The sequence below is a fragment of the Acanthisitta chloris genome, unplaced genomic scaffold, assembly GCF_000695815.1.
Source record: "Acanthisitta chloris isolate BGI_N310 unplaced genomic scaffold, ASM69581v1 scaffold15359, whole genome shotgun sequence".
NCBI lineage: Eukaryota > Metazoa > Chordata > Aves > Passeriformes > Acanthisittidae > Acanthisitta > Acanthisitta chloris.
In genome coordinates, this window is record NW_008690963.1 from 26,550 (window position 1) to 77,129 (window position 50,580).

The following is a 50,580-nucleotide window of genomic DNA, read 5'->3' on the forward strand; positions in this document are numbered from 1 at the left end:
AGTAACACATAACTGCAATACACCAGTGGGTCAAAGAGGTCTCCTAATTATACCACACTCTTAAAAATAGTTTGTATATATTGGGATTGAGCAGGACTGATTTACAGTTCTAGGAAGGAAAACATGATCCAACTGATCACTTTATTGAGGAGATGTGACAGGCCCAGTCTCCATGGAGCAGGAGGCTGCAGTGAAGAACTGCTGTAGGGTGGCATGAGCCATTTCCAGTAAAGCAGCAATTTTGGAGCTGGGTTCAACCAACCACATTGGAAAGAATTATGGACCCCTGGGCTTCTACACGTATTGTAATTGTGGTTTTGAATAACAATTATTGACACATGCAGAGCATTCCTATGAATTGATACTATTTAGCAGGAAACATCTATCAGACGATTCAGTTGCATACTGAGGGGCAGGAACACAAGTGATTAAGCACTGTCTCTCAGAAGAGGCACCAGCTATTCTTCCACAAACCAGAAAGATGGAAAGAAAATGTTATTTAATGAATGTTTCATCAGTCAGTAGTCTTTCAGTAGCAAGATAATGTAAGACAAACATTTGTGTTCACAAAGACTTTGAAATTGCTGCAAACCTCAGGAGACACCATGATGTAATTCTGACAACAAACTGAATGCATAAAAAAGGCTATTGATGGGAATGTTAAGTTACTCAGAGACCAAGGGAACATGAAGTTCTCGATAATTTTCAAATAAAAATTTAATTTTGCTACTTTCTAAATAAATTATTTCATTGAAATTCCAATATCTATATAATGCAAGGAAACAGAGCAGGTAATCAAAATACACTTTTCTTGGCATATCATCCAGGAATTTTGGTTTTGGAACACAACTGGAAACTGCTCTTTTCTCCCCTGTGGGGTTGCTTTCTAAAAGTCATTAACTTGCTGTTGCAAAACCTGATTAGGTTCACTGTTCTGTTACTACAACAATTAAATTACTGAAATCTAGAATTATATTACAGGACATCAAATTGCTTGCAAATACCTGACACAGTATTTGTTAATATGCATTTATATAAAAGAAAACTTTTTCTTTCAAAAAGTGTGTAAATAATTTATAGACTTAAGTCCTGGGTCATGGCTTCAGGATTTAAATCTGAATCAAAATGACCAAATGGTGTTCTGTGTCCAACAATAGGATTCCTAAAGGGCAGAGTCAGTGGAGACCAACACTGCTCAAAAAACCTTTTCTACCTATTTTAGAGTCCATTCTACCAGGTTAGGACTGGACACTCCTACCGTTCTCCCAGTCTCACATTTGTCTCCTGCGCCACACAGCAGCAGTGTGCCCTTTACCAGGTAGAAGTAGAACCTTCCTCACTTGATTCACTTTGTCTATGCCTTTGGTGTTTCATGTCCTTCAGTTTTATTTTGGAGGCTTTTAACAAGAGCTGTAAATGATTCGGGGCACACACCTTTGTCAAGAATGAGAAACAAAAAAAGAAATATATGGGCTCTACAGGGAAAACAGAAAAGTCCTCCTGAAGAGTGGCAGCTTGCTGATGAAGGAAGCACATGTTACAAGTTGGAGAAACTTTACAGAAAACCTATGCTTATAAGATGCTTGAAGATTACAGTACACAAAAGGAAAGATTCCCTAGAAATAGAATCATAGAATTTTAGGGGTTGGAACAGACCTTACAAATCATTTAGTCTCAATCACCTGCCATAGGCAAGGACACCTCCCCACCAGACAAGATTTCTCAAGGCTTCATCCAGTCTGGCTTTGAACACCACCTCGGTTGGGGCAGGCACAGCCTCCCTGGGCAACCTGTGCCAGTGTCTCACTACCCTCACAGTAAAAAACTTTTTTATAATATCCAACCTAAACTTCCCCTCCTTCAATTTGAACACATAGGACAAGGCGTAATCATTGCAGTTCCTAACAAAGAGTCCCTCTCTGGCTCCCTTGTAGGCCCCTTCAGATACTGAAAAGTTGCTATGAGGTCTCTACTCAGCCTTCTTGTCTCCAGGCTCAATAGCCCCAACTTCCTCAGCCTGTCCTCATCGGGGAGATGCTCCAGTCCTGGAAATAGCTATGATGTGTCCCTCGTTTGACATAGCAGGCTCAAACCTTTGGCAAAACTTCTCAGCATTCTGTTTTCCTGCACAACAGGACTGGGCTGGGCTTCTTAACTTTCATCCCCACTGCAGACATGGACATTCACTAGGCGCAAAATTTCCCAAGTGGCAATTGCAAAGTCCACTGTCTTGCCCCTTCAGAGACACTTATTCATTTACAGCATAAGTGATAAATTACCTTTCCTTTATTAAGCAAAATTTGCCTGTTTGGTTCAGGAAGGTCGACCTGTAAATGGATGTCTTATGAGTTTGAACTGTTGCCCTTCACAAATCCACAGCATACTAGGGAGTCCTGAGACTTAGGTGCATGTTAAAAGACGTATCACGGGGGGAAAACTTTTCAATATTCCCATTTGTTCAACTACTGCAAAGCCTTGTATGTTCATACCCAAGATTTCAATAAGAGAGTGACTAGTATCTCAAATCTGGAACACAAAAATGTGCCACTGCATTTAGATGAACATTAAGTCCCAATGAATAGGCTACACTCACAATCTTTCACCCTTTGTTTATTCATTGCTAGTATCAGTGACTCATTCCTCCCACAGGAAAATCAGCAGAAGGGCACTCAAAGGAACATTTTACAACTATTCCTCCTTTCCCCCCCACCTCCTCCAACTCCATCTAGTGCAGATTCTACCTCCACTGAACCATGTGCAACAGCAGCAGGTACGAATGGATCACCAGGACTTGGAGATACTCCCTCCATTTCTTTTCTGGCTGGGGGTGAAATGCTCTGAGCTTTCTACCTCTGTTAGAGTTGTATGAGAGAATGTCTTTTTATCAAATCTGCGTTCAAGACCTAACAATGGAAGCAGCAGTTAGCACAGTGTAATCATTTCCACACTTCGTACATTGCTCTACTAACACGTTGCAGAAGACTAGAAGAGAAACAACACGTTTGTTTTCTTGCTGCTGGTCCACTGCCTGCATGGAGGCACACAGCACACTCTCTGCAGTGTGAAGCTTAGCACTGTGAAGGTGGCATATGTTTAATAGAATGGTAGTGGACTATGGAAGATCTTATGCCATTTAGATACATCTACTGCAAAATAAAGAGTGTGTGTATTTTTAAGAGTGCCTCATATAAAAGAAAACATTGCAGAGAGGAGTTGTTAGCTTTATACACGCACTACTTTGCTTTACTTTCCAGATGTTGGGAGAAACTGGAATAGAAATCAATTCCACAGCTGCTGAATTCAAATTTAGAATATAAGTATGCATTAACATACATGGGAGAAGGAGAATCAGTATCAATATTTGTCATTTTGTGAGCAAATGTTTTTTTTTGAGTGGGAAATGGCCTTAATATTAACAAACAGGCGATGAGGAACTCTTTAAAATGAAGATTTCCAATTTGCAGGACTTGGGGTTGCCAAAAGGTAAATAAAAGAGGCATTCTCAAGAACTATTGTTCCACAAACCAATATAGTAATGCTTAGAAATTACATAAAAATAGTATTTCCCCCCATTCTCCCCCAAAAGACTTACCTTGACTTTCACATTGCTTAAATCAACCTCCAGTTTGGTGATGTAAAAGTAGGTGCTCATCACCTCAGACAGATGTGCCCCCTATTTCCTCACCACGTGCCCTAGTGTTGCTTCATAGAATCACAGAATCATACAGTGCAGAATACAAACCAAGTATTCTTAAAAGAAGGAGAACAAAAAAATGTCACACCAGAAGAATAAAAAATAAATATATCTAATGTAATAGCTTTGTCTGTTATCTATAAAATGTATTCCTTATCTTACCAATGTACCCCCAAAAGCTCATTTTTTTCTACGTGCATATGAAGCATGCAATGGAGCAGTGGCTCTACATCAATGTGTAATTTTCATAGTAATTATTTGGTTGTCCAAGATGACATGCTCAATGTGTATATGAATATATACATATGCTCTATTAGTGCAGAACAAGTAACTCAAAATGATTGAGTGCATCATGATGCTTTAAAGTGCCATACTCTTACAGAGTAGAACAGAATGGAATATTTTCAGTGGGAAGGAACCTACAACAATCACCTAGTCCAACTGCCTGAGCAGTTCAGGGCTGAACAAATGTTGAAGCATGTTGTTAAGGACATTGTCCAAATGCCTCTTAAACATTGACAGCCATGGGACGTCGACCACCACTCTAAAAAGCCTGTTCCAGTGTTTTACCACCCTCTCAGTGAAGAAGTGCTTCCTAACATCCATTTAAACAGGACTGGACTTTTCCTTTGTGAACTCATGCTGACTATATTATTCTATAAACATCTTTCAATAGTACCAGTATAATTTCTATCATTTTTCCAGGAACTGAGGTTAGACTAACAGGTCTGTAGTTCCCTGGGTCTTCCCTCATGTCCTTCTTGAGAACCTGAGTAACATTAGCTAGCTTCTAGTCACCTTCCTAGACCTTTAGTAGATGATTGTCAGGGGTCTTCCATAACATACAGCAGCTCCTTCAGAATGCTGGGATGAATCCAATCAGGCCTCATGGACTTCTGAACAATTCAGTCAATACAGCTGGTGCCTTACAATTTCAGCATCAACAAATGGAAAGTCACTGTTCCCACACTCATGGTCCTCCATCTCAAGAGTGACAGATAAAACTCCATGAGGGTAACAAAGGCAGTCTAGATTTCTTCCTAAACCAAATGACATAGTCAAGAGAAAGTCTGACAAACTATGATAACCTGTTAGCAGAAAGAGAGGACAATTCACAGCAATGTAACATGAATCCTACTAGCTGACTAGCCCCCATAGGATAGGAGGAAGACAGCATAAAAAAACCCCACAACTATCTAAGCCAGCCTACACCAACAATTTATATTTTGAGACAGCCTGTAGCAATCAGCAGAATTCAGAAAGGTAGTTTCTACCTGATGTGAAGGTTGCTATCAGACCAAGGGATGTTACATCATGGAAACAATGACACCTGTTCCTAAACTGATAAAATTTGATATGTGTCCAGTTGAATGAATGGGGCTGGGCACTTGCTTGTGTGAGCTCTATAAATACACAAAACAAAGAACTTCGGAATTCAAGCCCTGGAAGGCTGACATCTTGTACACAGAAGGAAACTGAGCCAGTGATTTACAGATATCTCACAATCCAATTGTCTACAGAGAGTTATTCTAGTACTTAAGAAACCTTAGATCATTTACTTCCACCCCAGATGACTCAATTCCTTAGCTACATTTGAAAGCTACAAGTTAACTAACTGTCCTCTTTATACAGTGTGTGACTGAAGATGTAGAGTGACTACTTAGGACTTGAATCCAATCCTACAGTGAATCAGTAGTTACCTATTCTTTCCTCCTCTTCTAAAGGAGAATGGATGCACTGTGATTGCTGATAGTGGTTCAGGTACACTTTATAAATCCCAAACCAACAGACTTGGCAAGTAAAAGCCTCACTGATTACTCAGTAATTAGATTATCACGTCCTTTTTATGTATTAGCTGTACAATATAAAAATCAGAAATATAAAAAGTTAAGACTGAAATTCAACATCTGCTTCTACAGTGGTGCAGAACAGGGGTAAATGAACAACAGTTCAATCTTCCAGCTTCAAGAGGTGCTTGAACATGACTTGTGTACACATTTCAATGTAATACCTTGAGCTCTAGGTCCTGATGCTCCAGGGCAGTCAGGAGAGTACCTAGAACCAGATCTCTGGCATTCCATCCTGTTATATAGGCATAAAACAAGGTAAGTCAGGACTAAAGATTCATGCACTGCTTGATGAGAAGCTATGCTTTTGATTAGGAATTCAAAAGCCACATGTTTGTAAATAAACAACGAAACCATATCTTTACATAAATAAGCCAAAAAACTGGAGAGCTTGAGAAGCCTCTCATAGCAGACATTTTTCAGTTTGCCTCTGTCTTCACATTTACTGACAACTATTCTTCCCACATCTAGTTAATTAAAGTAGGAGTTGTGAATGAAACCACTATGTGCTTCTACAGTTTTTAACACAGATATGTCATTTTTCAGAGTGAACAGCAGCTTCTTGTGCAGTCACACTGCTACACAGTATCAAAATTATCTGAAGATGAGGAAACTGGAATGTTGCTGCCCTCAGAGTTCCTGGAGTGTCTGTACAGCATGATCTCCAGTACAGTATAGAATAATTTAGTCTGGAAGGAATCCATGGAGGTCATCTGGTCCAACATACCACCCACAGCAGAATCAACTCTGAAGCTGGATCAGGTTGCTCAGAGTTGTTTGAGTTCCCAATATGTTCAAGGATGGAGATGTCACAGTGCAAACTAATCAATCTCATTTACAGAAAAGTCTACTATTTATTCTCTTTTCCTTGCTGCAAAAAATCAGTAATCTCCAAAACCAAAATGTACTTAGAGAATCATAGAATGGTTTGGGTTGGAAGGGACCTTAAAGACCTATTCCAACCCCCCCATCATGGGCAGGGACACCTTCCACTAGACCAGGTTGCTCAGGGCTCCATCTAAACTGGTCTTGAATGCTTACAGAGATGGGGAGTCCACAGCCTCTCTGAGCAACCTGCTCCAGTGCCTCACCACCCTCACAGTGATAAACTTCTTCCTAATATTCAATCTAAACCTGCCTTCTGTCAGTTTAAAGTCATTGCCTCCTGTCCTATCACTACCTGCCCTTGTAAGAAGCTCCTCTCCACCCTTCTTGTAGGCCTCCTTCAGGTACTGGAAGTCCCAGCTCTCTCAGCATGTGAGAGAGGTGCTCCAGCCCTGTGATCATCTTAGTGGCACTCCAACAGGTCAACATCTTTCTTCTGTTGGGGGCCTCAGAGCTGGATGCAGCATGCCAGGTGGGGTTTCATCAGAGTGGAGTAGAGGAGAACAATCACCTCCCTTGGCCTGCTGGCCACACTCCTTTTGATGCAGCCCAGGGTATGGTTCGCTTTCTGGGCTAAGGAAACTAAGAGAAACATATAACAACTATGGGAAAGAGAGATATGTTGTCTGTTAGGTTACTCAAATAGTCTTTAGAAAAAAGAATCTAATTGGTCCAGAAGGCCAACAGAATATAAATGCAAAAACCTCACTTCTTGATGCAGTGTTATTCAGGCAAATTCTATTCACATTTTTTGTCAGCAGTGGAAACTTGTCTGCTGTGTGGGTAAGCTTAATATCTGGTGCAACTCAAATGTAGTACAACTGAAAACAGAACTCAAGAAGCTCATTAACTATGTGGCAAATCTATTTAGCAGACATGATTAGAGTAAAAATTTTAAGATGGGATTTCTTAAAGGACTCATTTTAATTTCAACCTCAAGTAAGATTTTTAAAATATACAAAAAACATTGTCTACTGAAACAGTGAATATTTTAATGTGAGGGAAGTTGTTATGCATACACATTTGCCCACTCTCTGAACACAAAGTTGTGTTTAACATCAGCTGGGTAACTGTGTTTGCTTCTGTAATACCTTCAGAAACAAATGTTACGAAAATGGCCATCCATAACTTATGCTGAGAGGCTTAAAATTTATCTTGCCTACTTTCAGCAGTCTAAAGGTTAGCCTGGATTTGTTTTCCAGACTCTCTATGCTTAACGGAGATGAGTAGAGTGATCTTGCATATCTATGGATGAAGTGTCACAAAAGTTCCAATTCTCTCCACTGTTTATCTAACCTGGTGATTAGACTGCCTACCTTAATTTCATCTATTTTCAATATTTAGATTGATGCATCTTTAAGGGGGAAGAACTAGACAAAAAGATCAGGGTGAAAAAAATGCACAAACGCACCATATGATTACGAAGTGATCAGCAGTTTAACCAATTAATTTTTTGAAAATTCTGTAACAAATGCCCTTTTTTTTTAAGAGCACTAAATGAATCATGGCTTCAAGTGAAAACATGTACAGTAAGTTTAAGTCTTTAACTGATCACCAGACCAACACACATACAAAAAGCATCATTTAATTATCATCTTTTTGCAGTAAGCATTAACAATTAAATATTTAACTGTCACAAGTCTTTGTGAATATCTAAAGGCCTAATACAAATATCCAAATTATTAGTAAATATTAGCCATTTGAAGTGTTAACAATAAGACATTTAGTAACTCTGCATTAAATCTAACAAGCCCTTTCTAGAAGAATAGTAATTTACAGTCATTCTTTCTAACAACTCTTTGTACAGTAAAAAAAGTTAGATCTGTATTTTTCTGCTTCCCTTTCCCACCCAACCACCCACATAGTTTTGCTCTCAGACTGAGCTATTTGCCAATCAAACCTGATGTTAAAAATCCTCTCAACCAAGGGTCCAAGATCTCAGTTTCGGCATTCAGCTCAAATACTCTTTGGGAATTAAATCCATGTTTTCGTATAATGTGCAAAGTGCAACTTTTATCCAGTGCCATAAGAAGTGTGTGCTGCTATTAACTTTACCAAAGAATAAAACAGTAATTAAGATTTCTCAATTCCAATTGCTCTGTTATGGACAAATGTTAGATGATGTTTACAGGAATGAAAGATCAAGTGGATTATATCCTGGTGCTTATTGGGTCAGGTACCCTCTGATTTCCTTAGGCCAAACCAAGGTTTTTACTCAAGTTCTTCAGTTTCATCTGTAAAAAGGTCAGCCAAATCTGCCACTGTCAACACTGAGGCTTCTGACTGTTTCATGGAAGAGCTCGTGTGGCTGTGGGAAAAAAATTGCATGTGGGCATCAGAGAGAGAACCAACGTAAGTAACAAGCTGTGTGCCCTGAAGACAGACCATACAGTTCAGAGTCAATAACTGCTCAGCTGTGAAGCTCAGCAGGACAACACTTTCTGTACACATGCACCAATCAGCTACTGCTCTTGTACTTCTAAGTAAGGTACAAAGTTCATCTACTGTCCCTAACACCGGTCAACACCAAACACTGCAAAGGCAGTAGAACATGAGATAATCTGCTTTTCCCTCTTAACATTTAAGGGTTTGGCTTCAGCTTTCAAGCATAAGGTCTAAAATATTACTTGCAAAACATTAGCCCTCATGGGATCATTCAACCACTGCACATTTATCCAAATTTTACATGCAAAAGTAGCACAGCTTCACAGAGAGGGAAACTGAATAAAGCATTCTTCCAAAGCTGAAACTGAAATATTTCATAACTACAGCCAAAGTTGTGCATGTAAATTTTCAGTTTCACAATCTGTAACAGGCAAAATTTCCTTGAACTAAGGCCTCTTCCTAGATTTGTCATGTGTATACATAAAAAGGTACAAACCTTACAAAGTGATGTATGAGCTAGCATCTGGGCAATGCTTGCACTGACTGTGAAATCAACCAGTGCGACACAGCACTGTTGGACTAGGTTGGTAGAGTTTCAAAGTAACAGAAGAAAATTCATGTCCCATATTCAAGCCCACAACATCTGCCCCTCCAAGGGTAGCCTTAGTATTACTCAATCATCTGCAATGCTTTTGTACTAATGGCAATAGGTAAACTGAAAAGATAAGTCATAACACATAATTATTGATTGGGGTTTTATGACCTAAAATACACAAAACATAAGCAAAGTATTTTCCTAAGATGTAAAATACCTTAAACTTCATTGTTACAGGAACAAGGTTAAAATTTTTCTAGTCTTAAATCTTTTTTTGCCACTCCAAACTATTTGAAGGAGAACAGTGGAAGTTTATATGCATACCTAACTTAAGGAAAGTATGGTCGAGAACCACCTTTTCCTTTTCAGTGCAATAATGCTGTTTTAAAAAATCAACACATACCTTCTATCTACAGTTTTCAGCATAGTCTGCATTCTCTCTTCTATTGTTGCTTTTATCAGGAATCTATGAACAATGGTAGATCTGAATGCATTTAAAAAAAAGAAAACAAGACCATAAGTGAGCAGAAGTGATATTGCTACTGCTGAAGATCATGACCATAATTTTGCCTCATACTAATTTCTTCTAAGATTGTTGAAAAAATGCCTCTGTATTTTAAGAAAAAAAATCTTACAAGGTGATTAACAACTTCCACTGACATTTCAGGGTGCTTAGTGCCTCCCTGAGCAGCACTTCCACTTTGCTGGATCACTTACAAAATAAGTATAAGCAGTACTAACTAAAATTCTAACGCAGATGCTGGGCAAAGTTCTGCTTTCTGTGTCTGTGCTATAAACAAACACTCCTCAAGAGCCTAAAGCAATCAGTTTGGCCCACTGGTTATATACAGTGTTCATACTGCATTGTCACCAGTTGTTTAAAGAGACAAGAGCTTAGTGTGATGGGTAATTAAAGCTGATTCCCAGAGTTTTAATAATACTGCTTTTGAAGAGGGCAAAATATTGTCATTTTTCTTTTACAAGTCAGTAACTGCAGTCAGTACATATGGAATTGTAAACAGTGGTAAAACATAAACCCCAAAATGCCAATAAACATAACACAGGATGAGAGCTCCATTTATGAAATAAACTTTCAAAAGGAAAGCAGGAATAAAAAAGTGTCAGACACAAAAAAGGAAAATGGAAGAGAGTCAGCTCCAAAGACAAAAATGAAAAATCAGCCCAAGCTCCCCAATACAAACACTTTTCAAGATAAGAACCCTTGAAAGTGCTCAGATGGTTTTCAGATCTAAAGTTGAAACTTTGGCAGGTAACACTTCACAGAAGAATGCTGGGGGAATACTTTGGGATTCGTAGGCAAATGTCTATCCCGAAAGAGAGACATAAATAAGAACTCAACTGAGCTGACAATTGTTGCACTAGTGACACTAAACAGATACTCCCTTATGCTCACTGTACTTGGAACACAGCCCTTATTCAAAGTAAGCCTTGCTGAAGTCTTAATTCTTAAAAAGTACAGCACATTCTTGTTGGTTTTATTGCAAGGTTTTTCGTGCCAGCATCATGTAAAATTACCACGCAGGCTGTTCCAGTCAATCTTTCCTATGCCCTCACAGTTAGTTCAAAATCTTTACTGACACACACAAATATCCACCTGTACATAAACATTCTTTCACATACACATTCCTTTTCAGCCTCTCGCTTTGCCTCCATTTCCCCACTATTATTCTAGAATGTTCTTATTCCAGAATTGATTCCAACTATTTTTCTTCTTCATGTATAGGGCTTTTAAATTTATTTTTTTCAAGTGACATGAAACCTAAGGAAGAACATAGACATCTTATCTGTTCAGAACGAAATTCCCAAAAGCTTTGTTAAGTGTTCAGTACTACCTGTGTAAAATCGACAACACTAAAACAAACTCTTTAATGTCTACAAAAAGACTCAGATGGGGGTGAGAGCAGAACTGTGATTTAAAAACTAATCAGTTCTAAAGAGAATGTGCTATAACTTTCTTTTTGGAAAAAACAAAACCTAAAAGCAAACAACCCCCCAAAACATGTAAACAAAAAAATCCCAACGATTCATGTGGCTCCTAATCCGGAGCTGGGAATGACCAGTTAGGAGCCTCTCAAAGAAACTTGGAAAAGCCATGCCTGAACTTAGCCACATGTGGCATAAATGATGAGTGCTTGGACTTGCAAAGCTAAGGCATTTCTGGACATGTTTGCAAGCAGAACTTCCAAGTTAAAAACTAAGGCATCAATGGCACAGAGAAAATAGGGCAGCAGCTGAACAAGGTTTTTCAGAATTTTAGACTCAAGGACCTACATTTTTCCTAAATGCCCAAACAATTTGCTTCTGCTCCTTACCCCTGTAGCAGCAAAGAACTCCCTAAAATACACACTGTGAATTTTCAGCAAAGTTATTTTATTTTAATCTTTCTGTCCCTTATATGATCATCTTTAAAACTAGGATTCCTATGAATACCCCATCTCCAAAACTGAGAAATTCAGTGAACTAGATTAATTCTGATTACAGCATGCAGATCTATTCTGGGCCATATCTAAACCACTCAACACAATTTTAAATCTTACTTTGTTTGGCCAATACGATGTACCCTGCCGATAGCCTGGAGCTCATGTGCTGGGTTCAGAATGGGTTCCACAAGCAGAACATGAGTTGCCTCGATGATGTTTAGTCCATTGGAACCAGTGTGAAGAGGCAGCAGCAAAATATTGATGTTGGGATCGTATTTAAATGCAGAAAGATTTTCCTAAAAGGCAAACATCACAGACAAAAGCTCCTCAGTGAAGAGTGTAGCAGATGTGACTATATTTTCAAGGCATTATTACAGCTAACAGAGGCTCCAGAGTGACAAATAGTGCAGCCTGACTGATCCATGACCTGTCATCCCAGAACAGATACTTGAAAGGCATCAAGGCGGCATGAACGTCTTGCAACACTGATGAGTGTGTCTCATCCTTAGCATCCATTCCACTGCTTCTTTCTCAAAAGTGGATGTACCTGTTTATACTCTAAATGCTTTAAACTGGGGTTTTTTGTGATTATGATTTTTAACATGAACGAGTTAGAGATCAAAGCTTCTGCCAAGCAAATTTGCTGCTCTTCGTTTCTCAAACAAAGCAACAAAGTAAAAGGATCAAATTAACTTCTATGAACTATGATTTTCCCACTGAAAATAATTTTAAGAAAAATATCCTTTATGTACCTGAAATTTACTAATTCCATTGATCTGAGAAAAAATCATGTTGTTGTCATACAAAGCTTTTGAAATTATGTCCAACACATCTTGCCACTGTAAAAAGAATAGAAACAAAACCACACAACACAAGTAACTCAACATTACAAACAGCAATGGCAACTAAAAAATAGTAACTTTCCTAAGAAACAGTAGATTAAAAAGCTTTCAAAATACTAGCATTTGTAATATTAAAAAACCCCATAAAAAAATAAAAATCTGTGTGCTAGGAACTAATTCTTTCCTAAAACTAAACTAAAGAGATTAGCTTGAATAAAAGAAACTGGTAGCTATCACAGTAACAATTTTACAATGTATCAAAAATATCTGGACATTAAATTTGAAATATCTAGACTTTCTAAGGCTCACATACAAATCCAAGTGTTTGCCCTTTAAAGAAACAAGCTTTTAGATCTGCTGACTATGACCATTGTTCATGTCCCAGTTACATGACTTGCCCTACAAATTCTCAGAACAATCAAGTGGCTGTACAGTGATTCAACGTTTTGGTAGCTAAACTAATTCCTGAAAATATTATGAGCACTTTCAATTCAAACACACACACAAAGATAAGACAGAAAATGGTGATTAATACCGTTGAGAAAACTAAGGATTTGGCCCCTGGATCTTTAAATTGAATTCTCTTCAGTGTTCGGACCACAGCTTCCACTTTGGTAGAGTGACTTCCCTTTGAAAAGTCAATGAAGAGCATTAGCAAAGTAGGATAGTAAACAACTTCTTCCACATTCACTGTTTTATTAAATAATTTTCTATTAGGACTCTTATGTATTTTACACAAATTTAAGAATTATTAACCTGAAGGTAGGGCAGGTTAAGTAGCACTGAACTGCTTTTACCCCTCTCTCACAGCACACTGCTATAGGATGAGCAGTGTATTACAGGACATGCAGCACACAGAAGAATGAAGTGCCACACAAACACACCTATCCCGTCCTTCATGCAGGAGGAAGGATTAACCCAACAGTGCAGGTGCACCAAACATGCTCATTAAGGCCTCCTGAGGTTTAACGTAGGGGCACAGTCTTTAAAGAACCTTCCAAATGCCCATTTACATTTCCCTACCTTCATACCTCTTCAAAACTGACCATGAAATAAACCTACATGAATGCTATTTCTTCTGCATTTGTTTCTCACTCTGGCAGCACTAAACTAATGTTCAGTACTATGAAGCTTGTTAATTATGTTCAAAATAGCAAGGAAAGGTAAATATAATTAAATCATTTCTCAAGTATTGCATGCTGCAATGAAAACACCTTCATATTCTGCATTCAGAAGCATTTCAGTGCTTAATGAATACAATACTATATCTACTTCTTGTCCACTTTAAGTACTCTTCCCTTTCCACTTAAGTAAGCAAGAGGATTCTGAGAAAGTTCTTATTCCATTTCCTTGAGTATGTACTTTGTATTACAGCAATTTTACCTAACGTGATTTTTAAGAAGCCTCAATTCCTTACTAGTTGCTACATGCATAGTAATGTCAAACTGTGCTAGATTTCAGCTGGACATACTGTTTTATTTCTGTCTGCACCTGTCTTTTGAACACTGAATTAACTATGTTGGCTTGCTACAATGACAGATCAAATTCACTGAAGTCATGCAGCTTGCAGAATCAGCTGGGAAGGATGTCAGCAGTCTAGGCACAAGCTGGGAACCAATGTTGGGCTGCCTGACCGTTCATACGTTAGGCACCTAAATGAACACTCCAAAAATACTTGTAAAGGCTTGCTGCAGACTGTTTTAACAAAGGTTGCAATAAGTGGCACCATTTTATTTCCCAGGGTGTTCCACAGTGATTCCAACCCTGTGTCACAGACACAAAAATAAACCAGCTTTATTCCATGTCATTTCTGCTGCACCTGAGATATATTAACTGTTTCCAAAGTCAGATGGACAGTTAAAAAATGCTTATGTCAGCAAACGTTATGATCTGCAAGATGACACATTTGCAGCCTGAAGGCAGCTGCCTGCCAATCATAAACACCTCCAGTTAGGAGGTGCAAGACTAACTTTTAGTACTTCCTATATAATTTGAGGGTCATTTATGTGCTTTTCCAATACCATTCATCTCTGATTCGGTGATGACACTTCTAGCTAATCTGCTCTGACTCTCTTTTCCCCAGAGACTGTTTTTAGACCTTATCCTAAGTCTCATTTTTCCCTGCTATAACAGACAGTAGCTGGTAAGAGGAAATACGGCAAAGAAAAGAACAGCACAACGATCAAAGTGGTTACAGTCTTTTTGCTCTATTTTTTAAACAAGATAACTAAGTCTGCAAAGATCTTCACCCCTTCACTTATATTAGACAAACTGTATTAGACTTATTGAACTAACAACTGACTAAAGCTTTGTTGTACAGTACACAAAAAGAATTCAATTTTGTTCTCAATACTTATGGAGATGGAACTGACAGAAGTACCCCTGATATTTGAGTCCATGGTTTTCAGTCTGTCTTTAAAAAAAAAATGTTACCCCACTCATTACCCCTGCACTGTGAGTCTGTAATTGTGTTGAATATCCAGATGAATGTTTATAATGAAATTAGCTAGTTCTAATGAATTACAGAACAGCACACATTAGAACCAAAACTACCCTCTAACAAACCATTCCTGTCTCAGATGACAGGCTGGCAATACCCACTGTAACACTGACCAGACACAGGAAGCTTCACAGAAGCAAAACATGCAGGGATGCCAGTAAATCCCCTTCTCAGTATAAAATACTCCCATTTACAGTAGTCCCTTTGCATCTACAGCATTAAGATGGTTAGTGCTGGTACAATACAGAGTAAGATGTGTAGGACACAGGAAAAGAAAGAGGTAGTGAATACTGAGAGACCAGAGGGATTGAGAAAATTGTTAATTTTTCATGAAATAAGAGCGAGCCTTGCTCACACGAATTCATACCTTTGCTTTATTCTTGCTTTGTCCAAAGGTTTTGATGCAGAAATACATCAACCCTTGACACAGGACAGCAGATGATGTGTTCCTTCTGTGTTCCATTTATGAAATTCGCTTGTTCTAGTTATTTTAATATTAATGTAATTTATAAAACCCATTCGAAAACTGGTTAGAAATGGGGTGATATCTCTAAACTCTGAAGAATTAATGTGCAAAAACCTTGCATGGAGTGAGGTTCTAAAAATCAGCACTTTAAAAATACAGCCTATTTACTCCCCCTGGTGCCACACACTGTCAACTACTTCAAACCTAATAACTGGAATCAAATCATAAAATGGAATTCCATTTGTCCAGGAAGGCTGAAATAAGTAGTGTGAATGTGGTAGCATTGTCTTCAATACAGGTCAGCAACCCTAGAATACCTGCAGTGTTCGAGGAGACTTGCACAGACACCATGCAAGTCTGCCAGCACATCTAGTTATTGCTTTTAACTATAGTAACCAGATTAAAGTTATGACTGTATGTCCAGCTGTACTATCATAATATTTTAACTAAAGACAGCAATATCATCTAAATCAAAATATTACCAATATTACTCTTTCACCTTTGCATTTTAGTCCAGAATACTCTATTTTAACTGCAATAACCACAGTTGTTTTGTAAACACAATTCTACAACAGACTCGTGCAATGCCAAAATGCACCTGTGCTCTATATATGCCAGTATTGCTAAGGACTCACAGAGACGCTGTCTCTTACTCCACCCCTACCTTCCTTCAAATGCAAACCCTCTGTTCCAAAGTAAATAAACCAGTGCAATTAGGACTGAATTCCTACACATTTGTGCCTAGAGGCTCATTAACTTTTGTCATTAGGACAACCTCTTTATAAAACTATATAGTGGACTTTTCTGCCTAAGTGCAGCAAAACACACTAAATACACACTGCTGAGCAAGTTTGGGCCACAAAGCTCATACAAACAACACACCTTTACAGGAATATCATCCTCTTGATTTGCAGCTTCAGCAGTGAAGACATATGATATCTCTTTATGGGATGTTGTTTGCCGGCAAATGGCACATTTAATGGAGCTCCGGCGGCTGCCCACGCTGTACTGTTGGATGATGATAGCTACACACTCATTACAAAAACAATGTCCACATGTCAGCACTGCCCACTATGCAGGAAATGAAAAAACAAACAACACAACACAAGAGTATTAGTTTTGGATCAAAGCACAGAAAAATCAATTTCTTTTCATGGCTCAGATAAAACTGAAGAATTTTATAATTTTTAGCGCTTCAGCTGCTAATGTCTGAATTTCAAAGTTTTCCATCTATTTCTTTAGAAGAAATAATACTAAGAAGAGCAGTTACAGGAAAACACAGTAGTATACTACAGAATCTTATCTATTTCTTCATTCTATTTCTTCATTCTTTTAGCTTATAAATAGCAAATGTTTCTGACAAAAACATAACTTCAGAGTTATAAAACAATCAGGAACACATTTTTGGAACACTTCAGCACTGATGTCAAAAGCTAAAGGCAACAGAGGTGTTTGCATCTGAGTAAGATTTCAGGGGAAAGACTGGTTGGTAGATTACAGCAAAGAGTTTATTTCCTCTGTTTCAATGCAATGTTGATTTCAAATCAGGTTTAAAAATTTGACACACAACTGACTCAGCTCGAGGTAAAGATATTCTAAAATTGAAAGCTGCTGACTAAGTATACCTTACCTGTCTTCCCAGCTGACGTGCACAGATTGGACATGGCTCTGGGTTAACTTCCCCAGTAGTTTTATCCTGAGACTATAAATTAGAAACAAACGTAAACTTAGTGTTACAACAAATAAAAAGTTGTTCTATATTTAAAACAAGCTTCTAGAAAAAAATGAATAATGAAGTCCTTAACAAAGAAAAAACACTGTAAGCAAATTAAAAAACATTCATGAATAGAGTCCATCTTGAGGAGTTGTTAAAACATGTAAGTTATGGTAAGTAAAAGGAGCATTTTTCATACTGCAGTCCTTCAGATAGCATCTGCAGCTCTCCTACAGCTTTGAAAAATCCTGCTAAAATAAAAGCTTCAAACAAGAAATTCATATTCTCTATCAGCTTCACATTGTTGTAAGAACACTGAAATCACACTTAACTATGCTTACTTAAGCATAATCACACAAACTTGAACACTATGATTAAAATAATACATGGGGTTTGTCCAGGATTTTTTTCACAGTTATTTAACATCCAGACATGATTGCCCTTCTGCCTAAGAAGGTAAGTGCTTTATAGAACAGCAAGGTATGCAGAGAAGTACATAATTTTTACAAAACTTCTACTAAACGCAGCCCAGTTAGTTTTAATTAAAGTCTTACCCATCTAAAACTACTTCATAGTTTTGTAAGTGTGTCATTAAGCAAATAACTAAAATATATAATACAATAATTTTATGACTACACAGTAACACAAAGAAAGACACGTTGAATTTCAACATGTAATGAACCTTCACAGAAAATACAATTTCTTTAAAATGGAAGTTTTAAATAAAAATAATGGTAGGTTTCTTCCACTACATAAACAGAGCACACCAAGGAACAATTAATCTTACTTTCTCCAGATTAGTGAGATATAGAAGTTGTCCTAATTTCTTTTGAAGCTGTGATTTAGCAACTGCCTTGTCATTCAGAAGTTTCACTCGATTTTGCTCTACCTATGAAAACAGTATTAAAAAAAAAGTAAAAAAAAGTTAAGTTTTACAACAAGGCTGAATTAATTTTTTGGTGAAATTCAACTGAATATTTTACTAAGGACTGACAGGAGAACAGCTCATGCTATAAATTCAAGATTATCATCCATCTTCATATAGCCTAGACTCAACTGCTGGTTCCAAAAACAATGTATAAGAAACAATTATTTTCTTTGTACTTTCTGATTCCACTTTTCATTTAACCTAGACTAAGATTGAAACATCAAGCTGACTTCTCTTTAGATTAGTTACAGTTGATAGTGGTGCAGTTTTTAATACTGCAGAAGGGGCAGGCACCTGAAGGAAGAAGGCCAAAGTAATACATGTTTTTGTGTGTATATATATATATATATATATGCATAAAAGCATCTTAAGACTTTGCTTAATGAATATTTAACAAAGTGCTCTATTTTAAAGATAATTTCAATAAACAGATGAAATACCTATTTCCCCACAAAAAAAAAGAAGCACTTTTATCTAACACTGAATCTCACAGAAAAAAATGCACAAAATGTTTCTATTGAAAGCGTATTACTATTGGTTGAAAAAAAGGATAATTTAAGAGGTCAAATCAAAACAACATTTTCTCTGTCATGAACAGGAAGTCTCTCAGAGGTAGCTCAGAAATTCCAAAATATTGAAAAAGAGATTTGTCTTTTAGGTGTTCACTGCTGCTTTTTAGGTCCCTGTGGAAAGTAGCAATATGGGTAAAGAATCAGGTCAACTTAATTTTCCACCAGCTTGGAAAACTGGGCAATTTTAGAGAATGGTCCCAGAGCCATTCACCTGCTGCTAGAAGGACAGCAGGTATTTGGAAACTTGCCACTCTGTCAGAAGGCAAACAAAAATATATCAAAATAAGAGTTACAAGCTCAAAAGGGCCCATATACTGAATGTAAAAACAGGCAGGATCTTGTCACTCCAACAAGGCTTTCTGAAACAGAAACAGAGGCATATTATAGACCTTACACAGAGATCTAGATACAGATTTTATTTCTGTAGGAGGTAGGGTTCTTTCAGAAAAATAAAACATTGTTTGCTGCCCAGTACTTTACCTCATGCGGCTCTATGATGTGGAGAACTGGTGGGTTTGGTTTTGGCTCATCAGGATGACGCACTCTCAGCCGTTCTGTAGCCATTGCCAGTTCATCAATAGCAGACACGTGATCCCTAAGCACCATCCAATATTCATGAAGTAACTGTAAGGAAACCCCAAACAAATTAGCAGCAGAACTGAGTTGAGTTCCCTTTAGATGACTCTGCTGTACAAGGTAAAGTGTGAGAATCTTTTTGGAGAGCTAGATAATATTTCTTTACAGTATTCAGCCACAACAACAACAAATTCCAAAGGAAAACAAACGGTGTGGACATCATCTTGCCTGCTTTATTTTCCAGCCTCTTAGTATAAACAACTTTAAATAGCTGTCGCTCATTTCTCCTACAACTATTAGTACTACAATAACTAAGGCAACTGAAAATTCACAAACAAAATGCCTTGCAAAACTAAACACACACTGAATAAAATAAGGATTATTTCACAGAGCATCAACCTTGTAGCTAGATGTAGATCAACAGGAATTTCCTGTCAGACTGCACAAAAATCCCAAAAGAATGTACAAAAGTCAATAAACCTGGCACTAATGCACCAAGTGCATTCTACTGAAGCTGAAGTCTTGTTAATTAAAAATGAGAAGCATTCAAGAGAAAGCATGTTTGATTACACCTAAGCTGTAAGACAGGATGAGAATCTTGAGTGCTTTTACCCCTTCCCTATCACCAGTTTGTATTCACTGCAAGGAAACACAGACACACAGGGATGCATAAAGAAAGCCACAGTCACTTTGGTAGTTCTCTCTGATCCAAACAGGAGAGTAATTTTTTCAGGTTACATAGTAAACAAGATCCAAGAAATAAAACAATAGTGAAAGGACATCTGACTGAAGACTGAAGGCAAACTGAATTACAGAACAGACTAACACTGGATTTGCTGAGTCTTGCTACATTCTGATTTAAGTAAGCAGACAAACACATTTAATTTTATCTGTATATTGTCTTAATAGATGCAATTACATTGCTTACTAATTTGATTAGCAGCCAGTATAGCTTTTAGAAACTCTTAAATCATATAGAAACCATTTAAAATCAAATCCTGTAATAAGCACTGTGGGAAAGCTTTGTGTAGGCAAAGCCTAAGTTCAGGAATACAACTTAGATTTGTTAATATTCAGCTTCAATTGGTTTATATTACCTTAAAATGGCCACACAACTGTTTTGTCACCATCTCATTTACTGTACCTTATATTCCTTTTTCCACGCTTCAAAGAGCTCCAGAAACACGCTCCCCTCTTCCGTTAGCTTAGCATCCATTCGGTGAGCTTTGGCAAAGGAGAGAATAGCTTTCAAGGCACGTTCAGTCTCACTGGTTGCCCATAGTCCTCTGCTTGTGGTGGGCACACGGTCATCAACAAGCCCTTCTTGGTCTTCTATCATCTCCTCAAATATTGCCATTTGGCCTTTAACGCTTAAAAAGAAACCCAACAACGCACTTATCACTGATTTTGTACTTCCACATCCACTTCTACTTATTCATCAACTATTTCAGCTTTCTAACATTTGATTAAAGGACAAAGCAAGCCAAACAAACAAACAGCTGGTTTATCACTTAATGACCAAAGGCTTGCTTTGAACACTGTGACCTCAGTACCAGCAATGAAACAACATTACAGGCTATTTTGTCAGCTCAAAATCATCAGCAGCTTTGTAAAGGCTTACGCATCTGAATTATGTTTCAGTAGTTATTAATGATTAATGTTACATTCTGACTTTTTATATAAGCAAAAGTTGCAGTTAAAAGTCTGATGCAAAATTTGCTGTGTATTGCACTATCTAAGAACACTACAGCTTCCCACTTCCCTCCTTGACAAATAATGCTAATTCAGAAACACACTGATGTTTCCCATGTCCAGCAATCATGAGGTAACAGCTCCCACCGGTAAAGACTTTTAAAAATATTTTCGCAGTGACCTCAAGACTTTTGAAACCAATTTTGACCTTGTGAGGGATATAAAAGTCAAACAGACAGCATGCAGAGGGCTGTAATCTATCCCTCTTAGTGCTGTCCACTATGCACACTTCTCTCACACCACGTGCTGGTGTCACCCTTCTTTCAGCTCACAGCTGAAATGCTCCTGTCTGAAATCTGCTCCCTCACTGCAGCCTTAAATGAGGATGGCATTATACCACTTGCAACTGGACTGCACATAAACATATGCACAAAAAGGATTATATGTTTAATTAGCATACTTGTATTTATACACACACTTTCTGAACACCTCAATACCTCATTTTGAATGTATGGGCATATTACAGCAGCTTGAGAGACAGTAGCATGTATTCGTTCCTCCTACACAACTTGTTCAAATGCAATTTATGTAGGAAATTAAACCTAATGAAACTGTTACCAAGGCCATTGGCAGGAAGTTGCTGTAATTTGTTCATAAAGCTATTTCAGAAAACTTAAAGTAGAAAATACAAACCAATCCAATTCCCCCTTTTTTGAGTAGTAAGAAATTTATAAAGGTATGAACTTACCTATGCATAAAGAGCTTTGACTCATATTCTGTGAACAATTCATCAGCCTTACAAAAGACACAGCTGCAATACAGAAAATTGAAAACAGATGCACTCATTATTTCATCAGAAACCAAAATAAGTCCCAAAATTCCAACACATAAAACCACACAAAAGCCTTAAAAAAGAACTATTTAGTCTTACATACACTCAATATAACAACTCACTGGGAAATATTTTATAATAATAAAAACAAAGGTCATGATTCTAACACATAGATCTGTGATATCTGTGTGCATACAGCCTTTGAGTACAGAACCAAGACTTTAATCTGTTATTTCAAACAAATTAAAACTTAATAGTACACTTCCAAAGTATATTTTCTATTTTCAGGACATACTTGTTAAGCGGAAGCCTAACAGGTCGCAAATGGCAGATAGTGGCAGCCTCAATAACCTGCTTAGAGGGAGGCCCTTCTAAGTTTTTCACTGCTTCTCTCACAATCTTCTGGAACTTCTTCACTTCATCCAGCTGAGTTGTGAGCAGGTATTGAAGGCCTCTGCAGTCACGGAATCTGATTTAAAGAAAATGGGAAATCATTGCATACCAAGTCACCAAATCTAACTTAATTCAGCATTTTAAAGTAGAGGAGAAATAGCTAAATAGCAGCCTGGAACAACACACAAAGTTCATAAGTAAATGCCTATTACTACTGCATGTAATGCTGTCAGAAATCATTCCATTGTATCCCCTGAGACGATGCCTGGTATTTGTAGAATGGACTCTTCCCGAGACTTGAGAAGTGTGACCAAATAATAGTAGTGAGCACCAACCTACAACATTCTGGTCCACAATGCAAATCTGCTAAAAGCAAACAATTGCACACACTTAATGGTCTTACCTGTATCTGTTGACCAACAAAATGATTTTCAATACATCTGTGCAATTCACAGCAGACACGTGCACCTGTGCTATCCTGCGTTCTGCAGCTTATCTTCCAAAGTTAAAATTATTAAGTGGACATAACACTGAATTGTTCTCCTAAAACCTAGCTGTCTTTTGTGACTGGAGTGGAAACATGACCACCAGTTAAGCACTTCCCATATTGTGCTTTCCTGTGAACAGAGGTTTCTTGCTGGAGTGCACCATTCCTACAAGGTCTGGCATTCACGTACAAGACAGTGCATATGTACACCACATGTAAAATTTGATCCAAAACATCCCTTTTGTAGAGTGTGGAGAGAAAAGCACAGGTTTAACACCACCACTGAAGTTTGGCATGGAATATGACCTACTTAAGTAACATGGGTTTTAAAGTAAAATAGACAAGCTTGCATCACCAGGTAGTCTGGAAATAAATGTAAATTGCAATCACAAAGTCTGCTGTTAATACAATCAGTTGCCAAATAATACCAGCTTTATAAAATCTGCCCACACTATACCCTGGATTAACCTCAACTAGAGGACTTATTCCTTCCACCACTGACCAGCAATACTTGCTAAGACTCTGGTTTCTAAGATTTTACCGCATATGCTAAAATACATTGAAAAGGAAATAAGTTTTATTCCTATTCTGTAAAAGAAACAGTTGAGTTGCAGATAGCTTTTCCAAAGTTATACAAACCTGTAAGCAGTGACAATTTAAGAAGACACTTCCTATATAGCTAATTTCAACTGAGGAAAAAACGAAATTGAGTGTGACACAGGCAAACATACAGGTAGATGCATAGGTATACAAGTTCTGCATAAACTTGCAAACAATCTTTTCCTCAAATTTATTTTAACCAAACAACACTCAGCCATAAAACGTTCATTTCCAGACTCAGAGACTGGTTGAGGTTGGAAGGGGCCTCTGGATGTTGTATTGTCCAACTGCTTTCCTCAAGCAGGGTCACCTAGAGCAGGTTGCCCAGGACCATGCCCAGATGGCATTTGAGTTTCTCCAAGGGTGGAGACCCCACAACCTCTCTGAGCTACCTGTGCCAGTGCTCAGTCACCCTCACAGTAAAAAACTGTTTCCTGATGTTCAGAGGGAACAACCTGTGTTTCGGTTTGTGCCCATTGCCTCTTGTTCTGAAGATAAGAGGTAGAGTTTTGCATCTTTAGACTACTCAATAGAATTATGCTAAGTACTGAAAAGTAAAAAAGACATGTTTCATTCCAGTGAGGGCAAGAAATCGTGACTTTTTGGGATCATGACAACAGAGTAATCATAGTGGAGGATGTGTCTTTACATATTGAATTAACATATGTGCATACCTTAAGTATTTAAATTTATACACACATACACATTTTATAAACACATTTATATATACCATAAATATAATAAAAAATTTAACAAAAATTCAATGATCCAGAGGATCATGCTAAGAGCATAAGGACTGTTCATGTATTTGAGAAAACTGCCAGAAGTTAAACTATGAGAACACTGTCCTTCCTCTGTCTCCCTTTTCTGTGATCAACTGAGAGAGCTTCAGCACAGAACGTACAAGAGGAGGCTTGGAGAAAATGGTTTATTCAACCTTAAAATGAGATTGCTCAGGGGAGAGCTTATTGCTTTCTACATTTATCTAACTGTAAGGTAAAGAGAAGACTGAGCCAAGGACAAGAGACAATGGACACAAGATGCAACACAGGAGATACTAACTAGATAGAAGGACTTTCATGTGGTCAAATACTGGCCCAGGCTCCAAGCAGGGAGACTGAATAGCCTCTATGTGGAGATACTCTGAACTTAACAGAATGTGCAACCTGATTGGGTGGAATGAGCATGGGTCTGGATCTGTAGGTTGGGAGTTGGCCTTAGTGACCTCCAGATGTTCCTTCCAAAGCCATTATTCTGTAATTGCGCCCATAAACCAGTGGTATTGTTGTCTCTAACACAAAACCAGCCCCAAATTCTTGGCTCAGAAAAACAGTGATGCTATTTTATGGCATTACACAAGGATTTTGTGATACTGTCTGTCAATTTCCATTTAAGCAAGTCAGTTTCTTTTACAGGTTTCTCAATTTTAATGCAATAAACTTTCAATGTCTTGCTCAGCAGTTGCATGAGCAGCAAAGACTGTAAAACCACAGTAGATAATACAGAAGAATATTTCAAAGAATGATTATACTAATTTTCCTACTTTTCTTTCCAAGTCTTTTATCTATTTATGCTTTTTCAGAGACTGGTTTTGAAACATAATGGCAGCCCAGGTGCTATGAAACAAAAATGTCTGCTACTTAATCACAATTGTTAGCACAAACTGATAAGAGGACTTGAGCAGACTTAACTGTATTCATTAGCCTATTTTAGTTATTCTCTTACTTCTCTGCCATGGAGAGTTGGTTAATCTCCTGTTTGCAGTTGCAGGTTATTTCGTTTTGCACACGTTGTACAAGCTCCTCATCGACGGCATACTGTATTGCTGTCTGGATGACATCCAACCACCAAGGAGAGCCTGAATGTATCTGTATGCAAAAGAGATTTATCCTTGAACATTCAACAAAACAAAAAAAAATCAATTTACTTATTGCAGCAGAGGCATATACTGTCTTTAGGTTACAGTCAAACACAGACTGGTTAATTCCATGAAAGCTGGAGGATAAGAGTATGATTGAAACATATTCCCTCCACATCGTTAAGGAACTTTCTACTGTTGGGAAAGGTGAAGGTTCCGCGCGGGGAAGCAAGCAGCCGACTCCGTGTGGGTGATACAGCAAGCTCCATCTTTATTGTCCGACAGGCTCTTTTTTATACAGTGCAGGACAAGCATACAATTATCAATCATTTTTAATTGGCTAGGCTCTAAAGATAGCATTCAGGTACTCTCCCTACTCACAGCTGCAGCTGTGAGGCTTATCTCTTGCTTTCCCAGGCTTGGGTGCATTCCTAGCTGTTTTTCTCGAACCTGTTTGTCTCACCCTCAAGGATGACTTACCCCTGCCATCTGCCCAGCTGAGTTACTCCCTATCTATATATATGTTACTATCTCCAGAGCCTTGCTTGTACACTGCATTCCCAGGTGCGTTCCCAGGACTGTGTCTGTGCGTTCCCAGGGGACTGTGGCCTAGCTCTTTTTGGCCTTCCCCAGGTGCATACGCAGGATCATGTCCCGCCATTCTCCAACATTCTACATTCTCTTCTACCACACCCTCAAATTGATTGAGTAGTAAGATTCTGCAAGGCCATATCCACAGAACAGCCACACAGAGATACTGTGATCTCAAAGTTTCCTCCTTCTGTCTCTCAAAAGGAGATGAAAAGATCATTTAATCCAAGACAGCAAGCTCTTTATGAAATTAACAGAGCAACACCAAAGTGACCTTATAATTTTAACAGGTGATAGAAGATGCATCAGTTTACTCCCTCATGTGCCATTTGTCCTCATTTCTTTATTATTTCTTTACTATTATGCAAGTGACAAGTAGCATTTCAACTCAGGTGTTCATCAGTTCATTAAGTGTTTGCACCTTTGCATGAAATCTGAATTGTCATATTGACTAAACACAATTAGGCCTTACACACAACGACTAAATGCATGTCAAAGAACAGTTCCTTTGAAAGTAACTGAAATACCATCTGATACACTACAGAAATGTTTCAAGGCCCAAACCTGTAACTTATTTACCCAAATTATAAATGAAGCACAGTTCATTTAAAAATCAAGAATGGTGTTCAACTTCACTGGAATCCTCCCACTATGTACTTCTGTTTTCAGTCATCTGTTCATAAAGTACTGTGTGTTCTATGTGGAGTACCCAGAGTATGTTTTGGGCCTGAAGTGAGAACAGATACTGCCAAAGACCCATTCCAAAAACCGTTAGAAGTCATAGATGGAGTTCTGGATAAACAGATGAAAATTATATATTTTTTAAAAATCTCAAAATTCAGAGGCAAAATATGTAAGAGGCACTTGCCTTTCTCTGGAGCTCCCGAATGGTTTGAAGAACTGGCTGTAAGGCCTGATGGGCTTCTGCAACTTCTGCATTGGATTTACTCATATAATGTTGTCGAAGTTGTTCTGCCTGTTTGGAAATAAGAACTCAAATTATACACAAATCATATTTAGGAGGAGTAATTGAAAATGTAAAAACTCCCCAGCTACCATAATGTTTTAAAATGGTTAGCTACCTACGTACTACCCACTTTTATTTGTAAACAATATTTAGCATTCTTTTTCTTCCTCTAGCATTTATTGCTAAGCCCCAAAAACATTTGAGAAGACAAATTACTACAAAGATGCTAACTATGCAACATTGCTTTTGGACGAGCCGAAACAACACAATAGCAATACAGTGCATTACAAAAGGGAACTGGAATTTAACTCACAATTTTTACTTATCTGTATGATAAATATATTGTGTTGAATAAGCAAATGATAAAAAGATCCCAGAATAATCTGAGAACAGGACAATAGAACTTACTTACATACAAAACTTATTCATAAAATAACAAGAAAGGCTTAAATTTCACTATTTTAGGTGCATCAGATTTAATTTTTTCCTAGAAATCACTCCTGACAGGGAAAACCCCTCTTGGTATACAAGTGCCTCCACAATACAAGCAGTATCAGTTTATTTCATATTTTAAAAGCTGATGAACAAACAACTCACAAGTAACATGTACCTTTCACCATAATATACTCATTTCACTCGATACCTTTATTTTGTGCATTGTAATATGTGTTTAATTAAGTCTTTCTTCTTTTTGTTTGCTGCTATTAAGATAATCATATTGTTGTTACAGAGCCCAGTTTACCTAGAGTAGACAGGACTCAGGCATTTAGATGAGCTCTTCAAAATGTATTCATACAAAAACAAACTATGTTTACCTCTTCTGCGAGTCGGCTATCACGCAAAGTTGGGGGAATTTCTGGGTGCTTTGCCAACAATTCCATCAAATTGTGTGTAGAATGAAGTCTCTAAAGATACACAAAGTCAACAGCAATCATGAAAAAAATCCATTGCAACATCTGTGGCAGGAAAAGCCTGAACAGCAATGAAAGCTTACAGCAAGAAATTACCATGCATTTAGTTTTTTCTCTGTTAATCTGGAAGCATCTTAGAAAGAAAATAAATGTTCTTTTCCTCATTTTACTGAGACAGGAAATGAAATATTAAAAAGACCTTCAGCACCTCCAAAGGAAACCAGCAGGCAAGTTTGATACCAGGTCATCAGATTCTGCCCCATACTCATCCTCCTAATTAAAACAGCCCTTGACTATTATGGAAAATAAATTATTTATCTCAGGGCACATCCTTTTGTAAATGTCTTTTAGAATATTATAAGGAGACAATTCACTTAGCCAATCTAAGGCAAAAAAAAAAATAAGGTAAACACCAGCTCCTAAGAGCTTCAACCATTTTTCATATTTTTCATTTTTCTGAAATAAAAGATGGCTGAATAAAACATGACCTTTTTGTTCATTTTTCTGGAAAATAAACTTGATTGTTAATATAAGGCAAATCTGTTCCTCTTCCCCAGGTTCACTGTACACATCCGAAATCCCTAATATTACACTACCTGCACAGATCCCAGAAACACATACTAGTAACTTCCACTATCATGAACTTGTGCCCTTTTCACCTCCTGGATTCACCTTTGCCCTATTATTATCTCAGCCAAAGAGGAGCACTGGCCAGCACTGGTTTGCCATTATCCTAAAGAGCTAAGCCTACAAAGCTGAGAAGTACTCAGCAGAAACTGAGTTTTATTACACCAAGGCAGTATTAGGCAGCATCTGTTTTGGGGGGGGGCAAGGGGAGGAGCTTTATTGATTTGCATAATCCAGTAAAACAGTTAATTAACAACGTTATGAGTAACTTAACAAGTTTATGCTAATATGGCTGTGCTTTGTGAAGGAAGTCACAAAGGAAAAGGAATAATCGAAGAAGCGCAACAGAGACATCAGATGGCCACATGCAATATAATCAAACAACAACTTACTTAGCAAAGCAAGCAAAGAAATAGGCAACTGATCACTTTGTATTTATCTGTCTTTAACATTTTAATTATCTTGTTATGCTTAAGGGAATTTTGGTCAATTTAGAACTGACACTTCCTGAAAAAATACAAAGATGTTACTTAGAGAGCCATTGCATTTTTAACCAGAAAAATATATACATATCTTTAATATAGTATTAAAAAATGCATGAAGGCAAATGCCTGAAGAGAAAATCCACTTCGATTCTTTTTCAGGTTTTGATGCCCTTTCATCTTCTGCAGTGCAACAGTTTTATTATGCTGTATCATTTGGCACATTATTATCACTGAATGCAAACCCAGCATCCTGTGTCTGCAGGACGTAATAGAGGACCATCAACGCAACTAGTCACAGTCACATGCACAAGCCTAGGAATTCAGCTTGTAAAGTTTATTGCAGAACAGCAGGTGGAGATCATACACTGCTTCAGGGACACCATGAAGGCTCACAAGCAAGTTTTTAGAAATACTGTAGCTTTTTAAGAAAAGACAAAGGAAATGTGAAGGTCACTGGACAGATTCCTATCTAAAGACTGTGATAACCAGCAGGCTGAAAGTCATTCAGCACAACACTGGGAGGAAGAAAAGGCTGACCTGTTAAATGATCTCTAAGTACTCCAGTTCTTAACTACGGCTCTTTACATTTGAATGCTCACTCACTTGCAAGGAATCTGTTTTGAGCTTTTCTTTGTGCTCTTCAGATGATCTTAATACTTCTCTGTACAGCTCCGCAGCCAACACATATTCTCCTGAGTTAAAAAAGAGTAACAAAAACAGACATATTGTGTTGGTTTTTAAATATATGAGCAGCCATGACTGGCCTCACAAGTGTTACAACACTTGAAACATACCAAGATGTTTTCAGAGAGGCTGTATAATAAGTGCTTGTCTTCAAGCAAATCTTTCCTATTCATTCCGTGCCACTCCCACCACTCAAAAACCCCAGTAAAAGACAAAGTATTATATTTTACAAAGATTAAAGCAGTTTCCAAACTAAATATCTTTTGTGACTGTAAGATCTGTACACGTCTTAATCTTAAAATATGTATTCACAGTTGTGTAAGTCCAAAAGCTCTCACATGTTGCACTAAAAAAATAAAAATCTACAACTCACTGCAGTGATGCATTGCTAAATTTGCACTGCAAATACATTATTCATCTTCCAGTGAAAACAATGAAAGTTGTGTCATACTTCAGAAATGCAAAAATGATTAAGTACATGCAGGGAGCATAACTACTGATGTAAGCTGCCAGCATCACAGTCACTTCTCAGATTATATCATTAAAAAAAGAAATAGAAAATTGAAGTTGCATATGGAAAAGCAGAGAAAAAAATAAATCCATTTTAATTTTGGCCAGTAATAGTCTTAAAGACTCCTAAAACGTGGAGAAGTACAGGGACAATATAAAGGAAGGTAACAAACTAAACCAAAAATTATCTTCCTATGTGTCTGTTAGTGTAACAACCCTATGTCAACAAGACTTGTTGCTTCTTAGATTGAAAGAGTTGCCAGTTGGTAAGGGTGTAGTCCTGCAATACAGGACTGCCATTACAAGTCACAGGCCAAAAGTATGTGCTGAATTTGCAAGGCCTCCTTTGAATTTGAAGCTTGTCAGGCCTCTTTTGAATTTTTCTTGACCTGCCTGAACATTTTACTTGGCTTAGCTGTAAGAGTAATTTCTTTAATTCATTAGGTGTTTGTGGCTGATTTTTAATATTTTTTTTTAACTTTTGCTTATCTTTGTGTAGTACAAAGACAACTTTATATAGATAGCAGTAACAAGCAATTATTCTATGTAGAATGAGATATTTACAACTAACACAATGATGTAGTGTAGAGAAGTACAGGCCTAGTAACAATAGCAGAGGCCTTGAGAAGTAAAGATACAGGATGCAGTGTAGAATACAGCCATGGGATGCTAAGAGATGGTGCACAGGCTTGGCAGTGAGTAAGAAAGCCATGGCTATAAACAACTCACCCACAGTCAAAGAAAGGCAGACTTAGAGCTGGACAAAACTGGTTTTAGGGGCAACAAAGAGAACAAAGAAAGAGTATGTAACATTCATAAAAGGCATCATGTACACTAAATTTGGTGTTTGCATGGAGCTGCAGACCAATGAAGAAAGAGAAAGGCGCAAACATGTGCTAGCAAACATAAAAATGACCCTAATTGGATCCTTGTGTGAGAAAGAAACCATGGACACAAACATCTTATTCCTCCTGATGAAGGTAGTGACAACTAACCATAGCACTGCCACCACCTGTATGAAAACACTGATCTCAGGACCCAGCAGGGCTTAAGTAGAAAGGTGACCATAAAAGCAGGACAAGCAGTGGAAACAACTAAGTGTGATTGTTACTCTTTTTTTGCCTGTAACAATTAGATCTGGACTAATAAAAATTAGACCTATAAGATTTCAATTCTACTAAGAATTAAATGGCTTTACTTATTATATAAGGTGTGCTGCCTCCTGCCTGATAAAAAAGACTGTAACAGCAATACTGGGGGCGGTTACAGATCAGAGATCTGCCTCAGTCCTGCTTTTGTTTCTCACCAGATGCAATTTTCATTAATCTGCTTTTCAAAATAGGCCAAACTTAATTTTTGCTCCTAGTGTATTTTCAAAGTATTTCATCTGTACAGAAATCTTTTTAAGCACTTAATTCTACCTGAGACTTATCTCCATCCTACAATCACAACAAAGTATTTCAAAACTGTGGATTAGAGAATCTGAATGCAGCTTTTCTGTAAGGCAAGTAGGAGAAAAGGCAGTTTGCTTATTCTCCTCTTTGAAAGAAGACTAACACAAGCTGGAAAAATTCAAACAGCTTGTCAATTTTAGAAGAACTTGGAACAGAGGCATTTTTTCACATGCATAACTAAATCATTTTAATTTATTTTGTTTAGTGGGACATTCAGGATTAATATAATTATTTTTGTTTCCCATTCAAAGCCTTTTTTCCCCTCATAATCCAGACCAAATCTGCATTGTCAGAGCTGTATAGCAGGCAGCAGCAAAGAGATTTCATAGTCAGCATAGCAGTTTGCATAGCAAAGAGCACAAAGGAAGCCCGGAGAGCAGTACTGACAAAACAGAAGCAGGTTAAGTACAATTACACACATAGGACTTATTTTATCCTCACAGTAAACACAGATGTAGCATATTCTTTACTTGTAAAAGGAGTAAAGAATATGCTACAGCCATCTGGTCTTACCTTTAATGATGTGGACACCAGCTAAGCCATTAAGAGCACACACCAACTGTCGGTGAGCTTCTTCACACTCTGTTCGGCATTTCTTCTGCAGAGATGTTAACAGTTCCTCCATGGTCATGGTGCTGAAATGGAGACCAAATGGCTCAAATTTGAAACAAAATCACAATACTAGAGCAGTAAAACTGTCATGCTGTGCAGCATTAAAGACAGTTCCATGCATCCAACACTGTGCAAATGTTTTCTCAATATTTATTTACTTATTAAAAAAAACCTTAGTAGTTGTCAGTTTTTCTTCCTGCTAGAGCTTTACCCTAACTTGAGTATGTTCAGAGGTTGACATCTCCTAAAAAATAGAAATAAATAAGAAGCAAGAAGAAAATTAGAACTAGGTAAAATAATTCTTCACAGGGGAAAATATTTTGCTCCTTCTGTTACAGTGGTGAACTGGAAATATGCAAAAATAAACCTTATTTTGCTAAAAGCTGTTCAGATGAAAAGAGCTCTGAGAGACTACATTTCTACCCTCCGCTACCAATCTAAACACACAAAACATGAAGTGTCAATGTAAAGAGGAAAATGTGTGAAATGAGAACAGAGAAGATTAGCAAAAAAAATTTTAAACTTCCTTTTCAACATTTGTCATATTTTTAAATTATGAGAAGAATTTAGAAGAGAATTTGCTTAGCATAAAAATAGAGGAAATGGAGAGATAAGATAGAGAAGCAAGAACAGAAATGAGAAAGCAGCAAGAAGGAAGCTTGAAGGATAACTTGGAATAAGGCCACAGCACAAAGAATCTAAGCACAAAGAGGACCAACATGAAGAGACAGGAGAGTGTTTACTCTCCTGTCCTCCCTGACTGTGGCTGCCATGTAGCAGGAACAGCCTACAACAGCTGACTTGAGGCTGCTTCTATGACCAGTTGCTGCTGTGAGACCAGACGTGACCCTCCTGCCCTGAAACTCTGCTCCTCAGCCTCGTCCACCTCCAGCAGAAGTGTTTACTATTTGGTGTTCAGCACTGTGGAACTCAGGAAGAGGCAAAGTAACACTGTGCAGACTGGGTCCAAGTTGTGCTGGAAGGGTGTTCTTGCCTAGGCCTTTATTTTACCCTGCCTGCAATATTGCTCAGTTGCAGAAACTGATTCTTGGGTTTATACTACAGTGTTACACCAGAGCAGGCTTTAAATCAATATAATCACTATTCATAATTAGCTGAATTCTGCAGAGGTAATGGTAAATACACATAGCACCTGTGTATCCTTATTCTTCCACCATTACTACTTACCTTTCCTTTTCAAAACCATCAGCAGTTTCAAGAAAAATGATAAAAGCAAAAGAATGTACATATAAAATATGCAATTTAATATATAGTCTGAGACTACCAATTAAGACAACAATAGAGATTTTGGGTGTTCTACTTAGTTAAACTAGAAGAACCTAGAAAAATCCCTTTTGAGGGCTTTTTTATTTTTTGCTAAGTAAATCTCATTTACTACCTTCACTACACATCTGGGGAAAAAAAAAGTAAAGTCATCTAGAATAGATTATGCTCCAAACTCAGCTTCCTTATTTGAGACCAGTTTCTCTTATCCACATCCTCCAGCACCAACTTTCTTGTTTCAGTAGATTTCTCTTATTCTACAAAGGTCCCAGCAGTGAATTTCTTCATTATTCTCCTGCTTATAACCAAAGCCAAGAGCCAAATCTCTCTCTGTTCTGGGAATGTCCACTGCTACAGTCCAGTTTGGTTCACAAAAAAATGATGTGTAAATGGTGCTGGGAAATTACTTTTCTTTGCACATATGATTTTAAGAAAGATTTAATTTTCATTGCTAGCTTTTCCATCACAGTTCCTATGCAGCTGTCACTATGCAACTGTTCCACCAAAACCAACACAGTACTAAGCTGTTCCCAGCATACTCTGCTCAGTTTACACATTTCATTTGTACTACACTGGCTCATTTTAATGCAAATAATAGTGTATGGGTGAGAATATTGATTTCTCCTATGTTTGAGTCCTTGCTTTCACACTAACAGACTGTTGGACAGGAAGTGCCATAGCACAGCATCTACTGGTCTCTGGTGCAAAGTCATTTCCAGCTGCTTAGGCACAATAGATGCCTTGTATGAGAAGGAGGAAAGAGTAGGATGGACACAAAGCTCCTTAAAAGGATAGAAAGAAACTGAATAGAATGGGTGAATGTGACTAGTAAACAGTAGAAATAACACTAGCAGTGCTAAAAGTTTAAGTTCTTCCCTACCTCCAGCTTAAATAAGGAACATAGTGTCAGAGTCCGGAATGGAAACAGCCTGTTCTTTCTAATTGATAGAAAAAGTAGCAGCTACATTTCACAACAGGGCTAGCAACATGCTTTTGGTTTAAAAATTCTGAGACCAAACTGACATTCACAGGGCATTTGTGAGGAAGATGATCTTGAAAGCATGTCAAAAAAAAGAAAGAAAAAGAAAGAGAAAAAAGCATTTAAACAGCTTTCAGGTTTGGATCTACAATTAAAAATCCTGCAACCTCACATTAACATTTTCTTTGAAGTAAAAAAAAATATTCCATTCTGTTTATTCATTTTGTTTGTTCTTCTTACTCATGAACATGAGTTTTGTAAGACACAAAAGAAAATCAGTGGGCTCATTTTAAACAGAAAAATAATCTAGTTTGTTTCACATTCAATCTGTCACTTCCAACACTCCAGTATCCATCAACATTGTATGGTTAAAATGTGACTGGAGAATCAAATTGCCTCTCAGTACTATGGTCTTTAACACAAGATTTACACTAATAACCCTAGTGCACTCTGTTCGGCTTCTGAGGTCAGATAGCTTGGTGTGCCAGAGTTGCACATTTAACTGAAGAAGTTTAAAACTAGGCTTGTTTGAGAACTGTGCAAGATCTTGCACTGTTGGAGACCATCAGAGTTTTGCTTTGGATAAAGCAGATCATTTAAGAAAGGACAGAAATTCACCTTTTCTGTAATGGCAAGAACTCCCCCCGAACAGCTTGTGGATGACAGCAGGCCTGCCTCAGCCGCAGTAAAGGGTACAGAATAGAAGTCACAGTCCTTCTATCTAGGCTGCTAAGCTTCAGAGTCCAGTCTGAAATCTTCCTGAGTTTGGCCAATGCATCCTGGCAGCACACATCGTGCTGGCGATGATAAAAGTGCCTCTCCACAGGAGAGAAGTGGAGCCAGTGGATATTTTCTGTCTGAGGAGGGATTTGAATCTGCAATTAAGAAAGAAAATAAGTAATTTGCAAATAAAACTATTGATAAATTATGTTCAGGCATATTAAAACTCAAAACTCTTATTTACTTGGTCAATCACATCCTTCTTTGCTGATCTCCACATTATCTTCGCAATTAGACTGTAGAGAGGCTGAGGATTTTTCCTACAATAAGGTCGATACAACAGTTGGTCCCACCAATGTTTGACCCAGTAAGGATCAACTCCAAGAAAGAGGACTAAACCATACAGATCTGCCAAGAAAAGAAGGTGGTTTAGTACAATGTTCTGTGTTTCAATACTTCACAATATGCCTCCAAATAATTAACTTTCATACAAAGGCTACCAGGCATGAAGCAACTACATTCTGGTCATTCTACCTCCCACTTGTTTTCCAGTCATTCCCACACCAAAATAGCTAATTCGAGGCAGGGCACTGGGTGGGGGAAGGTGAGGTTCTCTCCTTTAACTAGTTGTAGATTTCTATACAACTTACAGGAATATAGTTATTTGTGAGACGCTTTCCTAATTTCAAGTTGAAGAGAACAGAGCTATTCAGAGCAGAGGCAAGAGGCAGAAATTACACGATTGCATATGGCTAACCGGGTCTGCCAGGTTTTTCTAAAACAATATTGCTCAGTATCATTACTTCACAGCCTGCTGTGCACCAACTGTCTGCTACCCTCCCTCCTAGATGGGGCTGCAATTCAGAAGAATCACTTCTCTACTAAGGCATAAAAAAAAATTAATGAAAACACTAATTGTTTTCTTACTAATTGAGAGAATGCAACTTGCTAATTCTGCCTAATTCAGAAATCTATCACTTTGGGGGATGAAATTTAAGGACATACTGACTTAAGACTTGCTTCTAAATGTTACGGGAAAAATACAGAAGCACACATTTAAATGCTCCATGTGGGCAATGCAGAAGTACAGATGTGATGATATCTTATAGTTCTTACAGATCTGGTGACTACATTCCTTATCCTGTTAGCTTTACAGTAATTTTGGCATTTAGCTGAAAGCCTCAAGTCATTCACCGAATACATCACAGACCAGGGGAAGAAAATCTTGGGAATCATTTCGTGCAAGAAGCAATTGTTTACTCAGAGTTCCTGTCCCACTGCATAACAGCAGCAGTAGCACAGATTGAAAAGAGTCAGCAGTTTTCATCCCCTATGAGATGGGGGATGCCTCAGTAGAGCATCCAACATGTATTATGGACATGTTGGCAGGCATGAGAGCATGCCAACATATATTATGGACAATATGACACTTCAAATATGTATTAAATCAACACTATCACACATGAGGACTTGTTCAAGTTATTCATGACAGTATAATCACATACTTTTATAGGGTTTGCTTTATTAACTATGTATTCTCACAACTATTATGTGTATTTATAAATTTAATTCACAATTCCATAATTAATCTACAATATTGACTTTTACAATTTTGTATCCAGACAATAGTCTACAAATGCTTACACTGATTTATCCATTTTCAAACTCACTGCCTCAGCATGTACCCCATATTCCTAAATCCATTGAAGAACACAAGGACATGAGGTTAGCCCATTCCCTTTCTTCTTTTCTATCTGTCTGAAGCCTGTCTACAGAATCTGAGTACCTCACTAAAAAGACAAGATAAATGACACCTGCTAACATACAGCTACCTACTCCTCACATCTCAATTCACTAAGCCCTTACATAAGGACTTAAGACAGTTTCATAAGCTTCAGCATGATTTTTAGAATTTATATTCATGGCAGTTGATGCCCACAGTAGTTCATGCAGGGCTATGCAAAATGCAAATGCAGCTTTGCTTGCTGTACTTGACAGTTCGACGGATTCTGTAACCACAGGTGACTATCTTTAGCTGCAGTAGAGAAGGGTTAATATTTACCCACTCTGCTAATTGAAAACGGAAGAACAGACTTGAGTCAGCTGTTAGATACAGCTTCTCTGCTCCCCAAAGTATTCGTCTAACTCAAGGAAACAAAAAGATTTCAGCACTGCAATTTTTATACCGATACATGTATTCATGTCTTTATTACATGTGTGAAGTTTATGGCTTACCAAGTCAGAATACCTAATGAATTCTGAGCAAAATGGGCAGATGTTTTAACTGCTTCAAAGCACTACCTAGTTATCAGCATGAGGAAATCCTACAGATGACATTGCTACAAGAAATCTCACCTTCTAATCCTCGCTGCACAGGAGTGCCACTGACACACCAGCGATTGATGCCACTTAAACGGAGTGCCATTTCAGCAGCCTAACGAAAGAAGACAGGGCCAATGGTGGGAAAAGATAAACAAAGAGTAGAACACAGTCTGATGACACAGGGACCTTATTTTTAAGAAGTCCGAACATGTTTGCAGTACGTAATATTAGTAGACCTAGAAGCAGCATTGGTATATTATAAAAACAAAATTTTTGAGCTTTTTTGAAGGTAACTGAAAGCTCATAAAAGCCATGTCCTCTTGCAAGTAATGAAATGAAATTAAGGGTTCACAGAAGGCTAAGAGATAGCAAAAGAAACTGCTTGTTAAAAAAAAAGAAAATAATTAAAGCCCATTATGTAAGTATAATTTTTGTCTTCCTGTCTTGGGCAAAAAGACTGGACAAACACTAATTAAAATAATCTCCCCCTGCAGACTATATCCCTTGAATCTGCAGACAGACTGCTGACTATTTTAGCTTCTAGACCCAAAGGACATATCTATGGCTCCTAATCATATCACTGAACAGGCTAGTGTCTTGCTTGAAACTATCAAACACCATATACAACATGCTGACCTAGTTCTTTAAACTGTCGGTATACATTATGGTAAGTATTTTTTGAGCTGGGTATACTTCACAGTCTGCCAAAATTCCAATCATTTAATAGTATCTCCAACAGAAAATTCACTTCTAAAGAACAATTGACAAGGATAAATTACTTGAGTGCACTGAATGTTAAGAGAGGGAGAGGGAAGTGTACTGCATTATTTACAGTAAACTTGTCAAAACCTTTTCAAGCTAAATGAATGCATGACTGGGAATGTCATACCTTTGCAGTAGTGCATTCAACCATTTGTGCTTCATCGAGACAGATCCTCCACCACTCCACTGCTACTAAGGGGCTTGGGATGGCCATGTAGCGCTTCTGGTTCCTGAAGCGGCGCCCATCTTCGCTGTTGCTGTGGGGTATACCCACGTAGTTCAGTTCAGTGCGAAGGACATCGTACGTGGTGATGACAACCTCCTGCTCTGCCAACATGTGTGGCTGCAGAAAGCCATGTTTCTTCACACCTTGATACACCTACACAAATTCATATTCAATGGCAAAGAAGGAAAGCAAGAGACACACTTTAGTCAAGATGCTGAAGTATCGGTACAGATTAACACATGCATGATTTTAGCAGTGATGCTCATCTAATACAAAAGCATTCATAAAAACTATATTCATATAGTAGCATGGTGGGAAATACTAACACAAGATGAAGTGTTCTGTAATGCTGTATGGAACAACAGTGTTACATGTCCAGTATTCTCCCTTTACTGCAGATGTATCACCTTTCTCCTCCTTGCCTCAGAAATGTAATGGATGATTAGGCAAAGACAGAAATATGCATCAAAATGTTTACAAAACAGAAATGATACTCTGGGTAATGTTTTAACTCAAAAAGGATTTCTACAGAGACTAGTCAGATGAAGAAAAGAATATCCTAGTAAGAAACAATCCCTGTCCACCAACAGAATATTTTTATAAACCTTTCATATTGACTTGTGTTCTATTACCAGAGGTACTTTTCTCCCTCCTAACATTAAGTCAAATCCTTTCAGGAACATACAGAAGGTAAAATAACTACTCTTTACCCTTTGATGATCACTTATCATTTCACTGTTAACTGTACTTTTTCTTCCACTAATAATCTTCCTCTACATTTGCACATATAGCAACAGTGTTTCTGTCACCCAAAAGAAACACCTGCAGAGAATTTCTGTTCAGCCCCAGAGTGGGACAACAAAGAATGTGCAACCAGGTCATTGCACATGACACATGAGAGAGAAGGAGGGAGTGGATGAAAAAAGAAACAAGCAAACAAACAAGAGATGCACACCGAAGCAACTAGGAAGAAAAAAATATAGCTGTCAAAGCATAATGATTTCTTCAAGTATTTATGAATAGATTTTCTGGAGGTTTTAACTTGGCCAAGTTTTGATTGTTTTCACAGCAGCAGGAAAAGACAACTTGCCACAAAGCAAGACCTACTGATAAATTTTAATTTCTTGTTCCATTACATAAAACCATTAGAATTTCCCATGGGTTGTAAGCAGTTGGAATAGCAACAAACATGCTTCGCATGCAATGCAACAGCTGTTAACATGGAAAACTGGTTCTTTGAAACATCTGCACTACTTATGTTTTACCTTTACAGAAAAAAACCCCAAATTTTCATTTTCAAGTCTCGATGACTTACAGTTGGCAGTTAATGAAAACAGTCTCTTAGAATGGAAGGTGTCACGCCGTCTAAAGTACCGACATTCAGTATTTCTATTTTACTGTTACCATGTAAATCTATTTCTGACAATTTTCATCAAAGCTGGTATAAAACTTGGACTGGGCCCCAGGAGACTGGGTGTTTTACACATTTGTTAGTTGCTGCACTAAATCTAATTAGACTGTTCACATGAACAGCATTGGAGGCCTAGAATTCATTTATACATTGGGGATCTAAGCATAATAGCCAAAGGTATCAGATATATCCCTGAATACGAAGTTTTAACAATCTGCTACTACTGTTATTTTATTCAAAATAACAATATGTTAATAATATGGTTCTCCAAGCACCTGATCTTTACAAAAGGTCTTGATTCCTAAAAATATGAAGGACAAAACTTGACTGCACTAATTATAAAAGACAGTGGCTACCCTTGAATACTGTGATAACTCTGTTTAAAAAAAAATCCTGTATAGACATATGTATGCTCTATATAATTAGGTTTATTTTAGTGACAGTGCTACTAGAAATCAAGTAAAAGGATAACACATGGTCTCCAGCTAAGCAACACCCTATTAAGTACGGCAGATGTTATAGAGACAATGCTCAAGCTGTAACAGTGCTATTTTCAGTAAACACCAAGGCCCAAGACTTCTCTCATAAGGCCTGAGAACTGGAAATTCAAAACTGCACTCGTTAGCTACTGAAATACTTGCTCTTATCTAGGACAAAATGAGAAGCAACAGTCAGAGAGCTGCTTAGGTGCAAATGTCCAGTGAGAGAACACACAAAATACCTGTACTCAGACCTTTTTTTTTTTAAGTTCTTTGGTAATCTTGCAGCCTTCCCTCTCAGAAATCACCTGCTATTGCAACTGCTCCATTTGCTATAAATATCGAGTCCCCTGTATTATCTCCCAGTCACAAATGAAAAAGGCAAGAAAAAATTACGAACTGATTTCAGACAGTCTTTCTGGGACACTGATGCACCATGTGATGCCAAAGCATAACACTATCAGCAAGCAACGTAGAATTCTGACACACAGGACAAAGTGACCTCTGAACTTGAAGTGATGCAGAGTGTCAACAGGAAGTCCTGAGCCTTGACAAAATAACTTCGCAGAATATGAAGCTATATACTCTTACCAGAACTCGTAGCGAAGATGATCTTACATGCCTGTTGATCTCATCTACCCACTGATGACAAATGGAACTTGGAGAAATTATCAGAGTTGCTCCTGTGGGAACTGGTTTCATTGCCACAAGGCAATGGGGACAGTAGAAGGGCCTGCTTTTCAGATTTTCCTCTTTGTAGTTTACACATTCTGCATGCTGCCATAAGTAACATTTCAGGCACTGCACCCGAGCTTTGTAGTCAGCCAACCCGAGCTCACCACAGATGCATTCAAAACGATATTCACAGGTATTAAATGGAAATACAGAACTGGTATGTTGTACACTACTGCCAGCATGCTCTTGGGAATGTGAAGACTGGACCTCTGGAATTTCCTGCTGGACATCATCTGTAGTTTTAGAAACTTCAGAATCAGGATGACTGCTCACGTCACTGGAGACAAGGAGGCTGCTATCCAAATCAGGAGACTCTGGGACCATAGTTTCCTGCTGCAACAGAGTTCTCATGATCTGCTTCAGATTTGTCATTTTTGCTCGTTGCACAATAATCATGGTCTTCCATGGTCACATCCACCCGTGAATCAGTTTTAATGACATTTTCAGATGTGACATCACTATTTCTTGATTCTTTGGTTTGAGCTTTAGCATCAACCAACTGCTGCTTCTGAATGTTTTCTGAAGTCCTTGCTACCTATAAAGTAAAATTAACCAGGAATGTCAGACTTTGCATTCAGACTTGCCCAATGCCATTTAACGTCTACTACTACTATTTAACATCTTCCTTAATGACACAGACAAAGTGTACACTCAGCAAATTTGCAGATGACACCAACCCGAGTGGTGCAGTTGACACATCTGAAGGACAGGATGCCGTCCAGTGGCATCTAGACGAGCCCAGGAAGTGGGCCCCATGGCAACTTCAGGAGGTTAAACAAGGCCAAATGCAAATTGCTGCACCTGGGTCAGTCAACCCCTGGTATAAACACAGGCTGGGGGATGAACAGGTCAAGAGCAGCCGTGCCAAGAAGAACTCAAGTGAGGCTGGACATGAGCCATCCATGTATGCCTGCAGCCCAGAAAGCCAACTGTATCCTGGGCTGCATCAAAAGCAGCATGGCCAGTATGGCGAGGGAGGTGATTCTGCCCCTCTCCTCTGGTAAGACCCCACCTGGCCTACTGCATCCAGTTCTGGGGTCCTCAGCACAAGAAGGACATGGACCTGTTAGAGTGAGTCCAGAAAAGGGCCACCAAGATGATTAGAGGGATAGAACACCTTTTCTATGGGGAAAGGCTGAGAGAAGTGGAACTGTTCAGTATGGAGAAGAGAAGGCTTTGGGGAGACCTAATTGCAGCCTTCCAGTACCTGAGGGGAGCCGACAAGAAAGCTGTAGAGGAACTATTTACAAGAGCATGTAGTAAGAGGACAAGGGGAATGGTTTTAAATGGAAAGAGAAAAGGTTTAAATTAGAAATTAGAAAGAAATTCTTTATTGTGAGTGTAGTGAGGCACTGGAATGGATTGCCCAGGGAAGCTGTGAATGCCCCAACCCTGGCAGTGTTCAAAGCCAGGCTGGATGAGGCCTTGAGCAACCTGGTCTAGTGAAGTGGTGTCCCTGCCCCTGGCAGGAACTAGATATCTATAAGGTCCATTCCAACCCCTAAAATTCTATGAATCTATGAAGAATGGGTAGAAGTATGACCTGCCTTTGCAACATTGTTTGAAGTAACTATGGCAGCATGTTTTACCTGCTCTTTGCTTCTTTCTCTCTTCTTCTGTTCCTTGTAATTCTTTCCCAGCTTGAAAGACCCAGCCAGACCATGTCCTTTGACTTGTTCTATTACCTGTTCTGCAATTAGTTTTTCCAGAGTTCTTTTGAGAAGCCGTTTATTCCTCTGTGTGTCATACCTATATATAGCTCTGATGTACTTAAATATTGCAATAATGGATGCTGCTTTCTCCACATTCATTTCCTTTACAGCTGCTAATATCATCACTCGTAAGCCTGTATGTAGAATCAAAGCAAAACAACTTACAGCTCAGGTAAAATTAAAGTCACCTCCGAGAATGCATACTAAGTGAATTCTAAACATAATGTTCATCTAAAAATGCAAAACAAAGACAGACAGCAGTTTTGACAATGCTTTAGCTCTAGGAATTCCTATTTTGCAGTGATTCTAAGACAATATTTAATAGCAATAGAAATAAGTTCCTCAATTTTCTTGCTGAATCATATAAAAATACAAGTATTTCAGTGAAATGCATAAACTCACAAAGACCTCTAGTTATATGAAGCTCTGTAGCACAGAGCTCTGAGCTGGTAACCCTACTTTTAACTGTGGATCACTTCTTCATAGCATGCAATCCTACATCATAGTGCTCAGCAAAAGAATAATTTCATTCTGAAGTGAAGAGCAGCCTTGGACTCATAGTCAGTGACCAATATAAGACTCAATTCCAGAAGCAAAATTTATTTTAAAAGTAATCAGAAATACTTACTGGGATATTGTATTTTTTCCTTCAATTTAGGCTGCATTTCCTTAGCTATTTTCTTTTTATTTTCTTCTACAGGTTGAGGTGGAACAAAGAAGTTCACAAGCTTACCCTAATGCAGACAACATTAAATAGTTATTAGCTCATGTCTCTCTGCAGTCATTGTCAACTTCATTAATCTTTTCACATTTGAAAATGGGTATGAGCTGCTACAGATACATGTTCCCATCTCACTAATTTGCTTAGATAACTCATTTTTACTGTACACAGTGACATCCCATTCAGTTCAGTTTCCCAGCAAACAGTGTTCAGCACCCCACATGCGAACAGAAGATCAGCCCTGAAAGCTTCTTGGGTACTCCATGGCTTTGGAATTAAACTGCAGGAATCTATTGCTCTAAGTGATCTAGGTTACTGGTGGGGGAGGAAAATATCTATTTAATATTTAGCTAGAAAGACAAAAGGAGGTAAGCAATATAGATGAAAAGCCCTAGTTAATCATATAAAAATTAAGTTTCTCTTTTTAGGGACTGCCTCCCAAAATTTTACTCTATTATTAGTGATTCAAGAATAGTGAGTGAAACCAAGGAAATGCATATTCAAGAACTGGGATAGTAAAGAGAATGTCAAAGCTGGAACAAGCACAGTGACAATATTTCTATTGTGAAGCATTTTATAGCTGTATTCATTGACACTTTACTCTGCCATGTCCAATTGGTTGCTCTGCAGGGTTCTTAAACCATAACTGCAATGAAACTCCAGATACTGTTTGAGCCCTACAGTGAGTTGAAATAGTTGGAGTAACTCTGCTGATATTGGCTTACACAACACAGGAGTCATCCAGAGAGGTTCTGTTGGAATAAATCAATTTTGGTTTTGTGTTTTTTTCAGGACATCATACAAAGACATGTTATATTTGAAGACAAATATATATATTTGTATTTACAAATGACAAGGGACCCTCTGGATGAGTGGAATACTGCCTTTTAACCATGGGCAATGTCACATAATTCTGCTTATAAAGGTCCCAAAATATTAACTATGATGTCTGTCCCAACTACTCACATCATGAAACAGTTTGATTAACTGCAGCTCTCCATTAGCCGTGGTCTTTAGCTATTGCTGTGAGTCAATGTCCAGGTGCTTTAGTGCTTATATTTCCCTCTACACTCCTCAGGGCTGTCCCTCTTATACATTTAAGAATCATCTTAATCTCTCTTGGAGAACTGGGTCTTTTTAACTGATAAAATTACAAGTAGGCTTTAATCCAGACTTCTATAAACCAGAAAGCAATAAAGTCAACAGAAGTGCATTTGCATTTTTTCTGAAAGCAAGTCCAGAGGAGGCCACAAAGTTGATAAGAGGACTGGAGCATCTGCCCTATGAGGACAGGCTGAGGAAGTTTGGGCTGTTCAGCCTGGAGAAGAGGAGACTGCATGGAGACCTCATAGCAGCCTTCCAGTATCTGACAGGCCTACAAGGGAGCTGGAGAGGTACTGGAGTTAGGAACTGCAGTGACAGGACAAGGGGTAATGGCTTCAAACTGAAGGAGGGGAAGTTTAGGTTAGATATTAGAAAAAGGTTTTTTACTCTAAGGGTGGTGAGACACTGGAACAGGTTGCCTTGGGATGTGGCAGTGTTCAAGACCAGGCTGGATGAGGCCTTGAGCAACCTGATCTAGTGAGGAGGTGTCCCTGCCCAGGGCAGGGAGTTGGGACTAGATGATCTGTAAGGCCCATTCCAACCCCTAAATTCTATGACTCTATGAAAAGTATTTTCTTCATAATAACTCTTATCCTGGTTTCCTTACCTCAGGTAGTGTCAGATCATCTTGCTTAATGTCTGGTCCAGTATGATTCAGAATAAGAGCCAACACTTCTACTGTTTTTCCAAGACCCATCTCATCTGCCAAAATACCTCCAGGCCACTGGGGTCCAGCAGTTGGATATTCACGGATAATACTAAAATTCAAGTACATTCCCAAATGAAAGTCAGGAACTACAGAATGGTGGACAGAGAAGTGCATGTTCAGGGACACATGTAGCATAGCTGCAGCAAGGCAAAGTTTGTAAGGTGAGGCGTTATTAGTCAAACTGAGATTACTAAAAGCTAGCAAGCTTTTTGGGTGTACAAACCTGACCAAGACAAAGATCTATGCCAGGACTTTTAGAATTTTTTCACCTTCTAATAGGCCTTGCCCTGCTAACCTTAGCATACCATAACTTTAGTCTCAAAAACTTTGAAATGTATTTATATTCAGGACAAAATCTGAAAGTTATATAGGGACAAATAAAAATCAAGGTAGCAATCAAAAGGTTCTATTCTAACCAAATTAATGAGAAGAGGAACAGAATTAGTAATGCAATACCCAGGATTAAGAAAAAGCATCCTACTGCTTTCTTGCTTGAGACTTCAAAAACATTGCATCAGAAGGTCAAAGCCTCCCATGCTCTGCTTTAAAAGGATGTTAATATTAAACCACAAATTTCTTGAAATTTAAAAAAAAGATTTAAGAATTATGTCTTCAACTTGAGATTTACATATTTACCTCTGCATTATATACTCCAGTTTGTCTTTTTTTCTCAAATTAAAGATATCACTGTTCTAATTCTTCAGTTGCTAACTGAAAAATGAGAGCTATGGATTATCTTATATTCTTCAGGATAAAGCTACCAAAAAGGTTTTCACAACATACAACTCGAGGTGTTCTCAGAAAGAGTAACTATAAAAACATACCAGCCAGTAAATGGATTATAGTAGATTTTTACTCCATCCAGAGTGGTCACCTCCCGCCATAAGAAGTGCAGTGCATTTTCTATGGAGAAAGTGTTCGTTACTATTATGAGGTTTCTCTATAAATAGCACACTGTTTAGAATTGTTCAGCCTTATTGTGACATTTAGAGACAAAAAGCTGATGTTTACCTCCACAGAGCTTCATGAACAAGATACATCAAGTGCTGTTCAGCAAGACCTAGTTTATAATTTAGTGTACTACCCAAACAACATGAAAATAGTAATGAAATAATTAACAAAACTTCTAATTAAACAGCAGAAAAACATTACTGCTGACAATGCAATGCCACTTTCCTCAGTTACACAAGTTTTGCAGATCCATATACTTGCCACTGCTTGGAGGACTTGCGTGTTTCTCTCGGTGAAGCATCCAGTTCACAGCCTCACTTTGGTATGGCCTCAGAATGGGAATTAATGCAGGATGCTGCACATCCTGTCTCAGTGACTGGATATCCTGCTGATGGGTGTGCCTTACAAAGTCATAAAGCTCTTCAATATTTTGTCGCTCTAGTTCCGTGTCAGATTCTTCCTCATCTTCCTCCAGGTCATCTGCACACACCAAATAATTCAAGACACATTATAACCAACCTGAGACAACATTCCAGTAAGTTTTACTGCAACATATTTAGCTAAAGCAGGAAAGCAAGCAAAGCAAAATGTCATTTTAACATATGTCATGACTGCACCTGACTCCGCTAGCAGCAACAGAAAACAACTGAGCACGGCTTTTACAGTTTAGTAATTGAAATAAAGTAAAACAATATCATAATAACAACAACAACAATAGTAATAGTAACAGCAACAAAAAGGAAAAAGAGAGAGATTAACAAAACCCAAGAGAAACAAGTGGTGCACAACACAACTGCTAACCACCCACCGGCTGATGCCCAGCCCATCCCCAAGTAACAACTGATGGATCCCAACCAACTCCCCCCATTTTCTATACTGAGTATGTCATTCTATGATATGGAATATCCCTTTAGCCAGTTCAGGTCACTTGTCCTGGCTATGCTCCCTCCTGGCTTCTTTTGCACCTGCTAACTAGCAGAGCAAGGACTGAAAAGTCCTTGACTTGGGGTAAACACTACTCAGCAACAAGTAATGTATCAGTGTGTTACCAACATTATTGTCGCAATGAACCCAAACACACTGCTGCACCAGCACTGTACCAGCTACTACAAAGAAAATTAACTCTATCCCAGCTGGAACCAGGACATCTGAAAGTTAACAAGCTATGGTGATCACAAAGCTATACATAATCAGCAAAGCTTTTCCTTTAGCATTTAGGAATAGAATGACCAGATCTTATTATTTAATAAACACCTTCCACTAAACATTTCCAAATGATGCAGAGCCACAACTACCTCACATTTCAGATTTAAACATTAATATGGGTTGAGGATCTTAAAGAAAGGAGAAAAACACAGCGGGTTGTCAAGCATTTGTACATTTTTCATGAAATAAAGTATTTCTTCATAAAATACCACATTTTATGAAAAAAAACTACAGGAGATTCTTTTCAGATCTTAGATTATCCATCTGGATATGAAAATTGCAGCCATAGGACAACACATACTTCTCACCACTTGCATCGCTGCAATTGACTTGGGCACTACTCAGCAACAAGTAATGTATCAGTGTGTTACCAACATTATTGTCGCAATGAACCCAAACACACTGCTGCACCAGCACTGTACCAGCTACTACAAAGAAAATTAACTCTATCCCAGCTGGAACCAGGACATCTGAAAGTTAACATGCTATGGTGATCACAAAGCTATACATAATCAGCAAAGCTTTTCCTTTAGCATTCTACTCAGCAACAAGTAATGTATCAGTGTGTTACCAACATTATTGTCGCAATGAACCCAAACACACTGCTGCACCAGCACTGTACCAGCTACTACAAAGAAAATTAACTCTATCCCAGCTGGAACCAGGACATCTGAAAGTTAACATGCTATGGTGATCACAAAGCTATACATAATCAGCAAAGCTTTTCCTTTAGCATTTAGGAATAGAATGACCAGATCTTATTATTTAATAAACACCTTCCACTAAACATTTCCAAATGATGCAGAGCCACAACTACCTCACATTTCAGATTTAAACATTAATATGGGTTGAGGATCTTAAAGAAAGGAGAAAAACACAGCGGGTTGTCAAGCATTTGTACATTTTTCATGAAATAAAGTATTTCTTCATAAAATACCACATTTTATGAAAAAAAAACTACAGGAGATTCTTTTCAGATCTTAGATTATCCATCTGGATATGAAAATTGCAGCCATAGGACAACACATACTTCTCACCACTTGCATCGCTGCAAAAATTCAGACAATGCATACTTTAGAAATTAAAAATTTATCTCAAGAGAAATTGCTCCCTTTGGGACAGAAGTCCTATCCTTCTTTTCTACCCTCTAAGAAAGAAGGCCTTATGCTTATGTATTTTTCACATCATTTGGATATATGGGCACACACAGCACTAAAGGACCGCAGAACAAAAATTCCTGAAAACTTCAAGGGTCAGCATTCTAGGAAACTGACCTAAGATGAGAGAACAAAAGACTCAGAGGGCAAGCTTTAACAGTGTTTTAGGTCTCAGATTAAAAACATTGGCATCAAAAAAATATACTGACTGTAGAATTAGAGATAAAGTCACCTTGCAGAATTTTTCACAAAAAAATTTGGAAGCAAGTCAAAGCCATCATTTCCAGCATAAAGTGACCCTAAAGTCTATTTAAAACTCTAATAAAACAGTTAATGGCAGGCACAATTAAACCAAATTATGGGCTTACAAAGAAGAGATGTACCTGGCACAAACACCAAAGAGCTTAGTATTAAAATAAGGTTTGGGGGCTGCTCTTAGGACTCTCTCTCATGAAAAACAAAAGCTTTCTTTTTTCAAGTGGATAGTGAAGGTAAAGAATGATTTCCAAACAAACAGACAGAAATTATGTGCCTACGTATGAGAGCCATCAGTGCCCTCCCCTAGTCCTTTTAAAATAAGGGAACAATTCCAGTACTTTACAAGGGAAAAAGGAATTCTGAAACACATTAAGTTTCTACATATTCATTAAAACTATATATATAAGACTTTTAATATAAAGAGTGCATATGTGAGGTTATTAATGTCCCAGCCAAAAGAAAAGCATCAAGCAAAGCACACAGCTTTATATACCAAAAAACCAATCAAAAGGATCCTCTAATACACATCTCTCACTTTAGGAAAAGAACAGAAAAAACAGAGTGACTGCAAAGTATAACTTGGATCAATATATTTGACAATGATACTTATCATTATACGTGATAAAATAACAGCTTTCAAATGTCATATTTTTGAGCATAATAAATTGACAACTATATAAGATAACTCTATTCAGAATTTTACAGGGGAATAAAACCTACAATATACTTTCAAGCAAAACCTTTTTCATACAATTGGATATTTTTTGTCCATACCTTTCCCATTTTGTTCATTCTTTCAAAGATAATTTTTTTCTGATTAAATGATGCTATGTAACACAGGGATTTTTAACAAAATGCTAAGGAAGTTTACCCCTCTCTCAGTTACTTATTAAACATTTAATTATGCTTTTAACCATTTTGAAATGTAATTCAATTACAAAGCTTTCATCTTAGTATTTTTTACGTTTGAGATACAGATGTTATTGCACTATCTAAAAAATCAGTTTCTCTGATACACTTCATAATCAAGCACTTAATTCTTTCAATGACTGAACCATAGTTCTGCTACTGCATCTGCAGTACGATATTTCCAGATTGCTGTATAACAGTATCTGTTGGAGAATGGCTAAGAGAGCAAGGACACAGTCCTGGGAACGCACCTGGGAATGCACTGTACAAGGAAGGCTCTGGAGATTGTAACTTATATATAGATAGGGAGTAACTCAGCTTGGCAGAAGGCAACTTAACTTGGCAGAAGGCAGGGGCAAGTTGTCCTTGAGGGTGAGACAAACAGCTAAGAATGCAGCCAAGCCTGAGAAAGTAAGAAAGAACCCTCACAGCTGTAACACAAGTAGGGAGAGTACCTGAATGCTATCTTTAGAGCTTAGCCAATTATAAATGATTGATAGTTATATGCTTGTCATGCACTGTATAAAAAAGAGCCTGTTTTTTTTATACAGGCTCTTATATAAAGTTGGAGCTTGCTTTATCACTCACACTGAGTCGGCCGTATCTGCATCAATGAAAGCATAATCTTCTCCCCCTTTATTCTAGAGTAATGGAAAACTTGTTGCTTCACATTTGGTAGTAAATAACACACACGAATACCAAAAATATCATCTTGAGTTTTCTTAAGAATAAATTCTTTGTACAAAGAAGGCAAATGGCATATGATATTGTTGTGGTTTAACCCCAG

General features: G+C 38.0%; 1 protein-coding gene across 1 annotated transcript; it reads right to left on the minus strand.

Annotated features, from left to right (window-relative positions):
* Nucleotides 1–8,521: 8,521 nt before the first annotated feature.
* LOC103809222 (E3 ubiquitin-protein ligase SHPRH-like) lies at nucleotides 8,522–46,756 on the minus strand (the record flags this gene model as incomplete). Its single annotated transcript, XM_009082045.1, is given in 28 exon segments — nucleotides 8,522–8,734; nucleotides 9,810–9,890; nucleotides 11,965–12,143; nucleotides 12,600–12,686; nucleotides 13,225–13,317; nucleotides 16,538–16,726; nucleotides 17,286–17,357; nucleotides 18,157–18,258; nucleotides 19,350–19,493; nucleotides 20,590–20,815; nucleotides 21,886–21,948; nucleotides 22,265–22,438; nucleotides 25,175–25,317; nucleotides 26,767–26,874; nucleotides 27,681–27,770; nucleotides 29,492–29,580; nucleotides 32,050–32,171; nucleotides 35,030–35,286; nucleotides 35,376–35,539; nucleotides 37,487–37,565; nucleotides 38,343–38,594; nucleotides 40,923–41,372; nucleotides 41,374–41,601; nucleotides 42,656–42,912; nucleotides 43,407–43,512; nucleotides 45,211–45,361; nucleotides 46,137–46,215; nucleotides 46,525–46,756. Coding segments are annotated over 28 exon segments (4,314 nt in total), but the record flags the coding sequence as incomplete, so codon positions are not given.
* Nucleotides 46,757–50,580: the final 3,824 nt, after the last annotated feature.